Source organism: Durio zibethinus, chromosome 21 (assembly GCF_047325235.1).
Source record: "Durio zibethinus cultivar Kanyao isolate XHJ-2024 chromosome 21, ASM4732523v1, whole genome shotgun sequence".
NCBI lineage: Eukaryota > Viridiplantae > Streptophyta > Magnoliopsida > Malvales > Malvaceae > Durio > Durio zibethinus.
The window spans coordinates 22,557,287-22,617,602 of NC_143182.1; the positions used below are offsets into that span (position 1 = coordinate 22,557,287).

Consider the following 60,316-nt stretch of genomic DNA (forward strand, 5'->3'; position numbering starts at 1 on the left):
GATACTCCATAAAATTAGTAACCTCACATTATAGGTATTTTATTGTATATATATTTTACCTTATATAAGTCATTAACAAATCTTGTTTTTGGTTAAACTTTAATTTTAAGATTTCTTTTACTGTCAACTTGGTACAGTCATGAATAGTTGAACACATCTCATAGAGGAGCTTGATTGAGTATTCTAACAAAATTATAGCTTTTCCCATTGTAATTGTTATAGTATGGTCATGTTTTGCTTGATTTTTGTTCAACTAATAATTCATATTTAATTTCTTATTTGCCATGGTCTGTTTTATTCATGCTAGTATTGTAAGCTGTGTTTTCGTTTGATCTTTTTTTAAAAATTTTTTTCAATCAAAAAGAGAAAAGAGAATTTATGAAACCATTGCTTCTATTATTGGAATGACAAAGCTTGTTGTTCCAGTTAAATGCAAAGAAGAAAAACTTCACAATTTGACATTTGCTGCAAGTTTGAAGTGTGTTGTTTTTAACAAGCTTCCATCCAATGTTTGTTTTGGAATCAAATTCTTTGATAACATCATTTTTCTAGAATATTGTTGAATGTTGTAGTGTAATACTAAATGATACTTAATTTGGATGAACTTTTTGATACTGGTTGTTTTCCCCTTTTTTTTTTGTCACATTTTGCTTACTCAAATGCTATATGGCTTACATTTATTCGAAAAATTAGATAATACTCTAACAAAAACATTATAGGAAAAATCTGGGTTTATAGGTAAATAGATTTTTTTTTATCAATTCAAAACTTGCTCTACAGCTATTAATTTCACTTTAATTATTGCATTTTGGCTATGATTAGTTCAGCTAGAAAAAGAAAAAACTCTAATGAATTAGTTATTTACACTTTATTACTATCTATTACCATATGTAATATTAAGATATAGTTGAGTTAAAGCTTTTCAAATTAATAACCTCCAGCATTTTGTTTTTATTGTGAAATATGTTTGGTTGTTAAATAAAGCTTAAAAGTCATATTGCTTTTCTTTAAGAATTATAATTTGGAAAAGCTACCTAGATGTTAAGATTAAAGGAATCATGGTTTCTTGTGATAAAGAATACTAAAAAATATAGGGATACATGAATTTTTCAGTAGATTAAGCCAATCATATATAATATCTTTGGTATTAGTTATACTTAATGGTCTCGATAGTTGAAGTAAATCAGATCCTTAATGTTTTAGAGTTCGATTTAAGATGACTCATAGTTATTTGAAGGTCCTATTTTGTGTATCGCAAGCAACTTCTATTAGAGAAAAACGTGTTTTCCTTAAACCATTATAACCATCTCAACTGCCCCTGTAACTTTCTTACTTTGCTACTGATGCAACTACTTTTACTTATGCCATATGGTTTTTATCTCCAATTTTCCCTTGACCCAAAGCTTTTGACAATAAAGTATGGGTTATTATCAATGCTTTGTAATAGCCATTGGCCTTTTTGTTGCTCTTAAGATTATGTAAACAATAGATAAATGGGAATTTGCTGTTTTGCTTATAGTGTTGGTTAGTTGATTGATTGGGCCTTCGTGAGGGTGCAAAAATACTGAAACATGTAAATCTAATACAGAGGCTATTTACAAGAAATTTAGATAGTGTAGACATTTAAACCATAAATATTTAATTACTTTCAACAGTTCAACACCATCACATGATGTTTTCCTATCTTGATTGTGTTTTTCTTGTTCCGAAGGGATATTATGCAATAACATGAACTTGATTTGAAACACATAATATGATTATTGATATTTTAATTTCAAGGAATGCTACTTTATATATTTTAACATTCATCTCCTACTGTGTAGGTTTGTTGATTTATAAATTTTCTTTGTACTTAGATATTTGAATTGCCAAAATTTAAAATGATCAAATAATTTTTCAACCACTATATTTATATATGTTGGAGGTTTTGAAGTTAACGACTTTTAATCCTTTATTGATTCTATGTATGGGTAATTGTTTAGTTGTACATTTTTATTTAATCTACCTATATGGTTGCATGGTCAAATGAACCCCCTATTTTCTCTGAAAAACCTTATTGAGTTCTCAATTTTTTGCAAGAGAAAATGTGATTATATTGCATTTTGTTTTGTAGTTGTAATAACTAGTTTTTTTGCCTTTATGTTGATTTAAGAAACAACAAATGCATGAAAATTATAATTTCATTGAAAAAAGAAATTTTGTACCAATTTTCTTCAAGAATTAACTCTTGATTGGTGAAAATTACAACAAGACCTACAAAACTTGTTAGAGCTTGTGAAGTGACTGCACCCTCTAGAGATTGCGAAGTGACAACACCATTTGAACAACAATTCTTTATCCAACTACTAGTGGCAACATTCATAGCTTCAAAGCTTTAACTCTTTGTGCACTCTTTGATGTTTTTTTTTTTTAATATATTTTCATTTAATTAGGATTCATAAACAACTTTAAAAAATATTATTATTCTTTTATAAATGAAATATAATGTTGTTTATTTATTTTTTCTATTTATGTATATTTTAATATTTATATAATTGTTTTAAAAATAAATTTAATAAAAAATAGAATAAAATGAAAAAAAAATTATAAAGCAAATATAATTAAAAATAATTAAAAAATAAGTATTATCAATGGAATTTTAATGATTACCATTGGTAATTAATGACGAAAATTTTAACTTATCAACAAAATACTACTACCAACTTGCTTACTACTGATGAAAATTTTTGTTGATAAATTTTGTAGATAATACTTTTACCAATGAAATTTAAAATTATTACCGATGAAAATTTTCATCGATAAAACCTTTTTTTTCTAGTGGTGTTAGTACTATTGATAAATCAGACGTTTGAATATGAGTAAAATCATATTTAAAAAAAAACCAAAAAGGTTTTTGGTTTTAGGTTTTTATTTAGAATTTTTCAATCCAAATTAGAAATTAATTTTCATGTAAAGATCGTTATGTAAATTTTCCTTGAGTTAATTATATTTTTGGTATTTGAATTTTGTGAAAATATATAAAATGGTACCTCAAGAAATAAAATGTATTATTTGCACCTTAAACTTTCAAATAATATATCATTTTAACTTATCTCATCTATATGATATCTAACCAGTATAATTTTATTATATGCCCGTCATTTGTTAAGTAAAAGTGTTAAATATTTTGTCACTAACACTTTTGTGATAATATTCGTATTTTCTAGTATAACTAATTTTTTTATTTGTGTCAAACACAATGTGTAACACAAATCAAATAATGAAATCAATTTCTTACCACAAATTCTCAAGACATGAGATTATACTGAAACATGTGGAATGAATGCACCACATGGATTAATGTACTTGATATTTGTATTTTGAGAAATAGTACATGCACCATGTGGATTAGTAGATGGTAGGAACAAATGCAAGACTTTGATGAATTAATGTCTGCTATAACACAGTCTCTCATTAGTATTATTGATAAATCAGATGTTTGAATATAAGTAAAATCATATTTAAAAAAAGAAAAAAAAAACCAAAAAGCTTCTTGGTTTCAAGTTTTTTTATTTAGCGTTTTTCAATCCAAATCAAAAATTAAGTTTTACATAAAGATCGTTTTGTAAATTATCTTTGAGTTAATTACATTTTTATACTTGAATTTTGAGAAAATGTATAATACAATATCTCAAGAAATAAAATGTATAATTTGTATCATGAACTTTTCAATAATATAATTTTAACTTATTTTGTCTGTATGATATCTAACCAATATAATTTTATTATATATCCATCATTTGTTAAATAAAAATATTAAATATTTTGTCACTAATATGTTTATAATAATATTCGTATTTTTTAATATAACTAATTTTTTTTTAATTGTATCATACACCAAATGTGTAACACAAATCAAATGGTCAAATGAATTTCTTATCACAAATTTTTAGACATGAGATTGGACTGAAACATGTGAAATGAACACAATAAAGAAAAAGCTTTTTAAAAACACCAATGTGTAACACAATTTTTATTTCCAATTTGAATTCTTCTTTATATATATATATATATAGAGAGAGAGAGAGAGAGGCAAGGAAGCTTGCAAATCTATCTGTTTGGGATAAGCTTGAGAACTGTTGATGCTTCGTCTTTTATTTTAATTATTTTTGTTATTTAATCGCAAATATATTTTATAAGTTATATATATATATATAATATAAAGTATTATAAGATTTAAAGAGTATCCTATAAATCTAATGAAATCCAATACCATTATTACGCATGCAATTTAAAATTCATTTGGGCTGGCTATAAAATCTTCTATATTCTTTTTAATATTTATTTATTGCCACATCATATACATATATATATATATATTATTTTGAAAACAAGTTGTTCCTCGTTGAATATTCTATTTAATCCCTCAAACTTTTAAAATATAGATATTCGAGAAGATTTTGAAAAGATTAATATTATGAATGATTCTTAAATAATAGTAAAATATTTAATGTGATATTTTAAAAATTTTTAATATGATATTTAAACTATTAATATATAAATTAATATAAAACTTTGAGAGTTTTTTATCCATCATATGTTATCTTTTAAAGTTAACCACACTAAAAATAATATTAATAATTAAATATTAAATTAAATATTTTTAAAATTCAGTTGTCATATTAAAATTTTTTATTATAATTTAGAGATTATTCATGACATTAATCCATTTTATAATGCAAAAAGAATTAAGATTTGAGAAGTGAAAGGCAAAAACAATTAAAACTCATACACCTTCAATTTTTTTTTTTTTTTTTGGTGATGTCTTTAAATCATGTTTTTTTGACATTTAAAATTTTTTACTTTTTTATAATATAAATTATTTTTCATAATTTTTTTTTATTTTTTACATTAAAAATATAAATATCAATTTTATAAAAAAATTAATTTTTAATATTAAATACACTAAAATCAATTATTTTAAACTCCAATGAAAATTAAAGAATCAAAGAATGGCAAGCAATTTGGGACAAATATTATGTATTGCGAACTCATAAGAACACTAAAAAAAAAGCTTTTGTGGATGGTTACATAGACGTCCTAAATGCCTAAAATTTAGCTACTTAATTACCAAAAAAATCTGTTTAGTAAATAATAATTCAATTGTGAAAGCTTAAAAAGACTCTTTTTTATTAAGGAGTTACCTAATATAGATTAATTTGGGTGGGAGTTGTTAGAAGTTTTCCTACTTTAGTTTCAAGTTTTTGCTTTGGCCCAAACTATGGTGGCCGACCAAGTTTATGCAAATTATCACCAATAAAATGCTTATGGAAAATGTCCAGTTTCTGTTTCTGCTTTGTCTTTGACCAAGAATTTAAGCTTGGAAAGATATAGAAAGTGAAAGATAAGAGAGTTGCTTTTGCCATGGAAGGATGACTTTGAAATAAAATATCTACCAAAACCTTGTTGGAAGTTTACAGTGCCAAGGTGGCTTTTCCAATTGCAATATTAATTTCTTTAATTAAAAAAAAAGTTAGAAGATTGTTAAAATAGCATTGTTTCACATAGGTTAAAGTTTAAATTTTTTTAGTTTTATATTTAAATTAGGTTTTTTATTTATTATCTATTAGTTTTATATTAAATGCTTAACATAATATTAAAATTCAATTTTATTCTATATTTTTCATATTTTATATTTTATTAAGTAAGTTATGTGATAATCTCGTTTACACATAATAAAAATATATTAAAATAATATTATTTGATATCTATAAAATTATAAATTTTCTATTATCTTATATTTAAATTAAAATAGATATATAGGTCCAAAGCCAATTCGCTTTAATTAAGATAGGGAAAAACTTTTTTTCTTTTATTCATATATTTTAATTTGATTGGTTGATATTCTTTTCCACAGCACTAATAATAGACCTTGGACAATGGCTTTTTCCACATGACTTTTTGAGTGGTCTAGCCATCGGACCATTACAAATTAGACAAACAGAACAAAACAAAACAAGTAAACAATGTTTGTTGGTTATTCTATTATAATCTGAATTAATTCCACAAGACTTGATTTCATCTCTGAATTCACTGGGAAGTTTTCTTGAGAAGAAAAGAAGTGTATGTATGTAAACTTTAAAATACCTTTAAAAATTTATTAATGCTCATTTGGTGTTTGATGCCAACAAAGATGAAATTTTCACCAACCTTTGGTATTGATGAGCATAAAATATCCTAACTTCACCAACCTTTGTTGTTGCTCATTTGCTATATATAAATGGTAAAATCATGAGGCTGGTTTTTGTGTGTTTTACTATTTAGATTGCCTATTAAATTATTATGAGTAATACAGATGGTGGCAGTTAATTTAAAAAAAAATAAAGAAGAAGAAAAGAGAGATGTAATGGTATACAATGGTAAAAGGAGATGTTCATGATCGGCTTGGTCAGATTCAAATTAAATTTATATCTGATATTAATAATTATATATTTATTTAAATTTTATTTAATTTGAAATTTTAAGTTTTAAAATTTTTTTATCTTATTAAAATTAATTTTACTGTTCATCTATATATACTTTAAATCTTGACCTTAGTTTTAGTAATAGAATGTAGCATTATCTCGTATGAAATGTTAGAAATAATATAGAGAAGACAATTCAAGAAATAAAAAGAATTATTAATAAAACAAAAGCAGCTTTTATGTTGTTGGTCCCTAAACAAAAGCAGTTTCCGACAAAGATGTGATCGGTACCTGATATAGGTCACTATATTATTATCTTCACAGTAGAAAGGAAAATGTTTCTACAAAATTCAGAAATCTCTGGTAAAAGTGTAACCAGTAATAGAATGACAAAACCTTAGATTTTTTTTTTTTTTTTTCTGGGGGTTAAAAGGGCAGCCGAACCTTTGGATTTACCAAACCCAGAAATTGATTTCTTTATTTGTATACTACTGTAACGCCAACACCGACCACATCCTTCCATCTATTTATAGTAGCAATTCTTTACAGTCAACTTCATATCAAAATTAAGGAAAAATTACAGTTTTCTTTTTATTTTCCAATTAATGAGTCTGAATGATTGATTGATTGAATTGTAATTTGAATTCTATTTGATTTGATTTTATGTTTTTTTAAAATTGGTGCTGAAATATTGTTTTTGACAAATCGTTTTAGAATTACTAGAACTAGAAATAATAATAAAAAAAAAGGTTGGTTTTGTGTGCTTTACTATTTAGATTGCCTAATAAATTATTATGTGTAATATAGATGGTGGCATGGAGTTAGTTAAAAAAAAAAAAAAAAGGAAAGAGATGCAATGGTATATGGTGGTGAAGACGTGGAGTCAAGCAGCCCCACCCCCACACGGAAAACAATTAATCCAACCAAAGGAAGGAAAATAATATAGAGAGAGGGAGAGTGCAGGAGAAAGTATGAACGTTCGAGGGTAGTTCGGGTCAACAAAAATCCTTTTCCAAAACTCCAGTTAACTACTATATGTTTGCTTTGCAATGACCAAGCAATTTCCCTATCAACTTCCCCCGCAAGTCGCACCTTTTTTTTTCTTTTATTAGTATTATTATTTCTATCAATAAAATAAATTTCCATTCAACCCGATCAACGTGTATCTCACCCCCTTCCCCTTCTCTTCTCTATATATATCTCTATCAATCCTAGTTCCTGACCGACTCACCTCACCCCATCTCTCTCTCTCTAATTTACTCTCAGCAATCAAAAACCAAATGGACCAACTCCCAAAATGCCAAGCAAATTATGTGCCACTTACCCCCTTGACTTTCCTCAAAAGGGCTGGCTCTGTTTATGCTAACCGTACTTCGGTCATCTACGAGAACACTCGTTTCACCTGGGGTCAGACCTATGAACGTTGCTGTCGCCTCGCTTCATCTCTCCTCTCTCTTAACCTTCAGAACGGCAATGTTGTAAGTTTCCTTAGTTCATCGTACATACTTAATATCTATTATCACAGTGTTTCTTTTCATTAAAAGAACCTCCATTCGCAGGTATCCGTGCTGGCTCCCAATGTTCCAGCCATGTACGAGATGCATTTTGCTGTTCCCATGGCTGGAGCCGTGCTCAACACCATCAATACCAGGCTTGATGCTAAGAACGTTGCAACCATTCTTCGCCACTCCGAGGCCAAGGTGTTCTTTGTGGACTATCAGTATGTGCCGCTGGCACGCGAGGCTCTCCGGATATTGATGGGTGACTCACGATCACAAGAAGATCCGTCATCCGCCGCCGAGTCCTTAATCCCCCTGGTGATTGTCATAGATGACATAGACTCGCCCACAGGTGTCCGACTGGGCGAGTTGGAATATGAGCAGTTAGTCCAAATGGGAAATCCAAGATTCGTCCCCACTGATATCCAGGATGAGTGGGATCCTATTTCGCTCAACTACACATCCGGAACCACATCAGAACCCAAAGGAGTTGTTTATAGCCACAGAGGCGCATATCTCAGTACCTTAAGCCTGCTTTTGGGGTGGGAAATGGGGAGTGAACCTGTGTATCTCTGGTCCCTCCCCATGTTCCACTGCAACGGGTGGACCTTCACCTGGGGAATCGCAGCACGCGGTGGGACCAACATCTGTCTACGCAACACCACCGCTTACGACATGTATCGCAACATTGCCGCTCACAAAGTCACACACATGTGTTGCGCACCCATAGTGTTCAACATCCTTCTAGAGGCCAAACCACATGAGAGCCGTGAGATCGCCTCTCCCGTCCAAATACTCACAGGCGGTGCACCCCCTCCGGCCTCACTGCTCGAGAAAATGGGACAACTCGGATTCCATGTAACACACGCCTATGGTCTGACGGAGGCTACGGGCCCTGCCCTGGTGTGCGAGTGGCAAGCCAAGTGGAACAATCTTCCACAGGAACATCAGGCAAGACTCAAGGCACGGCAGGGTATCAGCATACTGACACTGGCGGATGCAGATGTGAAGAATATGGAAAGCATGACAAGTGTGCCGCATGACGGGAAGACAATGGGGGAGATTGTGTTGCGCGGAAGTAGCCTCATGAAAGGGTATTTAAAGGACAAAGAGGCTACATCCAAGGCCTTCAAGAACGGGTGGTTCACCACTGGAGATGTGGGTGTGATACATCCAGATGGGTATCTGGAAATCAAGGACCGATCAAAGGATGTAATCATATCTGGGGGTGAGAACATCAGCAGCGTTGAGTTGGAGTCGGTTCTTTACAGGCATCCAAGAGTGGTGGAGGCAGCAGTAGTTGCAATGCCACACCCTCTGTGGGGGGAGAGTCCCTGTGCTTTTATCGCTGCTAGAGAGAACGAAAATGGGCAAACAGATGATGTGAAAGAAGCTGATATCATTTCTTATTGCCGTAAAAGTCTTCCTCATTTCATGGTTCCAAAGAAGGTGGAATTTCTACCTCAGCTGCCCAAAACTTCAACGGGGAAAATACAAAAGTTCCAACTAAGAGCTTTGGCCCAAAGTTTCCATGTGACCCACAAGACGTCTACCCAAGTCAACAAGGAAATTCCGGAATACCATGAGCCTCACGACCAGATTCTTGCTTTGTCCCGCCTTTGAATTTCAAATTTATTTACTCATTAATCCAATCCAAGCAATGCTTGGAATAGACTACGCTGAACATGTACAAAGACCTACCGTTGATTTTTGTGTTCTACGTGTTTGTTAATGTCATTATCACAGAAATATATAGAGCGCTTGCTCCCCCAGTCAATATTAATAAGAAAATAAAATATTACACCCTTTTATCAACCAAATGTAAAATAAAAAATAAAAAAAAGTGGGCTCAGCCACACTTTTCAGGATCTCAGTTTTAAAAACATTTTTATCCGAACATTTTGAGTTCAAATGTCTATATTAAATAAAGTATGCTTTCATTTGTACAAAACTTAGATAAAAACTTTAGGAGAAATAAGTGAATTTTTTTTTTTTGTTAAAAACGACATAAAATTATTAACAAAAATTAAAATTAATAAATTGATAAATTTAATAAAAAATTAATCATATGTAAATAAAATTATTATAAATATTATTTATAATTAAAATTTGATCATAAAAATTTGATGACAAAATTTTAAATAAATGTATTAAGTGCAACACATGCAATGGCGAATCTATATGGGGCTTAGTGGTAGACCAAAAGAAAAAAAAAAAAAAATCTAAAATCATGTGTCTCCTAGATAAAGCCCAAAAGCTCCAACCACTGTAGCTAGCTTTGGCTGTCTTTTTGACTCGTATTATAATTTCTGTCTACGTATCATTTGTCTGAATCAAAAAGTGATTTGTGTAAATTTTGGTAATATTTTCAACCCCTTCGGAAGTATACTAAATTTTAAATTGAAGGAAACATGACAAGATGTACTTGAACCCTTTTTACTTTTCTTTTATATTTCTTTTCTACTTGCAAAATTCTCCAATTAACTTCAACCAAAAAAATACATCAAATTTCATTGGAAGTTAAATTCTTTTAAGATTGTGTTGTTGTTGATAACAAATTTTCTTAATTGTTGATTATATAACTTGGTTTCTATGTACTTTCTCCAACTGAGTTAGTAATTGAGTCGAAGTTTTATATAATATCAAACTAAAATGCACGCCATCATTTATTTATAAGTGTATAAAACTAGAATGCATGAAATTGACTCAAATCATTTTTTCACTTTTTTTTTTCTTTTCTTTTTTTGACGCTAAGAGCACCTGTAAATATGTTTTCTTCTATATTTGTTAAACATTGTTTTGGCACTTAGGAATTGGTTAGACAAGAGGATGAAGTCAGTGTTGTAAAAATTAACCAAGATTGAATTGGGAACCGATGGTGCCTCAACAAAGCTAATTGAACCGAATGATACTCCAATCTTCGATCGTGAGGGATTGTGGCTATGATTTAGCTAGCAATTAATGTTCATCTTTAATCTTTAAGTTAGTTCAATTAAAGGATAATAAATTTTCAAAGGGGGAGTTGAATTCCTACTTTTCATTAAATGACTTTGAAACTGTGAAGGGAATTTTAATATATATATATATATATAGTTTAGCCAATTATATATACTTTCACATGTGAAGTTTGGTTGACTTAGCTATATATTACGTGTAAGTTGGGTAATGGCTTCAAAAAATTCATTTTGAATGGAAATTTATGCATGTGGAAAATTGAAATGACACGGTTTAATGAGCAATCACGGGTCAAACAGTCAAATTGATCCAAACTTTCGATTCTTCATCGATATGCTACTAATGCTAGTGCTATATATAGTTTTTCCAAGATATAATAATAATAATAATAATAATAATAATAATAATAATAATGCTTAAAAAAGCCTTAGAATGCTATTTGAATTATAATAACTAAAAATAATTCGACCGATTCTTTTCTCATGGAAACATAATGTTTGTGAACCAAGAACAAGGTATGTGGAGCTACTGAAGACATTTGGCACTATATTTACTATGACTAGTTTGGTATGATATCGAGTTTTTGGCTACGTTTTGTCTATGATCGGTAATTTAAACCGTCTCTAACGGTTTTTGATTTGATTCGATTTTATATGATCAATTTTTTAAAAAAAATTTGAGTTTCGAATCGGATCGAATAAGATTAAAAAATAATTGAGATCGGATTTGAGTTTTAGATCAATCTGATCCGATCCGATATTATATAAAAAATTATTTTTTAATTAATTAAATATATATATTTATATAATGATATTTTTAAATATTTATATTTTAAAAAATAATATTTAATATTAAAAAAATAATATTTTATTAATTTCAGAATGACGATTTATATAATATCAGATCAAGCTTAGATTCAGATATAAAAAAAATAAAAAAAATTTAAATAAAATCAAATTCAAATTTAATAACATATAAAATCAAATTTATTCGTTCTAATCTCGATCTGATGCCGACTTTAATTTTGTCCAAAGAGCAAACCAGCGTGGAACCTTTGACTGTCTTTCAAAGTTTTGTGATAGAAATAGATGTTTCCACGACTCCATTTACAAAGCAAACCAGCGGCTGTTAGATTGATGTTACGTAATTTACAAAACAACAATCTTCTTTATATGGGAATGGTCGATATTATAGACTTAATTGGTTCTTGATTTTGTTCATTCTTCTTTCTTTCCTATTGGGACTGCTAATAAGTTTGTTCATAACTCTGCAATTTTCTATTGTCAAATAGGAGATCAAAGATTTTGGTGCAAATCACTCTTAATCTCTTCGAAATCCTAGTGCAATTAAGTGTTTAATAAAGCTTTTTTCATTAAAAAAAAAGTTTAAGTAGTTAATGAAAAAAAAAATACATATAAGGCCTCATCTATCAAAAATAAATATCATCCATATTGTATCAATTGGTATTAGTATTTATAAATCGAATCAAGCTTAAATATGATATTAACATTATATATACTTGTATAAGTCTAACCAAACTTGATAATTTGTGTCTCAAATTTTATTTAAGTATATTCAAATTTGTAAACAATACAATCCAAATTTGAATTATTTTTTTCTAAAAATATATAAAAAAAAATGCTATTTTTACTTAATTTTTAGTAAATTTACTTTGTTAATTAAACCTTAAAAAATAATTTAATATAATTTGTAATGTTTACAACGTAATATTAAATATTTAAATTTTAAAATTTTTTTTTGCGTATCTTTTTGTTACATCATATGTTGCTTATGTTATAAATATAAATTATTAAAAAATTTAAAAGGAATTTTTGGAATTTGCAAAACATTTAAAAATTTTAATGTACTTTTCATAATTTTAAATACATGAATTTCTTATAGTCTCTTGGGTGCATGTTTTACAATTTAAATTTTAGTTATGGATTGAGTATGTGTTTATGGATTTTTTTTTTAAAAGTATTCATGTTATACTTTTTTTTTAGTATTTTGTAATTTCAGTTTTTTAGATAACTATAGATTTATTTCTGTTTAACGTGGATTTGTTATAAAAGTTTTCAAAACTCCACTTCGATTTTGGATTATGATTATTGATTGTTTAATGTGGATTTGTTGTTTTTTTTTTAGTCTTTTTTAGGTTTTATAAAAAAAAAAAAAAAAAGTGGGTAGAATTTTTTTGTGATGTTTTAGTTTTTAGATAAGGTAGATTCTCGACAAGATTTGGGTTGTGATCGGTGATGGGTTTAGATTTGCAAAAGCGGTGGTGTGGATTGGGTGATCGGTGATGGGGGCAGGTTAGGTTGTGGCAACAGGTTGTAGAAGGTAGATGATTTTGGTTGAAAAAGGACACATGTCAAGGACTGTGGGGTTGATATGACAATTATTTGATGATTTGGATGAATAAGGAAAATGCTGATTTGGCAATAAATTAAACAACTTAATTTTGAAAAGATTAATTTTATATCTAAGTATAAATATTGTGATTCAATATTGAAAATTTTGTTGAATTTTATGATTATATTTGTAATTTATTATCATTGAATATAAAATTACAAATTTTATGAATATTTGTTGTATACATCAATAAAATATGCCATTAAATATTTTAATTTTGTTATTTTTTTCTTAAAAATTAACAAAATTAAAAAAAACAGTAGCAAATTTTAATAAAATTAAAATACAGTTACAAATTTTAATATTAAATTATATAATATAGTGACAATTTTACCTTAATTTTTCTTTTAGTACAGTCTCATTTCTTACTTCATATTTTTCCAATCAGATATCAATTAATTTATCTATAAGCTACTTAATGATTTTTGTATGTCCTACATTGCAATCTATATATATATATATATATATATATATTTAAAAAAAAAAATCTAATAATGGGTTTTCACCATTTGCTATAATGCCACCATTTCATCTTGATGGACAATGAAATTAAGACTGCCGATGAAATCTACTTGTCTGATAAATCGTGCATAAAGTTTAAATTTTAGGTGACATTTATGAAGGTTTTTTAAAAATTATTTAATAAAAATTTTAAAATATATATGAATAGATGGATTAATAGAATTTAATATAAAAATTAATAATATGTAAAAAAATTATTAAAAAAATTATTTATAATTTAAATTTGATAAATACTTATTTAATGATAAAAATTTTATTAAAATGTTTATGAAAAATACTTATTTAAAAAATATATCTAAATTTATTAAATATTTTTTTATATTTTATATATTTAATCTATATAACATTTATTAATTTAAATTTTCAATTAAAAATTTTCAATCTATATAATTTTTTTTCTTAGATCTCAAATTTAAATTTCATTTTATATGAGTTTAATCCATTTTTATATTAAATTTATCCAATTAAACATTAATTTTATAATTGGTTTATTTATTTGTTTAATTAATTTTTTATATGTAATACTTGCATATAATTATAATTTTTTTCCACTGACAATTTTATAAAAAAATAAATTTATTTAAACAAATAAAAAATATGATAATATTTTAACACTACGTATAAAATATGAAAAATATATCAACCTAAAAAAAAAAAAAACTAAGAACAAACTATCTAATCAGATAAAAAGAAAAATTCCCAAAATGGTAACAATTATTAGCAGAGCAATTATATCAACAAAAGCAAAGACAGTGAAACAAGTGCGAAAGAATATAGTTTGTGGCATCCTAAAGCAATATATGTTTTGGCATAGATGGATAGTTTGGAAAATAAGAAGACGGTGTGTTTGAGACAATTGAAAAGATAATAGTGCCATCGGTATTCTAAAATTTGTTGGATATTTGATTTAACGTCTTTATAAAAAAATTATCTTATGTCTCTTGTTTTGGTCACTTATCTAATCTTATAATAATAGTAATAATAATAATAATAAGAGTTCCCACAAGCAACATGCTGATCCAAAAACATATCATTCTACTAGAAGCCATTCTCGCTGGCCCACTTTTTGTTGTCTTTTTCCCTGCAAAATTAAACACTATTTATTGATTTTATTTGGTTAAAAGTTTTGTTTCTTTATTTATTTATTTATTTATTTTTGACAATAATAAAAATAGGGCGTCAGGGTGGTGTTTCACAACATACGGTATACCACCCATAAATCACATATGTTAGTGAGAGTTTGACTAGAGTGGTAATGGCGTTCACGCTTTGGAGGAGGCTGTTACAAGAAAACTAATTTTTTGTCCAGCAAAGTGTCTATCTTAAAGATACTCATTAAACTAATCTAAAGAGAAAATCAAGCTAAGAAAAGATTCTCCTTAAACTATTCTAAGCGAAATTAAATAACCCATGCCCGTCTTTCAACTGTACAGCTTTATTGAAATAAGAGAATGTTACATTTTAAGTTTTATCTTTATTTTATTCCAAATCTCAATTTGTGTTGTATTAGTTAAGTTTTAAAAGCATCATAATTAAATTGTCAGCAATTGATGCATTTTAACCACTCAGTTGAGACTTTAATAAATTAATTAATAAATCAAATAACTCAAAACTCATTTACTCGGATAATATTAAAAAGCTATAAATCTGAATTTGCTCTAACTAAAAGTTTCATTTCTGAGTCTGATCACCTATGACATTTCTCGGAACCTAGCAAGTGCTTTCTTATGAATGACAGTTTTGTAACTATCGCCGGCTTGTGCCTCAAGGCTAGGGTCCAACTTCTTCACTTGACTTCCTAGTCCTGCTCTACTATCCGTGGAGTCACGGGTTAAGTTTTATCTCAACAAGTGATAGATCGTACGATACTTAAATGGATGCTTTCACCCAAGTCAGTCAACGATAATTCGATATCTGAACAAACAACCATAAGTCACGATTAATCTCAAACATACACAAGAAAACATATTCATATCGAGAGAATGAAAAACACATCAAGATAACATTCAAGATTTTCAAATAAAAGATGTATTTCATTATTATCGATAATAGTACATCGAAACTTCACACTATCGTCAGGGCCAGGGGGACAGCCCTTGACGGGTGGCCTACGTCTATACCCTAACCAATGAGAGAGCCCAACAATATGCTGATTGCTCACCCCTCTTAAAAAGCCTAAAAGATTTTAGAGCTATGCTACCACTAACCGTTACAATATTTGAAATTAAGACATTTTTCTTAGCACAAGAGATCTACCTTCCCCCCTTGGCACCTCTACCCGATCATGGCCCTATACATGAGTGACTCATGACAACCTAAGCCTTGGTCATGATCCTATACAAGGTTGGCTCATGACATCCTCCCCCACCTAATCTATCGACGTCCTTGTCGACTTGCTGGCTTGAAATTCTTCAATCTTCTTCTTGAATGCCCGGAAGTCATGGTCTCTTTCCTAGCTAGTTTTCTCTGGTCCTAATCCCTACCACTTCACTAAGTATTCATGAACTAGTCTTCGAGATATCTTGGTTTTCCTGTCAGCTAAGATCTATTCAACACGACGTTTTGACGGTGGCTTCATAGTGATGGTGGCTCTAGTTGGCTCTCTTCGACTAGCATCTGTAAGATCTACATGAAAAGGTTTTAAGTTGCTCACATGAAATATTGGGTGCACTTTCATCCACTTTGGTGGGTTGATTTTGTAAGAAGTATTTTCCACCTTGGATAAGATTTTCACTGGACCCTCATATTTGCGCACCAATCTCCGATCTTGTTTCCTTAAGAACCTGGTTTGTTCAGGGACTAGTTGAACAAGAACCAAATCACCAACTTAGAATTGTTGCACCCTACGACCTTTGTCTGCCCATTTCTTCATTCGCTTCTACGTCTTCTCCAAGTAGGCTTGTGCAATCTCTGTGTTTTGCTTCCACTCTTTGTTAAGGTTGAAGGCTCTCGGGTTCTTCCCTCCATATTGCTCCAAAAATGTATGGAGTAACCTTGGCAGTTGTCCAGTGACCACCTCAAATGGACTCTTGTTGGTGGAAGAGCTTTTGTTAAAATTAAAACAAAGCCGAACGACATTCAATAACGAAGGCCAGTCCTTCTGATTGGCTTGAACAAAATGCCTCAAGTATTCTTCTAGTAATCCATTGAACCGTTCAATTTGGCCGTCGATTTGAGGGTGGTAGCTTGAAGAGATATTCTGTTGAGACCCCAATATCTTGAAAAGTTCTCCAAAAAGAGCCCATAAATCTTGTATCCCTGTTGCTTACAATGTTTTGAGAGAGGTCTTAATGTTTGATCACATGTTTGAACAGAAGTCGGGTTGCGTCCTCCGCAATACAATACTTGTGGGTGGGAATGAATGTGACATACTTGGAGAAATGATCGATCACCACCAAAATAGCTCCAAGTTCGTCAACTTTGGGAAAGCCTAAAATGAAGTCAAGAAAGATGCTTTTCCACGGTCTAGTAGGCACCAGTAGTGATTCAAGCAAGCTTGCAAGTTTCTTCTTTTTAACTTTATCTTGTTGGCAGATGTGGCAAGTCTTTGTATAGTCTATCACGTCTTGCAGCATGTGAAGCCAATAGTATCCCTGTTTTAATAGAGCAAAAGTGCGTTGCCAACCTGGATGTCCAGCCCATGGTGTATCATCACACTCCCTCATTAGCATCTATCTTAGACCCCCTACCTTCGGCACAAACAATCGATGACCCTTTGTCCACAAAACCCCATTCTCCCGTCAGAAATACTTGAACTTTCCTTTTTCAACTAGCTTCAGGATGGCACTGGCCTGCGGGTCCTTTCCCAAATTATCTTCAATTAACTTGCAAACGTCCGTTGTAACTCTACTAGCCGTCATTGGGACAATTCTTCTAAGGGCCGCTAACTCTACTCGTCTGCTCAATGCATCAGGCACTCGATTGGTTTTTTCAGCGGTGTGCTCAAAACAAAAGTCAAACTCAACTAAAAATTCTTGCCATTGAGCTTGCTTTGCTGTGAGCCTTGGTTGGGTGAGAAAATGACTAACTATCGTATTGTCTGTCTTCACTACAAAGTGTGAGCCCAACACATAATGTCGCCAAGCTCTCAAACAGTGAATTACTGCTAAAAGTTCATTCTCTTGGGCCGTATATTTTCTCTCAATTTCACTTAGCTTTCTACTTTCAAATGCTATTAAGTGCCGTGCTTGTAGAAGTACTCCCCCAATAGCAAAGTCAGAAGCATCCGTTTAGACTTCGAATGGTTGTTCGATGTCGATGAGGGCCAAGATGGAATCTTTTATAATGGCTTCCTTCAGTCATTCAAATGCCTCTTGACATTCGCTTGTCCAACACCATTTATGCTCTCTTTTCAATCATTCTGTGAGGGCCGTAGTTTTACGAGAATATCCTTTTACAAATCTTCTGTAATAGTTGGTCAATCCCAAAAATAAATGAAGCTCACTAACATTCTTAGGTGTTATCCACTCCTTGATGGCTCTAACCTTTTCCATATCCATTCGAATATGACCTTGTTTGACAATGTGACCTAAAAAATGGATTTAAGTCTGAGCAAAGGCACATTTCTCTCTTTTCACATACAATTGATGGTCTTGTAATCTTTGAAACACTAGGCATAAGTGTTCTTAATGTTCTTCCAAAGTGGAACTGTATACCACTATGTCATCCAAATAAATCACCACGAATTTGTCAAGGTAATCGTGGAACACCTGATTCATCAAGGAATAAAATGTGGCAAGAGCATTGGTTAGTCCAAAAGGCATAAGAAATTCATATGCGCCATACCGGGTTACACAAGTGGTTTTCGGTTCATCTTCATCCGTAATTCTGACTTGATGATAGCCATACCTCAGGTCCAATTTGAAAAAGTATTTGGCCCGACTCAATTGATTAAACAAATCAACAATAAGGGGAATCGGGTACTTGTTTCTCACGATGACTTTATTTAGGGCTCTGTAGTCGACACATAGTCGTAGGCTTCTATCATGCTTCCTCTGAGATAGCATAAGTGCTCCAAAGGGTGCTTTTGATGGCCTAATGAACCCGACCTGTAAGAGTTCATCCAATTGTTTCCTTAGTTCGACTAATTTTGGTGGAGCCATGCGGTATGGGGCCTTAACAGGGGGTTTGACCCCTGGGAGAAGTTCAATTTCATGGTCAACTGGTCTTCGAGGAGGTAAGACCTTAAGCAATTGTTCTGGCATCACATTCTTAAACTTTCCCAACACCTTTTTCACCCCCTCGAGTATTGGATCTAACTCAATCCCATCCTTGTAGATCGACATCGCCGCATAAGAAGGTTCCCCTCTCTTTATCCCTTTCTTGAATTATAGTGTTGAGATTATCTTTTCATTTTTCGACAAGATTGTGACTGACACCATACAAGGTTGCTCCCCTAAGAACAATAGACAACTAGCAGCGGGAATTGGTATCGCCTAAGCCAACATCATGAAGTCCAATCTGAGGACAACATCAAAATCATTCATGGGGGAAACTGTGATGTCTACATTTTTTTTCCATGGCCCCAACTTGGTCATCACATTTTTAGACCTTCCACTGATTGCGAAGGATGGTGAGTTAACCGTTTTCATTTGCCCGTAGTCCTTGTTCACCTTAAGACCACACCTTTTTACTTATTCGGATGTGATGAAGGTATCGGTTGCACCCGTATAGACCATAGCCCTTATGGTTTTCTCATTGAGTATTAGGTCTACATACATCAAACCTCTACTCGATTCTTTCTTTATCGTGTTAAGCTGGGTATGAAGGGCATTTAGGAATCGCATTGAACCCATCATGGTCGATTCCTCTTCAATGTTTTCAACTATCCCAGGCGTTTTTGCCAAATCTTAGGACGAGGCTCTCAAGACATTAAGGGCCCCTCTATGCGAGCACTCAGCCACTCGATGTGGCCCCTTACATAAGAAACAAGCTAACGGTTGCCTAGGCCTAAAACTTGTTGCGTTGTTTGCTCTGGGTTGGGTGTTGTCTCGACCAAAGAGCCTCTTATTTGATCCCCCACTGAAGGGTCAGTCCACTCTGGCCATCTTTCCACCACTCCCAAAGATGGAGTTACTACCACTTAATGGAAGATTTTTTCGTTTTGAGGAGCCATCATTATATTCATGAAAGTGTTCAACTGCAACCATGGTCGTAGCCACATCTTGCACCTTTTGCCTATATAGTTCTATTCTGGCTCACGGTTTGAGACCCTCAAGAAAATAGAACATTTCATCCTTTTCGGACATGTCTTTAATGTCCAACATTAGGGTAGAAAAGCTCCTTACAAACTTCCGTACTGTTTTCGTTTGCACCAATTCTTAAAGCTTCATTCGGGCCATATACTCTACGTTCTCAGGGAAGAACTGGTTTTTCAATTCCTGCTTCAGGTCCACCCAAGTTTTGATAGGACATTCGTCATTTACAAATTTTGAACACCACCAAAGCTTGGCATCCCCCGTAAGGTACATTGATGCCATTGCCACCTTGTTTTTCTATAATTCAGTACTCACGGCTTGAAAGTATTGCTCCATGTCAAACAGGAAATTCTCAAGCTCTTTGGCATCTCTTACCCCCTTATAGCATCGGAGCTCTGGCACCTTGGCCCTTTTTTCCTTTTCCACCAAGCTAAAACTCGATCTAGACACCGCCACCTGTAAAATGCCCACTTGGGTCCTGAGCTCCTCAAACTCTTTCTGGAGGACATTCAAGGCATCTCTAGCCTCTTCACTCAAGCTATATAGAGTATCGGACAACTCCCGCTAAGTTGCCTCGATCTCCTTCAAACGATCGTTCGTAACCACATGAGCTTTCAAAGCGACCACCGCGGTCTCAAGCTCCTCAATTCTCTGTTGATGGTTGACACCACCATTCGTGGCCATTTCTTCAATTCTCTAGCACTTCACACTGTGTTCTGATACCACGCATCACAGGCTAAGCTTTCTCTCAACAAGTGATAGACCGTACGGCACTTGAATGAACGCGTCCACCCAAGCCAACCAACAATAACTTGATATCTGAACAAGCAACCATAAGCCACGATTAATCTCGAGCATACACAAGAAGACACATTTATATCGAGAGAACGAAAAACACATCAAGACAACACTCGAGACTTTCGAATAAGACGTATTTTATTATTATCGAGAATAGTACATCGAGACTTCACACCATCGTCGGGGCCAAAAGGGGTAGCCCTTGACGGGTGGCCTACGTCCGTACCCTAACCAGTGAGACAACCCAACAATATGCTGACTGCTCACCTCCCCTAAAGAGCCTAAGAGATTTTAGAGCTATGCTACTACTAACCGTTATAATATTTGAAATGAGAACATTTTTCCTAACACGATATCTACCCTCCCCCCTTGGCACCTCTACCCGGTCATGAACCTATACATGGATAGCTCGTGACAACCTAAGCCTCGATCATGGCCCTATATAAGATTGGCTCATGACACGTGACTTGTGCTTGAACTAGTTTCCACTTCCATCCTTCCCCAATCCCTTTTTTATCATATCAAAAACAACAAAACACATAATCCCCCCACATTTAAAATTGTTAGACCTTTCAGATTCAATGATGCAAAATGGCACAACCATCCAATTTCATCCCTCAAATTTCCCTACTAAAACAAAAGATAGTTTCTCAAGAAAGAAGATAACAAGTACATTACAATTATGAAAGACAACTCATGCTAAAAATATCTAAGAATTTTTAATTAGTACTAATACTAAAACTTTTGTAAAGTGCTTCATCCAAAAGTTATGTTAGCAAAAGAAAATAAAACCATGAACTACATTCTCTTTGTACATGCTTATCATCTTTTACCTAAAAATAGAATGCAAAAGGTTTGAAACGATGGTTGCTAGGATTAGGAGCAAGTGTTGGATAAGGGTACGTGTCTAACACAAGCTCGTTCAATTGTTTTCCAGTATGTCTTGGAAGGAAGTCCCTCCACATATTTGGACGGTCAGAAAGCCATAAAGATACAATCTAATATGTCTTGGAGATGGGTGCTTGGAAAAATTAAGACTCAAGGCAATAAAGGTATGAGCAACACCACATAACTGGGGCGTGAAAAGTTGGATACAGTTTTTTAGACAGAAAAAGTGGGGGTGGGGGGCAGATACCAGCTACAAGGGGGAGAAATGAAGCAATTAAATAGCACTTGAAAAACAAAATTCAACAGCTAAAAAGTATAGGAGAGAATGATACCAATCCTTCATGCCAACCCATACTGCGGAGCATTCGATTTCCCACATTGTTCTCATCGATAGCTTTCTCTGCTGTGATCACCTCAAAGCTCTGAACATCATCTGACACAACCCCACGTGTACCACCAACACCAGGTGGGAAAGGAATTGGATCTGTGGGGAATTTTTTGAATGCCACATCTCGATCTTGAAAGTACACAAATGCAGAATTTCTCACAAATTAATAGAAAATTTTAAAGATAAAATAATGGACCCACAAGTTACATAATCAAGGCCTCTAAACAAACAATATTTAAAAGAAATGTGAGGGCTATTTTGGAGATGATTCTGACAGTATCAAACACAATGATTGGAAAAATATGAACAAATAACATTCACTACTGTTAAACAAGATTGCTTGAATTCCGTAACTCATGGTCAGGCAGATCATCTCCAGTGGAAGATGATGAACCATACAAGCTCCTCCTCTCTGCCGCACGGTCCCTATAAGCAGTTTGAGACTGCTCCTTGTTGGTAGTAGAAGGCACTGGTGTTTCAGAAAACCTTCTTTTACCACTCCCAATTGCAGTGGAAGGTGTATAAGAACCCAATGCAGATACATCCGTCCTAAATGGAGTCATAACTGTGGGTATATCTGAACTTATAGATGAAAATGGACCTTCAGCACTTCCGACAGCTGAAGAGGAGGAAACTCAAGCAGATGATCCAAAGTATGAAGTATCAGACTTTACCAGGCCCCTTGAAGAGCCTCTTATTACTCCCATCAAAGCTCCCCCTGAGCTGTTGCTTACAGGCCTTGGCTTGCCCAGAGACTCCAAACCCCCCCAGTCAATGCAGCTTGGCCAGTTGTATTGACTCCTGAACTTGATGTATTACTCTCCTTCAGAACCATCACATCAAATTTAACCTTGCTCTTTGCATGTTCTCCAGCTGACAAAGGTCTATCCTCAGATGAAGCAGACTGGTGACTGTCATCAAGAGCCAAACGGGTTGCCTGCCCTTCATGACTCCTCTGTTTCCACATTGTCGACACATTGTTCATTTTCTTCTTATTATCCAGTATACTGCTTTTCGAAGCAAGTTTTATCTCTTTTGATTTCTCCTTCTCTTTCTTCTCTGCGGTTAGTGCTGCTGTTGCAGCAGCTTGAACTACATCAGGTAATGAGGCTGCCTTCTCAACTGATGTGACAGTAGCAGCTGGTGCAGATATTACTACTTTCCTATTAGTGGAACCATCAGCTCCCTTGGAAGGCTTGGATTGTTTAACAGGTATTTTGTTGTCATTTTGATCACTGCAAGGAATGTACTGCTGAGATTGGTTATCGTACGAATACCAAATCCCGCTGTTGCCATCATAATAAAGACCTACATGTTGAAGCAACCAAAAGGAAATTAGGTCGAAAATTGCAACTTAGAGCATTATTATTTATGGAACTCCAAAAGTGCAGAAAAATAAAAATTTTCCATTACATTTGGCACTGACAGAAACATTTCACTTTTTTCCTCCATACAAGAATAAAATAGTATTCTGTTACCAGTAGTGAATATATCTGTGACACATCAATAGTTGGTTAGATAAATGTTCTTTAGAAGCTGAATTAGGATAAATGTTCTTCAGTTACTATTAGCTCATAGTCCAATAATTTATTAGTAACTTCTGTCATAGGTCACAGCACTTGAACTGCCACAAGGTATCTTCTTTTATTGTTTCATTCAATCCTTAACCCTACCTATACTAATGACTTTTTTTGTAATCTCAAAAGCCACATATTTTGCAACTCCTTTACTCCTTAAATCTCACCCAAAATGAATTCCAAACTCTTACATAACTACTCACAGAAATACGTAGCACCCTCCATCACATCTTCCAGCCACTCTGTTGTCATACCAAATTAAACCAAATCATAATTCACCCAAAAATCCTAACCCTACTTTCTACCAAACATATAAATCTTAAAATATTTCCCAACTTAACCAAAAAGCCACAAAGGCAAATTCATCTGTCTATTACAACATGCCACAAGCTCACTTTTGATTATAATTCGTTATGCATAAGCATATGCATGCACATGTGCGTGTCTGTGTGTGAGTGTGGAAGAGATCACAAAAATAGATCATTTCCCAAAAACAAAGAAACGATTCCCAAGTTTTATTCAGAATTTGCCATCTATCCATTCTTGGTAAGGATTGAAGCTATGACCCAACCTAAACTCACCCCACCACACCAATGACAACTTGAGCTAGGGCACATGCACCATGAAAAATCTTAGAGCAAGCAAGCATTTGCAAGCAATAGATGCCCCCCCCCCCCCCCCCCCCCGGTGGATGTGCATGCACACGCACTCGTGCCCAATAAATGCAACTCATAATGAAATAACACTTTCATTCTGCTATTAGGAAATTTTATAGTTCTTTACAAATAAATTATAACAAAATTACTAGATAATTTTTTTAAAAAGGAAAATCTATAAATTCAGTGTCCTAATATTTTGAAATCTAACAAACACCAAACAATACAATCTAGGAAAGCTTAAAAAACATGCAAAAGTAAACCTGTATTTCCATCGTAGTAAAACCCAGAAGCAGCATCAAAGTAGTAACCAGAGGCTTCATCCCACAAAAATCCAGAATGTAAAACTGAACCATCTTGTTGAACTGCAGCTGAACCTACAGCTTGCTCGTGCCAGCTAGTAGACTGTTTGTCATCTGGATTATATTCCTTTGGCGTGCGTCCAACAGCATCATAATAAAAGGGAAAATGACAATACTGAGTCCAAGAAGCATTTGGAACTAAAATGGCAACTAGGATGCAGGAAATAAGAAACAGCTTTGTCTACCGCGTAGTTACAAAAAAAAAAAAAACTTTACAAAAGCTTGAAAAAAAAGAGCTGCATGGAATCATCACTAGTCACATTACCATATACCATACATAAATTAAAAAGAAATATGCAGATTATTGAACAAACTAATTAGGAAAATCTAAGGAAGTTTGCTTCTGGCTCTAAGGGCTTATAGTAGGTTCTGTTCTAGTTGTTCATTCACCTTATTAGCTACATGAAAATAGTACATATTTTTCAAAATAAGAAAAGGGAAATTTTACATGTTTTGTTGGATAAAATGGACATTCTTTAGACTATTATCAAAATTATAAATCTTAAGCTTTTTTTATACCCACACACACACACACACACATACATATCCATTGCACCTTACTTCACTCAGGCGAGTGCTTTTTTTGCCTTAAGCTTTTTTTATACACATGCAGACACACATACATATCCATTGCACCTTACTTCACTCAGGCAAGTGCCTTTTTTGCACCTTAAGGCAATACAAGCGTTCTAGTGCCTTGAGGCCATCTTGCACCATATACCCATTGCACCTTCACTCAAGCGAGTGCTTTTTTGGCACCTTAAGGCAATACAAGTGTTCCAGTGCCTTGAGGCCATCTTGTGCCCTCGACAACAGTGGATCCAAAAGAATAGGAATTTTAAGATAGATTTAGATTGAATTCCAATAAACTAAAACCACATGAAAATCATGAACTTAACTGCCAACAAGATAAGTCCTGATAGACAACAATGAAAACCCATTTAAGAAACAATAAGTTACAAAATTACACATGCCTACTATTTGAACTAAGGGTGTGTGTGATAAACATTGAAAATTAAAATTTTCATTGATTTTCTTTCAATATGTTTGATAAATCATTTTAAGAAATCACTTGATGGAAGATTTTCAATCAAAAAGTGTTGAAAATGATAAGTACCTTTTAGCTACCTAATGTAGTAAGTCAAATTTATTTAATTACATTAATCTTATACCCTTTCCTTTTAACTACTTATTCTTTCCTTGCAAGCTTTTAATAATTGAAACTAATTATAAAGTCAAATATTTATTTTATAAAAAATAATAAAAAAATTTTAAACCTTTAATTTTTAGTAACATACCAAACAACTTTTATATCACAAATCCAGTACTTAAATTTCTTAGAACTAAAAATTTAGTACTTAAATTTTGGCTAAAATACTACAAAAGCCTCTAAACTATTTAACTTCTCTTAAATAAGCTCTTATACTTTTATTGTACCCAAATAAATCATTATCTTTTGATTTATATTCAAATAATCTTTATTGTAAACGAAATATTGAATTATGTTAAAGGCTTATTTAAATACAAATTAAAGGTTAATGGCCTATTTAAATGAAAATTAAAGATTATGGGCTTATTTGGGTGTAAATTAAAAGTTAAAACCTTAATTGGGTGCAATAACAGGATAAAGATTTATCTACATAAAGTGAAAAAATTCAAAGATTTTTTTGTAATTTTAGCCTTAAATTTTCAATTTTGAATTTGTTCAATTTATCAAACAGTGCTTAAATCTCCTCTATTTTTTCAGTTAATTACCTTCATTTGTTAATATGACTTTCAATCAAAAAAATATAGAGGGTAGACCGTGGTAATTTGGGTTTAGGCAAAGAAGAATCAAGTAAATAGAAAATCATCACTTACTTGCCAGGCTCTTTCTTAAGAAAATTAATGATGTTTCATGCACCTAATCTATTTTGCTCAAATCCAGTTAATTAACCAATTTTCTCAAAAGGACTCTTTTATACAATACACTTTGGAAGGGTAAAAAGACAATGCAAAGCATCATACTGAAACTATAATAACAACAACAACACACTAAGCCTTATATCCCATATTCTGGGATCGGCTGTATAAAAAACCAAATAATATAATCAAATTAGGTTGTAGTTTGAATACTCTTGCGCAACTCATTTCTATCAACAACTAGTCATATACTGAAACTATAACGCAATATGAAAATGCAGTTTCTGAACATATCATCTAAAAAAGAGGTTTCTTGAAGCACCAGGTGAACATATGCAACTGCCTTAACTTAAATCATAGTTTCAAACAGCAAAACTATGTTTAACATTTATGGCACCTAATATCATTTTCTCAGCAATAAAAACATCTTAGCTGACATCATCATTAAAACAAAAGATATATTCAAATACCTGTTGAGAAAACGCTGCTGCCTCAATAGCAGCAGCTGCAAGGCTGCTTGACTGTGAAGGTCCCAATGTCCCTGAGCCTGGACCAAGAATGCTCTTTGCATATGCTATTGTTAAGATTTGTCCATTCTTCTCAAGGGTTGTTCCATTTGTAGCTTCAAGGGCTTTCGTGGCATCACTCACCTACATGACATCAAACATACACAGTTACAGCTCATATGTTAAAATAAGCTTGCCAACCAAGCATACTACAATTTTTTTTCATTCTTACCCCTTCTGCCAATTAATTCTAATGGTACCAAAAGAATATAGACAAAATAATAAATGCAGAAAAATATAAGTTAAAGAATAACATAGCTTTCACATAGCCTGTAAGCGAGCACTAAAAGCACCATAGAGTACCAACAGCCCCATAGTGTGGGGTCAGTAGCATGAGTCAGATTATGCTGTTGTGCTGTATTCCACCACATAATACCAACAGCTCCACAAAGTGGGGTTACTAATATGAGTCAGATTATGCTGTTGTGCTTTATTCAAGACCTTATCTTATGTTTGAAGTAGCGTTAATGAAACAAGGGAGAAAAGGATCAGTTGAAGTGACTTACAGCTCCAGATATTTTCTCTTAATTGCCAATAGAGAAGCTACTCTGTTCACTTGAACAAGAAAATAGAGATCTTGTGGCATTCTTTATATGTGAGACGGAAGGAAAAGTAAAATAATATTTCAAAAAATACCAATGTTCTTTTACTAAATAGAATAGTTCTCTTTTATTGTTACCCAAATTTTAATTATTTAGTTGTAACAAATAAAAGAGGTCTACCAAATTACCAATAATGTACCAATGTCTATACCCATGTGCACAAAGAGATGATAAATTTTAAATTTTAGCAACAAATTTGATATCACTTGCACAAGAAAACAGAGAGAGTTTGTGTCATTTTTATATTTGAGATGGATGAAGCAAAAGAATATTTGAAAAAATACCATTATTATTCTACTTTATAGGATAGCCTCTTCTATTATTTAAGATATTTATAGTGAACTAAAACTGAATGTACAAAAACCCAAATTTTAATTATTAGGCTCCGTTTGGTAAACCAAAATCAACTTCCAGAAAATAAAAAATTTTACTGAAAGATATTTTCCAGAAAAGAATTCATTTTCATTGTTTGGATTATTTCAAAGAAAATAATTTCTAATGTTTGTTTCAAATGAAAAACACCAACTTTTCTTCCTTCTCTCAACCACAACCCACATGAAGATGCACCACCAATGACAATAAGAATGTGAAGTAGATCAAGTAATGATCTGCTCTCAACTTATCCTTGCTAGCAATCTGTCTTGTCAAATGGGTACGCTTTGAATTTCTTGATTTTATTGTTTCTACAAAAACCCAGTTGAAAAACTTGGTTCTTGCAAAAAACAGAAATAAACCTGCAAGATATCTCTCTACAGGATTCATGATCTTCTTCACAGTTGAAGACCAATTTCAGTATTTTTTATAGAGGTTCAAGCTATTGGGTATGGGAAGACCAAGTTTCTTTTTTTTTTTTTTTTTTTACAAAATTTCTGATGCAAAATCTGTTGGGTTTGTTTCGGTGGTTGTCAGGGATAGATGAGATGGAGCTATAGAAAATCTGTTGAGTTGTGAGACTGTTAGATTTGTGAAGGCTTTAGGTTGATTTCTTAAAGATCTCAATAGGGAAGATAGAGTACCATTTTAATAATAAATATAAATAAATAATATTTTTGCTATAATTTAATAATAGATATTTTCAATATAAAATTTAACTATTTTAATATTATAAATATTTTTAATATTTTAATAATTATTATTACTAATCAAATATTATTATATTAATAAAAATAATATTTTATGAATAACAATAAAATTTTAAAATATTAATATAAATAATAATAAATAATTTTGTTTTAAGTGTTTAATATTGATATAATATTTTAATATTAAATATTATTATTAAAATATAATCATTTGTAATATTAATAATTTTAATAATAAATAATTTCAATATATTTTAATAATAAATAATTTTTAATAATTTAATAATTACATCAATATTATTTGAAAAAAGAAACAACAGAAAACATTTTTTCATTTACTCATTCAAATAACAGAAAATCTTACTTTTCAGAAAATATAAATATTTTCTGGCAAATATTTTAAGAACATTGATTTTTGTGAAACAAACAGAGCGTTAGTTGTAAAAAAGAGGAGCTCTTCCAATAAATGTACCAATGTTTATACCCATGTGCACAACATAGATGATAAATATTAAATTTTAACAAATTTGATATTTATTTGCTCTAGATAGATGCACTGTACCAAAGAAAATTTGGGAATAGCACCCTCAAACTTCCTTTTTTGACACCTGCTCTAAGTGTCTAATAGCAAGACCAAATAATTATCAAAAACAAAGGCATATAATCATATTAATTTTAAGAGTCAGCTTTATTTTGAACTCATTCATATTTAAAGGTTTTATACTTCTATTTTAAATATCAAGAGAATGGCTCTATTGCCATAAAGAAGCAAGACGTACAGAATGGAAATGTACAAACGCAAATCCCCTTGAAACATGGGTGAACTTGTCTCTAATAAGGCAAAGATCCTGCAGATTAAGTCCATAAGAATTTGCAAATGCTAGAAAAGAGAGTTTTTCGTCAAAAGAATATCATGATAAAAATATATACCTTAATTGGAGCATGTTTAGAAAACTCATAGCGAAGCATTTCCTCTTCAGCATTTTTGTCCAACCCACGAACAATCAATACATGTGTAGGACCTAATTACATATCAACTAGATAAGTTGGGGCAATTACACAAACATGATACAAGCCTACTCAAGATAACAGCTGAGACCAACCTGACTCAGATCCTTTCTTTCCTAACAATGTTGAATTTGATAAAGATATGTCAGCTGCCGGAGCATCATCAGTACGTGGCTCATTACACTGCATAGAAATTCAAGAGAAAGGACACATCAGTGACTCAGTTTGCAAAATCTTTAGAGATACTGCAGATTTACATTAAACCTAACGAACCACCCAGGAAAAGAAATAGATCAACAATAATAGGATTCAACAGTCAAACTTCGGTAAATAACTACTATCAGGTTTTCAACCACCAATATAAAGTGAATTGCAACTTTTGAGGTCTGCTATCCACATAAATACCTAGCCTAGCTACTAGCATCACTTTCTGGTATGCCTTCATCCAATGGCACATGAAGCTAGCCAACCCTAATTACCTATTCATGGACCTAGTTATATGAGATAGCAGGAATGTGATCTAAATATGTATAATTGACACCACTTCAAATAGTTGATTATTATAACAACAATATCAGAAAGAGTGAAAGGAAAAAGTGACCTGAAAGCATGAAGTTCGCCGTGCAAAATTGACACATCCACAAATTGTGCACATCCAATCAGAAGGTATTGTGATGCTCTTATGATATGAATAACCTGATTTCACAGCATTATCATGACCAAAAGGTCCACCGGTGCCCCCAGTTGGCTTACTACTGTAATGGAACAGATTTCATTGTGGAAGTAGTTTGAATGCAAACACATTGTAGGAAAACCAAATGTCTTACGTATAATAGAGGACTTCTTTTTTTTCTTTATCATCAGAAATTCACAATAAAAACAGAAATAAAGCGCAAGAATGTTTCACTAAATTTAAGATTGGTACTGAGTTCAACCAAATTAATTCCTCAAGGTACAGAAGCATTAGATAATATTAAAATCTATCAATAAGCGTGGAGTAACACAAGTGATTGAGGTTTAAAAAAAAAAATCAACTATAATACGTTTAAGGTTTATCAAGGGGAAAAATATTAGTAATATCAGAATTCCATTGCATGGGACCTTATAACATATGAATCAATCAAAATTCTTCACTTTGAAGCATATCTTTTTCTCTCAAATTGAAATTAATCAAAACTCTATTTCATTAAAACCTTATAAACCTGTTTTCTACTATCAAACCAACAAAAGGAATAGAAAAGGGCAATAAAGAAATTCCTAAATCCTAGCATCACAAAGCAACATAAGAAGATTAATAAAGAGTGTGCCATGTGAACAACTCCAACAATAATTGTAGCAAGAAAATTACCTATACTCAAAGAAAAGCTTCCTATCATCAACAACAAGACCATCATCACCAATCCTCTCCATCATTGTGCATGCAGACCCCTATTCCAGAAGAAATTTCCCTCATGACATTCAACAAAACAGAACAGAAAGCATTGAATAGTTAGATGGGATATGTACCACAGAAGGAAAATCGATAAAAGCAAATCCACGAGAAATGCCAGAATTTCTCTCTTTGATCACAATGAACATGGCAAAGTGGCCCCCATTCAGCCTGATGGCCACATAAAAATGGAGAAATGTTACTTAAGTTATATCTAGTGACATAATAATAATAATAATAATAATATTCAACACAACAGCAAAGAACAAAATATTACAAGAATTTGGTATAGATCTTCTTCTGTTGTTTTCTGAGAGAGACCCTTTACAACAACTGTTGCAGATGGTGCCTGCATGAAATCAAAATCTTTACCCAAATTCACAGCTTAAAACAAATGCAGTAGCAGAAGTACAACATGGAAAATGAAGCGCACCACAGAATAATGCTCGCGCTGGTATTTCTCTTCACAATCCCTTCGCTTCTCAGTTTTCTCAATTCGATCATCATCATAGCTGTCCTCTCAATGGCTTTGCCCATGGTTTTGACCTCTAGGTGACCTTGATCTAGGACGATCATCATGTCCACAGGATCGTGATCGAGACCTTTCATGCCTTTTACGGGGACTCTGATCTCTCTCTCTACTCAAGCGATCTCGATCATGTGAATCATGCCTCCTTCAATTGTCGTCTCTCCGACTGCCTCTTTCATAATCAGAATCATAACTATGCCAACCATATTCATAATCCCTCTCTCGGCTGTTGTTCCTGGTCTGATGGTAAATGCGGGGCCTATAGTCATAATTATCATATGAGTAGTCATCTCGTTCTCTTCCCCCATACCTAGAGGGCCTGTCAAATTCATAATCACGAAAGTTGTCAACACCACGATAGCCATCCCGACACTTATCAAAATCTTGAAACAAATTGATCTCATGATCACGAAATGGATCCATGTCACTACATGAATCAACATAAGGCTTCTGGTGACGCCTAGAATCCCGATCATGGGGTTATTCTTCCTTATAACTTCTCCTCCTTGATTGAGACCAGATACCAGCAGGTGCAGGAGGGGGGTGATTATCCCTCTCCAGAAAATCTCGGTGGTAGACGTTATCCCTTGAGTATTTTTCATCTAGAAATCTCCTCTCATCATATGAACCACTGACCCTGGCACAGGAAGGAGAGTGGAAGAGAAATGATAAAATGTGATAATAATGAAGCCAAATGTTGGTGTAAATAAGTAGTTCAATAGCAAATGAAATGGCAAAATGGCAATGACAGCATTAACGCAAAAGGACAACAGAAATTTGGTATTTTCACCAAACAATTCGTGAACCATCTTGTACCTGTGTTGTGAAGCAAAAAAAAAAAAAAAAAGAATTTCCAAGTAATATTTTACCCATGGAGATGATGTTAGTCAGTGGAGAGCACTCACCGGAAATTGGGTTCACGAGCAGCAGAAAACCCCTCAAGAGCCTGTGGATTGAAGAGAGAAGCTATGTCAATGAGAGGAAGAAATATGAATTAGGCAAACGGAGAGTCCATATCCTGAGTGCCGTAGGGCTTTGTTTTGTTTCATATTTGTATAAGAGATGAGAGAATGGTCCCAATCCCATATAGGTGATTTGATTATAAAGGAGGAAACCGCAATTACACTGTTATTATCCCATCCTTCCTGAAGAGGATAACGAGTAGGAGCAGGTTCCATTTACTTTCCGATGGCTTGGGTTCAGGGGGAGAAGTTGTCTAATTTCCTGTAATATAATGCACAACAAAAGAAACAGAGAGGGTTATGCGATTTTATGAACCAAGGAAGCAGAATACGACATTGGCCTCCAAATCCCCTTTCCATCTTCCAGAGAGCAAACAAATCAAACAACACAACCTAATCTTAAAAAAACCCTAATGTAATCGATGTGCCCAAGTCAAAGTCCACAATCTGCATTCGATTTGTTTACCAGCCTTGTTTTGGGTTGAAACTCGAATCAAATCAAACACCAATCTGCATCCGCACGTCCGCTTTATCGGCGTCCCTAAGCATCCACGTATTTTACTATTAAGTATTTTTATGTTATAATCTTGCTCAACAGATTTGAGGCTAAACAAAAACCGTCATAATAATAATAATAATAATAATAATAATATCGAGGCATACCTGGGTGCGTTGCCAGTACTTAAAAAGAAAATTTTTCTTTTTCAAATTACCTAAAAGCTCTCTTTCGCGCCAGAAAAAATGCTGCCGATTTCTGTTCTAGTTTTTATTGTAACAAATCTATATCAACTAATTTTGGTGTTGGATATGAACTTTTTAATTTTGGACTTTCGAATATATTTAATTTAATTTTAATTTTAATTTTAAATATGAAAATATTAATATAAAAATAAAATTTAACATTTTAATAAAATTTTAAATAATAAACTCAATTAAATTTATTTATGGATCGAAAATATCATTTAAATTTAAAAGATCATTTAAAATTTAAAAGAATTTGAATGAAAAATTAAAATTCGTAAAAAAAAATTAAACATAATTTTTAGATACATTTAAATTTTGAATCAAATTTTAGATAAAAAAAATTAAAACCTGAACCCACCAACTCAAATAAAATATATAATTAAAATATTATAATTATATAAATATATATGTGAATTTTATTTTTATATCTTATTTAAAAAAATTAATTTTTTATCATATAAATAAAATTTAATGAGTGAGTAAGATTTAATTTTTTAATTTGAATCTAACTTTAAAAAATTTTAAAATTTAAAATATTAAATCAAATTAAATTTAAATAAATATATAAATTATTAATATCAAATATGAATCTGATCCAAATATAACATGATCTACCTATAAACACAATTGTGACTTGGTTTAAATTTTGGAGGCATGGGTAAGGACTCACGTTTTTTAAGCTAATATGCTCAAATAAAGGACGCATACCTGATGATACAGTATTAAATCAAGATTCCATATCTGCTGAGATTAACATTGTCAAAGTACCCAAAAAAATAAATAAATAAAGAGTTGCTAGTTGGTAAAATTTACCGGGGTTACAAACTTAATTTGAGTTGTGACGCAGAGCTCATGGCTTTTCCATCTTTAATGTACTTCAGCCATTTCACAACATCTTTTATGTATTGCTCTCTGGATTTCTCAGAATGAAAGCATGTTTTATGTGGAGAGTTTGTCACAGCTTGTAAACTCTGCTCATCTAACCTTCTTCTAGTGGCAGAAGTTTTCAAGCTGACAAGCTTCTGTTCAGGATCATCCAACTGCGGGGTCTTAGTTGTATTTCCTTCGTGTAAGGACAATATGTTTCACTACAGTAAAATATCATATTAGTAGTAGTTTTGTAGCGATTTTTCACTTAAAATATCGTTAGTTTCTGTGTTTTTATAAAATTTTAGGCGTTTATTATCCAAACGTGAATAAATATTCAAATAGCGATGTTGTTACTTATAAATGTCACCCAAGACTTGATATTAAAGGCATTTCTCGACTAAAACGCTTTGAATATTTTTTATTAAAAATTTTAATAAATAGTTAAGACGTATTTTTGACAGATAATGCATTTAATAATCACGTCATAAAAAATTATATGAGATTAATGAAAGCGTTTTCTACAAGAAACGCCTTTAATATTTTGACCAAAAAATTTCGCAGGCTTATTGAATTTATTTTGTTCAAAAATACCATTAATATTAAGCTTATCAAATTGTTTGGATCATACGGATGTTTACCATAAGATTGTAGGTTCAATCCGTCCTTTAGCTTGTTTTTGGGTTTTTGCATAGATTATTTATAATTGATTATTCTAGGCATTTTTTTAGCAAAAATGCCTTCACCAATTGCTTTAAAAAAATTTTCATAGAATATTGAAGGTGTTTTTCGTGGAGAGACACCTTTAATAATCCATAGAAAAAATATGGAGTTGATTATTGAAAGCGTTTTTTGTCGAATTCCCCTTCCATAATCCAATCAATAATTTTTTTTTTGTGATTTTTAAAGGCAGTTTTGTAAAAAACGCCTTCAATAATCTATAGACAAAACTTAAATGGGATGCTTGAAGGCTTTTTTGGCTCAAAACGCCTTTAATATTTCCAACGATAAATTTTAATGGTCGGATTATTGAAGGTGGTTATATCTAAAAATGCATTCATAAATATTTTGTTAGGGATTATTGAAGGCATTACCCGTAGGATAACGCCCTTCATAATCTATTCAATTAATTTTTAGTTGGTATTATTGAATGCATTTTTTGCCCAAAATGCCTTTAATATTCCACACAATAATTTTTTGGGGGGATTATTGAAAGCGATTTTGGTAAAAAACGCCTTCAATATTTTCTGTTAGAGGTGATTAAAGGCATTTTCTTGCTAAAAATACCTACATTAATCTCATAAAAAAACATATTTTATACTATATATGTGAAGTCAATTATAGGTTTATACCCAAAAAAATATTTGCTGTCAGTTGTATATTTATGCCCATAAAACATTTGGTTTATATATATGATATTATGAATTACATTTTGGAATTTACATAATGAATATTGTTATATTTCAATAAATTGGCCACACATCCGAAATTAAAACTGATAATGTTGCCATATTAATTTACTTTTCTGAAATAATCGTACTCAATAATTTATTAAATACACATAGTATATTCATATTAAGTATAACAATAATATTAAACCAATACCCCCAATGTACAAACTTAAAGTTTTCATTCAACGTGGCATGTTAAAAATATTATAACACTTTGTTTCATATATATTAACATTCAACCAACAATGTCTAACCTGAAGGTTTACCAACATTGATAAATGACAATACATAATCACACCATTCTTTACAAACTTTATCCAGCTCCTCTTCCGTAAAGCTTTCTTTACCCTCCTACTAAAAAAAAATCAAAAGTAAATGTTAAGAAATGAGAACATAATGTACCATTTTATTTTTTTGAATATATAACGAGTTTATGAAATTTATACTAACATTGAATGGTGTGGTCATAAAATCATGTAACACTATCTCTCGCATAAAACGAAAGACATAATATCCACATTCAATATTACCGAGTTGACAAGGTACCTGAAAATTAAATTGAGTGGGTTTAAAAAATATTTATCTTCACAAACTCAGCATTAAAAGAATATATTTCACATTTACCGATAATGATACCCATTTCAGTTTCTTTATCTTCTTATTGAATTCAGATATTACCTTAAATTGAAAAGAAAAAAATTAGCGGGAACATAAATAAAATTACTTATGAAGACATAGAACATATATAATATAATAAAGTGTAATACCTTTTTATAAAATTTGAATATTGGGGTTAGGCATCGCCATTGGATTAACTGAATTAAGAAGGTATGACGCTAAGGATTTGGTGTCAATCACAATAAGCACCAAATGGTGACTGTAAAATAATAACAATGATATACTCAGAATACACATCAGATCATATTTGGGTAAGGTTGGAGTAATTAAGGTTGGAATATAGCTTACCACATATTATACGAGAGCAAATAATAATCGATCGATCTTTTCATGTATATGATCACATGATTAGTACGATACACGACTGTGTCACTCTACTCACTAAAAAAGTTAGGGTCAATGAATCTAAATCTATTCGTCAACTGTTTCCCCTTCAGCTCTCTATATAAGAAGCTACATGATAACAGTCAACACTACTGGTTAGTATTACACCTTAATACTAACTTACTACATATTAAATGTGCATATTTGTATTTATAAGCTAACCTCATATAAGCAACGATTTTAACAGTTGATAATTCATCCATTTCACAAAATTCTTTAACTCATCCACACTAATGAAAGAAAATGATTGTTTATCAAATAACTTTTCCTCAGACTCAATGGATATGAAGTTTTCGCTGGATAAATACTCTAGTGAATATTTTGTTAACTCATCCATGAAAGCCTGGACAAGGGTCATACTGTGAGTCTGAACATCCTACTACAATATTTAATGAAATATAAGTATTAAAACCAAATCAATTAATATAATAAACAAATTAATATTCAAATTATAAACAATATCATACTTTTTAGGTGGTAGCGGATGATGGGATCGTTTCCTTACTTGCAACGAAAGCTTTTCGTACAAGGACGATGCTATCAGGCTGGGCTACTAGCATAACCTGCTGCATTACTGCCAACATGAACTCCAAAGTAGCGAGTCTTTGCTATTGGTCATTGAGGCATTGCTCTTAGTCATTAATTTGTTGCTGTTATTGCTCAATTATTACTTCATATTGTGCATTTTCATTCATGGGATTTTTGGTTGTTTACCAAAATACGTTGATAGAAAGACAAATTTATCAACCCCACAAACCCGACCAGGCCTTTCTTTAGCACCTAATGCTAAAAACAAAATATCTTCACCATACTAGATTACCAATTCACTAAATTTTATTTTGACAGCATAATCATCCTGAAAGACAATAATAAGTTGGCTGTTAGAACAAATCTATACAAGTTAGAATACACTAATGCATCCAACCACAATGCCAATAATACATTATATCAAAAAAGTAATTATACATATAATCTTTTTTGTCATTTCTTCAGTTGTTTTATCTGTAAAAGATCCATCATTTCGTAGATGTCCTTGTTTCCAGACATCTCATCTGAAAACTTCTGTGTTTGAGCTCACTAATTCCTATTAAATTACCATAATAAAATAATCAGAATGTATGAAATGAATGTTCATAAATATTCATAAATATTCATTAATGAGTATAAAATAAATGTGCGAATACATTCAAGCTCATACTTCACATTTGCATATCATTTTCTTGCTATCTGCCGGTGATATTATTGTTTGCCCCGAATGTCCTGATGTTATTTTTTTATTTTCTACAAAATCAAAAAATTACGTCAATCACGTATAAAGATCAAAGGCTATATTGCATAAAGACTTATAAATTTGAACTATTTTGGTATTGGGTTTGCATACTGAAAAATCTTTTAAAAGTTGATATTAAATAAAATTTATCCAATCTTTAACACTTATGACATCTGCATATGCTGCAGGTGGAACAACCAATACATCACCTTCACTAGCCAACGGTAAAATATATTGGGTTGTCAGTCTGCTTTTAAAGTCTCTGAATGCTTTCCCAGCATATTGTTTATACTTAATTGGGACATCGAACTATTCCTAAATAAGTTAACACAATTAGTATCAACACATTGAATTTTAATTAAATGATTATTTAATAAATTTTATGAAATAGTTGAATAAACATACCATAACGGATTGCCATATCTCATTTTTTAGATTATTAGAAACTCATCATCAATCGGTGTACATAATTGAAATCCTCTGACAGACGATGGCTCCAATATGAGTAGCCATCTTAGTAGCTCCTTCCAACATAGGCTACCCACTTTGATTGAATCAACATAAATTTTTGTATCAATCACTTTGATTTGTTTATTTAGGCCATTTCCCTTTCTTTTTTGGCCTACACTTTTGTTTTCTATATGTTCATTAGAAGGAGAACGATGAAACTGAAGAGTTGAAAGATCGTATTTACCCATTAGTGGGTCTAATATTTTATCAAAGTTAAAAGATATCAATTTCACTTATGAAAAAATGATTCTATCAAGGAAAAGAGTGAGGAGCATCTTTGAAGGTGTCTGGCCTCGTATTATGCAAGTTAGTGATAGTCATACAGAAGTTGGTGATTTTGATGTTCAAAGTGATGAAGAGGATGATTAAGCAGATAACTCCAATGAGTATGAGTTATAGAAAAAAAAGTATATTTTTTAGTTACCTTATTGGGAATATAATTTATTAGGCAATAACCTTGATTTAATGCACATAAAGAAGAATGTTTGTGAAAATTTTATTGGGACAACTCTCAATAGGAATAGAAGATCTAATAATGACTTAAAGAGTCAACTTGACCTAGTTGATATAGGGATTCACCCAGACCTTCATCCGGGTTACTTTCTAATGCTAAATATCAATTGCCTACTACTTGTTTTGGGATTTTTAAAGCTGAAAATGATGTGTTTTGCAAGGTTTTGAAAAATGTCAAAGTTTCGAATGGTTATACATCAAATATGTCAAGATGTGTGAATATGAAAGAGCGAAAATTTTCTTTATTAAAGTCATATGATTATCACATTTTAATGCAAGATTTACTTCCAATTGCTTTACGTTCATTAATGTCAAAGCAAGTGACTTTTATGGTAATTGAATTAAGTAACATATTTAAATCTCTATGTCAGAAATGTATGAATGTGTAAGAGCTTGACAAAGTTCAAGATTAGGTCGTAATTACTTTATGTCATTTAAAGAAAATCTTCTCTCTAAACTTTTTCACTAATATGATGCATTTGGTTATCCACTTTTCATATGAAGTAAAAGTCGGTGGGTCAGTTTATTATTGATGGATGTATCCTATTAAAATATATTATTTGTTAATAGATTGATTATGTTTTTATTGATTATCAAGCCAATCTACTTAAAATAACATATGACTAATATTTTATGCTATAGGTTTTTGAGGAGATTAAAGTCTTATTGTCTCAACAAACGTTATTCAAAAGGTTTTATTGCTGAAGGATATTTAGCAAAAAAGTATATGACATTTTGTTCTCATTATTTGGAAAATGTTGAAACGAGATTTAATAGACCATCGAGAAATGTTGGTATGCGACATACAGACTCAACCTACAATTATCTTTTTCAGAGTTTTGGACAACCCACAGGCAAAGCTGAATTGATGGAGTTAGATGATAAATCTTGGGCACAAGTACATCGATATGTTCTTTTTCATCATGACTCAATTAAATCATTTCGCACATAAGTTGTTTAGCAGGGAAATTATTCATTACATTAAGCATAATTTATTATGTTTTTTTTATTGTTAATACTTTATCATGATGCTTTATAGTGAGTATAGAAATAATTTGAGAGATCCTACACATTATTGATGATCAAACCCTCGAGAGCTTGATAAGTTGTTCGCTGAAAACTTTCATGAATGGTTAGGAGCAACTGTAAGTAATGTCATACTGTCCATTATTTTTTATCTACATTGAATGCTTACGGTAAAAATAACATTAATAACATATATATTTATTTCACTTTTATAGGTTTGGAGTGGAAGGCTTGTTAGTGAAAAGGTGAAGTGTCTTTCATACGGTCTGAACTGAATTGTGAAATGATACAAAAGTTTCATCATTAATGGATTTAGATTTTATACTAAATCCCATGAGAGATTTAGAAGTACACAAAATTCAGAAGTTATTGTGACTTCATCAATTACTAGCTATACTAGTGCTAGGGACACAAACCTTTTAGAGGAAAATATTGACTATTATGGCATGATTAATGACATCATTGAGTTGGATTATTATGGCAAGTGAAAAGTTATCTTATTTCGCTGTGATTGGGCTAATGTGAATAGTACGATGGGTATTAAAAAAGATCAATATGAATTTACACTTGTAAATTTTTCTCGATGAATTCACACTGGACAACAACTTATCGATGAACCTTATGTATTTTCATCTCAAGTTAAAAAGTATTTTACTCTAAATATCCAAAAGAATTAGGTTGGTTTGTTGTTCTTTGAAACACACCTAGAGGCTTATTTGACATGGGGTTAGATACCAAATATGATGTTGAACATGAAACTAAATGTTATCCTTTTGCTGAATAAAACTTGGATGGGAATATCTCCAGTACTTACGCTTAGTGGGTCTATGAAGATGTTACTGAAGACATTTACGAACCATGATTTCATGCATCTATAATTTTATAATTCAAGTGTTTAAGACATAATGTAGTAAATAATAGTATGTAAATAATGTCATATTTGCTATTGTATAATTATTGTCTTCTAAATCATACATTATATTTTGATTTAATTAAATTGATATGTTCTTTATATATCGTAGGTTTTGATTTCTTAAATTGTCAATATCTTTATATATGTTTTGAATTAACATTTTTTCTATATTCGCTTTTATAATGTAGGTAAGCTATAATGCGGAGAAGTAGATGGAAAGAAAAACATATCAGAGATATTAGTTCAGAACTGTCTGCGGCACCTGTAATATTACCTATGGACTGAATCCCTTAGAGGTAAATGAACGTACTGTCGAATCTAGTTCTGTCACTTCTAACCCTTCAATTGATATTGGATCTGATAATACGGGAGGTCTAGATTTAGATAGTACCCCATCAATTGATTATGCTTTAAATTTGAATGCAGGTATGATATACTCCAATTTTAAAATTCAAGTATAATGATAAAAGTATTACAATTTTACAAATATATTTTATATTTGTTGCAGTTGATAACAATGGTCAATGGAGGATCAAAGGCCGAACAACTTTGAAGGAATTGTTTGCACTACCTCCTAATGAGCGTATTGCAGTGTCTGCAAACTCTTATAGGCAACTAATTAGTGAAGAGGCTCAACTATTGGCTGGATTTCTAGGTATGCTAGCCCGTAATGGAAAGAAATTGCCTATTCATTATGAAACATGGCATAATGTTCCAAAAGAAGTTAAGGTCGATGCATTAAACTTTATTGAGGTATTAGTATAATTAATTACATATATTCAAATTGTTTATTTTACATTTTGTTTACTTATTCAAACTTTTTTTATTGTATTCTTATAGTCAAGATTTGTACTTAAAATACCAACTTCATTTATGCTTAAGTCATTGAAAAAGAAATGAAAAGATTATAAGCATAGTTTAAAAAATAAGTATTTCGATTGAAATACTACTGTAAAGGCGATGATGTAAAATCTACCCCGTAATGTGATTATGTGGCAATATGAACAACTGGTTAGATTTTGGTTCTCAAGAAAATGAGAGGCACTAGTTTATAACTTTGTATAATAGAATGAAATGATGAAAGTGTTTGATGGTTTCAGTTAGTAATATTTATATTTCTATCATGATAGGAAAAAGAAAAGATTGAGATTGGTAGTAGAAAGCAACAGAAATATAGCCACACAAGTGGATCAAAAAGTTTTGCAAGAAAGCAAAAAGAAATCGCAAGTTTATGATAATTAACTTTTCCAATGAATGAACTTTTTCTGCCGTTAAAAGGTAAATATGCAAATTAACATTTATTGTTCTATTTTAATAGATTTGATTGCTTCAATACATGATATTAAACTTATTAAAAATTTTGAACTTAGTTGACACAAATGATATGTATGAAAAGTTATTGTTTACGTATATTTACGCTTTTAATATCTGGTTTGTCGTAATGATTTTTCGTCCAAGGGGACCCGATCGCTAGACTTGGTGAAAATTTTTCAAAGTCACCACCAATCTTTTATAGGGCGTGATTGGCCACACAAAATATCATCTTTTACTAAAAATCTTAAAATTAATTAAGAATTACTAAAAGAAGTTTAGGTCTGCGAAATCAGGATTAGGTCCGGGAGTATAGTTACGAGTGAGGAAGGTATTAGTACCCTCACGTTGCCCGTTTCAAGAACGGTACTAATTAAACATGTATAATCCTTTAATTTTGATAATACGATCCTTTTTTATTTAAATTTAATTTCTTGAAATTTATTTAAAAATATATTTTTTGTAAATTTAGTTTTTTTTATATTCTATAAATTCTCCAATGCTTTGGCTGAATTTATAGATAATCACTATTTGAAAAATATTTCAAGAAAATTGAACATTCACAAAATTCTAGAAATCTTGTCATAAGATGTTTTATTTATTTGTTTTAAAAAAATTAAGAACATCTCGACTCTTTGACGAGTTCTCAAATTTTATTAAATAAATTTTATGATTATATCGACTCTTCGATGAAATCCTTCAAATTTTGAGCAAGTTTTAAGATCATCTCAACCTTTTGACAAGATCCTAAATAAAATCATCTTTTTTATAAATAAAGAAATTTATTAATTAATTTTTATTATGATTATTTACAAAAATATTTTTATTATTTATTAATTATTTTTATTATAAAAAATATATATTATCCCGACTCACCGGAGAAATCTAAATATTTATATCTTGCTCATATTAAAAAAAATCGAACTCTTTCAATTTTCTATTTCTTTTTAAAAAAATTCAAAATATCAATTATTATTATTTTTTATTTTCATTTTTATTATTGTTTTACGTTGTCTAAATCAATCTTTATTTTAGTAAAAATAATTTTGAATTATCCCAACTCTATGGTGACATCCAAAAAAAATTATTTTTACTTGTAATAATTAAAGAAAACTAAACTCTTTTAGCTATCTTTAAAAAGTACATTTAAAAGATTCATTTAAAAAATTTTATTTTTATTTTATTTATCATTTTTTATAATTTATTATTTTTTAGCAAAAATTATTTTTTAAATTATCTCAACACTTTGGTGAAATTTAAATAATATGTTTGCTTGTAATAGAATTTATTTCCTTTAAATAGTTATTATTATTACCTTTTTTTTGCATGTTAGATTTTTTAGATATTTATTTTATTTCAGTTTTATTTTTTATTTTATTCATTTATTTTAAAAAATTATTACCAGTAATAATATAAAATAACAATAATAGCAATAATAATAACATCATAAAAAAATAACATAAAAAATCAAAATCAAAACAGAAAATAAAAAGAAAAAGAAAATGGAAAACCTGCGAAATGGGTTGGGTCGACGCGCGTATCCTACGTTGGTCAGGTTCAGTCCAGTCTAAAATGATGTCATTTTGGATGGCCTATAAAAGGCCCATTTTAGTTTATTTTTTTATTTTTTTCTTTCCCCCCTCTCTCTCTACCCAGAGCCCTCTCTTTAAAATCTCAGCACCCTTCGTCGGTCGTCGGGGATACCTAGTTCTCGATCGGTAGTCGTCATGCATCGGTAGTCAAAAAATTCAACGTTCATCGAACTTTTCCAAATTTCGGTGTCAAAAAATTCAACCGTCATCAAAAAATTCAAACTTTTCTAGTTTCTGATGACCCAAAAAATTTTCCAAAAATTCTCCCATTGATCTTTTTTACTTTCTAAATACTTTTTCAAGCCTAGATTTTTCAAAAAAAATCTACAACTTCCTAGATCAAGAATTTCATTCTTGAAAAAAATCTTTTTTTTTGTGTTTGTTGTTTTTTTTTAATTGTGTGTTTCTCTTTTTTTCCTTGTTCTCTGTGTGCATGTCCTCTCTCAGAACTTGGCTCTATTTATAAAGCTTCTGGGATTTCAAATCTCAGATTTCCTTAGATTTGCTTGTGAAAAATTTAGATATTGTCCAATGACTTTTGGTCACCGGATGTTAGGTTGCTAAATTAGGTAGTGTTAGAAGGAAAAATTGTCACTATGGCAGCTTGATTTCAGGTGCCATAGTTGAAAAAAAAAGATTTTTTTACATTTTTTATTTTTTTAATTAATTAATTAATTAATTAATAATAATAGTCAAAATTTATGTCTACAGCTGCCCATCTTTGCTTATTTCTAAAAATTAAGAATAAAACAAGGACAAAAAGACACCAATTTGGTTCGGATAAAATACATACAAAAGACAAAATATTGAACATAAAGTTTTTTTTTTTAAAGAAAATTTGAAAGACTCTTTTAAACAGAGGTTATGAAAATTTTAAATTTAAAAAGCTCATCTCACCAGAGGCAATGAACTTTAAATTCAAAAGGCTCATTTAACCAAAGGCAACAAACTTTAAATGTTGAAAACTCCTCTCACCAGAGGCAACGAACTTTAAATTCAAAAGGTTCCTTTAACCAAAGGCAACAAACTTTAAATGTTGAAAGCTTCTCTCACTAGAGGCAACGAACTTTAAATTCAAAAGCTCATTTAACCAAAGATAACAAACTTTAAATATTGAAAAGCTCCTCTGACCAGAGGCAACGAACTTTAAATGGCTTCTTTAACCAAAAGCAACAAACTTTAAATTAAATATCTAAGAGGACTTATAGATTATGCCATTTGATCTTACAAATCATGCCTAATTTTGATAGAGTCCCCTAACCAGAGACTTTTGAGATTAAAAAAATCCTCTGATCAGAGGCAACGAACTTTAAATTTAAAAGGCTCTTCTGACCAGAGGCAACAAACTTTAAATGTTAAAAATGCTCCTTTGACCAAAGACAACGAACTTTAAATTCAAAAATCTGAGAGGCAATGGTATTTGAAAGATTTCTCTTAATAGATGGTTCATATCTTTCCTGCTTTTGACTTTTTTTTTGTTGGTCTTAGATTGTCCTAGACTCATACATCTGTCGTGTCACATGAATGCGTGAATGAAATTTTCATGTTTTTGCAATGCCATGCAATAAATAATGATAATGATGTAAATGCACTTATTATGCAAATAAAAAGACCATATTCTTTCTTTTTTTTTTCTTTGTTGTCATTTTCCTTTAATCCTCAAAATTTTTCAAGGTTTGTTTCCTTTCTTCTTCTCTTGAATCCCATGCATTCCCGTAATTGATTAAGTTCCAATGAAAAAGATTTCTCTTCATATCCCATATTTCATGTCAACCATTTTATGAACTATAAGCCACTTTTCTCATTAACCTTTATTCCTTGCTATTTCGTTCATCATTTTAAATCTCCTTTAAATAATATGTGTGTCTTTTATGGTCATTGTTATTCTTTTATCATCTTTTGAATTTCACGACAATTACAACGCATTGCACATTTCTCTTTTTTTTAATGGGAGGGATAAAAGGAACAATAAATAAAATGGTATTTTATTTTGGTAAATTTGAGAAGTGTTTCATGCATTATAAAAAAGGATATAACAAGGACAATAAGTAATCACATAACAAATATTCAGATAATCATGAACTAATTCATCATAGATTTTTTTTTTAAACTCTTGATTGGTGCCTTCAACTTTTCAAAAATATAGCAGACCAAACTAGCCTAAAACCAATGAGATTTTTTGGCATATATTTAGAATTGAGCCACTCCATTCATTATCCCTTCTTTTTTTTTATCTAAGCTGCCCTTTCAAGTTTTTAACTCAGATATCTTTTCAATTCATTTTATTTTTTTATTTTTTTAAGCATATCACTTTTTTACTGCATCAACATTGACTGGATTTGGCAAATCATCTTCATCCATTCTTGTCAAGATCAGTGCCCCACTAGAAAAAGCTTTTTTCACCACATATGGGCATTCTCAATTAGGAATCCATTTTTCTCAAAGATCCTGCTGATTAGGAAGAATCTTTTTCAATACTAATTCTTTCTCTCAAAATTATCGTGGGTGAACTTTCTTATCATAAGCTTGCATCATACTTCTTTGATATAGTTAGCCATGGTAAAGTGTAGATAATCTTTTTTTTTAATGAGATTCAATTGTTCATATCGAGCGTGAACTCACTCAGCTTCTTCTAACTCAACTTTCATGAGAATGCACAATGAAAAAATTTTAACTTTAATGGGTAACACTGCCTCTATCCCATGTACCAATAAAAATGGTGTAGCTCCTGTAGATGTGCGAATTGAAGTTCAATAAGCATGTAATGTAAATAGTAGCTTTTTCATGCCAATCTTTATACACATTTGTCATCTTTTCAATAATTTTTTTATGTTTTTATTGGATGCTTCAACTATCTTATTCATCTTTTGATGATAAGGTGTTGATTTATAATGCTTGATTTTAAACTGAACGCAGACTTCAGTCATCATTTTATTATTCAAATTAAGAGCATTATCTAAAATAATCCTTTCTGGAAAGCCATATCGATATATAATCTCTTTGTTGATGAACTTACAAATCACCATTTTTGTCACATTGGCATATGAAGTTGTTTTTACCCACTTTGTAAAGTAATCAATCACCACTAAAATGAATCGATGTCTATTTGAGGCTTTTGGTGTTATGGGCCCTATCACATCCATTCCTTACATAGAGAAAGGCCAAGGTGTTGACAAATATGCAAGGAGGTTAGAGGAACTTGAATCTTATCTGTATAAATTTGATATTTATGGCATTTTCTAGCATAGTCAACATAATTTTTTTCCATTGTCAATCAATAGTATCATGCTGTCATTATTTACTTAGTCATCATGTGACCGTTTGCATGAGTTCCATAATCACCTTCATGAATTTCTTCTAGCAACTTTTTAGCTTCAGCAACATTCACGCATCTCAACCCATTATAAATCTTCTCAAAGTTCTTTTATCATTTTTTGATATGTGCTTTAGGTACTGTTGATACGTAACATATTGTAATATGTCAAAATACTATGGTTTTCCATCAACTCCATCCTCAACATTTGAATAATGAGTTAGTTTTTCTCGCAAGATCAATTTGATGGGTTGGATTTCAGCATTTTTATTTAATTTGAACATTACTACCAATGTAGCCAATCCATCAGCCATCTGATTCTCTTCTCGAGGTAAATGATGAAATCAAATATTTTCAAATTTTTTAATCAATTTTGATATGTACTTTTGGTATAAAATTAACTTTGAGTCTCTAGTTTCCTATTATCCTCGTAATTGGTATATGACTAAGGCAGAGTCTTCATAAACTTTTAAAGCATGGCTTTTCTTTCAAGAGCAGCTTGAAGACCCAGAACACATGCTTCATATTCTGTTATATTATTAGTGCAATCAAAATTTAGTTTCGCAGTAATTAGATAGTAATCTCCTTCTGGGGATATCAAAACTATTCCAATACCGTGCCCCAAAGCATTTGATGTACCATCAAAATACATCTTCCATATATCTTCATTATGAACTTCTTTACCTATGTGCAGTACAAACATTAAGTCTTCATCTGAAAAATCAAATGTCACAAGCACATAATCTTCATGAGCGTGTTCTACAAGAAATTTAACAATAGCACTTCCTTTGATTACCTTTTAAGACACATATACAAAGTCATATTCAGAAAGTAACACTTGTCATCTTGCTATTCTTCCTAACAATGAAAGTTTTTCAAAGATGTACTTGATTAGGTCTAATTTCGTAATGAGCCAAGTAGTATGATACAATATGTATTGTCTGAACCGATCAGTTATCCAAGCTAATGCATAACACATCTTTTCCAATGGTGAATACTTTGACTCGTAATCAGTAAACTTTTTGTTTAAGTAATAAATGGCTTATTTTTTTCTTCTTGTTTCATCATGTTACCCTAAAACACATCCCATTAACTTTTCATGCACTGTTAAATATAAGATAATAGGTCTTATAGGGACAGGTGGCATTAATACTAGTGGATTTGATAAGTATTCTTTAATTTTTTCAAACGTCATTTGACAATCTTCATCCTATTCTTCTGACCTATATTTTCAAATAATCTTAAATATGAGATCACATTTGACTGTAAGTTAAGAAATGAAACGAGCAATATAATTCAATCTTCCTAAAAATTTCTTTACTTTTTTTTACGTGCGTGGAGGTGGTAGCTCTTGGATGGCCTGTATCTTATTTGGATCCACCTCTATTCCTCTCTTACTGACAATAAATCTTAGTAATTTTTATGAGGTTGAGCCAAAAGTGCATTTAGCGGGATTAAGCTTAAGCTAAAACTTTTTTAATCTCTTAAATAGCTTTTTGAGATTAGTCACATGACTTTCTTCTTCACAGGATTTGGCAGTCATGTCATCCACATACACTTTTATTTTCTTTGTGCATCATATCATGGAATAGAGTTATCATGGCTTTTTGATAAGTTATCCTAGCATTTTTCAAACCGAAGGGCATGACTTTATAGCAAAATGTTCTCTATAATGTCATAAAAGCAATTTTTTTCATATCTTCTTGTGCCATTTTAATTTGATTGTATCCTAAAAATCCATCCATGAATAAAAATAGAGAGTGCCTAGCGGTATTATCCACTAAAGTGTCAATGTGAGGCAATAGAAAATTATCTTTTGGACTTGCTTTATTCAGATCTCAATAATCAACACACATTCTCACTTTGCCATCTTTCTTGGGTACTGAGACTATATTCGCCACCAATTCAGGATATTTGACCACTTCTAAGAATTTCGCATCAAATTATTTTTTCATTTCTTCATTTATTTTTAATAACTTTTTAGGTTTCATCCTTTTCAGCTTCTGTTTAATTGATTTGTACTCAGGCTTTAATGGTAGCTTATGCACTACAATTTTAGTATCCAGTCCCAGTATATCTTGATACGATCAAGCAAATACATCTACATATTCATGTAGTAACTTTATCAACTCTTATTTTATTGGTGATGACATTGAAGTATCAATCTTAACTTTTTTTTTAGTTTCTTCATCCCCTAAATTAACAACTTCAATGGCTTCTTGATGAGGCATGATTTGCTTATCTTCTTGTTTCACTAATCTCAATAATTCTGAGGATATGGCATGGTCTTCCACATTCTCTTCATCATCGAGTTTACTAATATAAATAGAATTTTCAAAATCAAATCATGGAATATTGTCATGATGATCTTCATATTCATTATTTAAATACCTGAAAATAAGTGAAATGGACAAAATGTAAAAAGATGTATAGTAATGCAAGAAAGTGAAATGAAAGAGGCAAAAAAATGGACAAATGTGCTACACTTGTCATTTATTCAATTGAAAATGAAGAAACAAACACACATAAGACATTTAATGCTTTTAACAAAAGCATTTAGATTAGGTTTAACACATTATTTTGGAAAAAATTTAAAAACAACAAGTAAGTCTTCAACATGCCAATTTTTCAGTTCTGCACTAGGAGGAGTAAGATAAACCTATGAATAGCCTGGATCTTCATTCTTCTTTTTTTTACCCATCATTTGTATCGAAAATTCAGTGAAAATATCTTTCAATGATGGTGTGAACTCTTTTTCTAAGTTGCCTGCTATATTTGGATAGATATAATTAGCTGAGATGAAAGTTTCATAAAGGGGAAAAAAAGATAGGCTTTCAGTTTCTACTTCTTGTCCCAAAAAATGAGCCAATTTTTTTTCTTTTTTTTTTATGAACTTTATTCTTTCTTTTTTAGTTGGCTTGTACCCTAATCAAAACCTATCATCTTTCTTAGGCATCATCCATGGTTGTTGTATCCCTTATAAGTTAGCCCACACTTGATATCCTTTCCCTATCACTTCTTTAAGTGCCATCTTGGAAGCTTTGGATAGACATGAAATAGGCACTTTTGATCCTTTACTCACATAGGTTGCATTAACGAATTCAAAAAATCTAAAAGAACATTCTAAGGCTTCCTCAACTGCTTCAACATATAATGCGGTAAAGGGTTTAATCACTAACAAATCTTCTTCACCAGCAACAATGATCACTTTTTCATCAATTATGAATTTCATTTTTGATGTAGAGTGGAAAAAATAGCTCCTACCATGTGAATCCATAGTCGTCCTAAAAGCTAGCTATAAGATGAAGTGATATCCATGACTTGAAATACTATATCAAAAGTACATGGTCCAATTTGGATTGACGGCTCGATATTGCCTATCATTTCATGATGAATCCCATCAAAAGCTCTCATTATCATATAGCTCATTTTCATGTAAGACATGTCAACTGATAATTTAGATAGTGTAGTCATAGGTATGACATTAAAAAAAGATCTATTATTAATAAGCACATTTGTCAGTGTATGATCATTGTATCTTATGAAGATATGTAAGGCTTTAGCATCACCTCTACCACTAGGTGAAATTTCATTATCACTAAATGATATATAATTTTTCATTATGATATTTTCCACTATGCGATCAAGTTTCTCCACAGATATATTGTGAGCTACATAACCCATGTTAAGTACTTTGAGCAAAGTATTTTTATGAGGCTCAAAATTTAACAATAACGAGAGCATAAAAATTTGAGCTGATAAATAATTTAATTGCTCGATCGCACTATATTCACTGTGCTTAATAAGCTTTAAAAACTCACAAGCTTTTTTTTTTGTAATCAAATTTTTACATTCTTGATCTAAGACTAGGGCTGGGTGAGTCTCTTGATCGTTGGGTGATTTATCTTCTTTTTCTAAGCTCATCTCCCATTTTTTTACTTTTTTTTCGTGCTTTCTCAAGTGTTTCTGAAGTATAGCACCGTCCACTTTGAGTTATGCCTACTACACCAATTATGTTTGCTGTGCTTACATCACATGAGCCATAATGAAGAGATCCACTATCCAAACCTTGTGATATGATATTACAATCATATTTCTAAGGGATTGCCTTATTTGATTTGTACGAGAATGGGCTAGGGACCTCAATTGTCACCTTTGGCATAGTTGTACAAACTAGTTCACCAATTTTAGCACTTAATTTTTCATCATAAAAGATCGTGATAGGTTCAAAATTTATATGAACTGGCTTATTAACCTTAACATTCGGTTTGTCTTCATAGAAGATGGTAACAGGCTCAAAATTCATTCGATAAGACCTACTTTTGGACGAGTCTCTCGTCACTACATTCACTGAACTTTTTTCACATTCTTTATAAAATTCAACTAAGAAAGAATCCATCATTCTCTGTAACTCCTGTTGAAATGCTTTACAATCTTAAAGTGAATGACCAACCATCCCCATATGAAATTCACAAGTGTGATCTGAATTATATGTGAAATTTTCATTATCTAAATTTTCAGGTATTGGATGAATCATATTTGCTTTCATAAGGACAATAAATATTTCATTCATAGGAATTTTGATCTTGTTTACTTCTCTTTTAATACTCTGAGTTGTCTCACTATTTAAAGCATTTATTGATCCTCCACCATAATTAGGTAACGGATTGGCCTCCACACTTAGTCCAACCTTGGTTGTGAAATTTAAAATTTCATTATCAATCAAGCTTTGGACCTTACGTTTAAAAGCTATACAATTTTCCAGAGAATGGCCCTGAATTCCATAATGATAGTCATAGAAAGCTTCAGGATCATACCACTTTGGATATGGAAGTTTCAAAGGCTCTATGAGTTGTCAAGCCATCAAGTGTTTCTAAAATAACTGAGGGAATAATTTCATGTATGTCATAGGAATTGGATCAAATCATTATTGCTTTTGATTATTTTGAGGTTTTTTTTTATTAAAATATACGATATTTACCTGAGAGAAAGGTCATGGTAAAGGTGCTCGATGACAAACATTAGTTTGAAAAGTAGGTGTCTGGGTTTGCATTGGTTGATAATGGTATGGGTTTTGAGAAATGTTAGAAATGGTTGGGTAAAAAGGTTGGTATACAAGATATGAGTGGTATGGGACAAAAGGACTTGATTTTGGTTTTTTAATGGTAACAGCTTGCACTTCTGCATCTTTCTTCTTGGATGGTCCTCCTTTCTTTGATCCAGAAATATCACCTTTATCAATTTTTCCATTTTTAATGATATTTTTTATTATCTTTCCCGTAATCACCATATCAGTAAAATTTTTTATGGCATGACCAATGAGCCTATCATAGTATGGTGCTCTAAAAGTATTGATGAATAAAATAGTTGTTTCTTTCTCGGTGAAAGGAGATTGAACCTGAACAGCAACATCTCACCATCTCTGGGCATATTCTTTAAAATTTTTATTAGCTTTTTTTTTTCATGTTTTGCAAGGACAATCTATTTGAAGTCATATTTATGACATGCTTATATTAAGTAATGAATTCTTTGGCCAGATCTTTTTATAACTGAATATGACTCCTGTTTAATTGAATATACCATCTAGCAGTTGATCCAGTAATATTATCCTGAAAATAATGGATAAGTAACTTGTCATTGTTTGTATGCCCAGTCATTTTTTGACAAAACATAGTGATATGTGCCTAAGGGCATTTGGTTCTATCATATTTTTTAAATTTTGATATTTTAAATTTTGGTGGGATTACCAAATCTGGAACCAAACTAAGTTTACTAGCATCAATTATGCCAAAAATATTTACACTTTCAACAGCTTGTAACCTTTCTTCTAAGAGATCTAACTTCAACTGTGCCTTTGTATTCTCAGATTACTCTAACGTGCTTTTCTTTAGGTTCTCTTATTCTTTTGGGTCATCTAAATCTGGGACCATAATGGGCTCAACATGACTTACCCTAATATTTAAACCAACATGTCATTGACTACGTGGTTAAACCGTGAATGAAGGTAAATTAAACTGAGCGTATGGTTATCTTTCAGGCTGTGTCATTTATGGATACGTTTGATGAAAAGCTTGAGCATATGGTGGAGTAAACCCCAGTGGATACAACGAATCTTCCCTATCATTGGTATTTTCTTAGGCTTAAGGCTTTTTTTCAGTAGTTACTTCCTTAGCTACCTTTTTTCTTTTGGTCATTTTCCTCATCATGTCCATCATTGCAGCCATTTCTTTTCGAGTCTTTTCTTGAGTCCTAGTCATTTATTCTATCAACTCTTGTTGAGACCTAATCATTTGCTCCTGTATATCAAATTGAGCTTTTTCTATCCTTTTTCATTCTAGATGCTTACTCGTTTTCCATGATTCTAACTTATGAACGAGTGTTGTAACAATGACGAGTGGTCTGATCTATGTTTTCTTGATGGCCTAACTATTTTTGCACCTAATTGAGTTAAAGGAAACTCTTTGAGATTTGTTATTTTGAGGTCTCTTTTTTTAGTCATGATGCATTTTTTATTTTAAAATGAAACACACATATGATGCATGAATGTATAAATGCAAAGGATATGCTTATTATATATCCATCATTTACAAGAGATTTTAAGTCTAAACTTGAACCACCATATCATAACTTCACATTATCTTTACTAAATACTTTTTCATTACAATATTAAAATTTTCAAAAAAAATGCCCTACATACTTGTACTGCTCATAAGCATTCTCTAGAAAATTAGTCTAGCGTTGGCTATGTTATTCTAGGTAAACCTCTTCTTTCACTTATTTACCTTTTTAGGCTATATCTCTTACTTTGAAGCTAACTTCTCTTAATTGTTTTACTAAATGGATGGCTTAAAGTTCTTTTAACTGACATTCTTTCTTTTAATACTATGTTTTATGTTCAAATTGATCTTGTTTCTCTTTCAAAAATTGAATAGCTTCACATCGATAATGCATTTACTATTTCAAATCATCTATGAGACCTTATAGTACCTTTTTTTTCTTTCACATATTGACTAAGCTCTTCTTCCTTACATAATAAATTGGATTGAAGTTGTTATGCATTGTTTTTAGATTTTTCAAACTCTGTAGTCATTGTGGCGACGGACCTATGCCAACTTTCGAAGATCTTTTCTTATTCTCTTTCAAGTCTTCTAGATTTTACTTCATTCTTATCAGTCTTATCTTTTCACTTATTAATCTTATACTGAAGCCTTTTCTTTTCAAGCTCTCATTTTTTTTCTTCTTTAAATTTACACTTCATAATCTTTATATCTTCAGGAATCTTTTCATAATGGGTGTCTTTTTGGTGGCATGGTCTATTTTTTTAGGACCAACTTTGCTTATGAGCCGTTGACTTCTCTATATAAGATATTCAGGTATGGCTTTATCTGTATATCCCCTATGATCTACTCTCTGAGTCTATTTTCACTCTCTGATATTCTATTTTATCTTTCTCAACAATCTTGATTCTTCAAAAGAGAATTTTAATTCGTGAAGCCCATGAGTCATTGGGACAAATTGTTCTGACCCTATTTATGATGAACCAGTGTCGAAGCATAACTTATACCTCTCTATGGTCCTAAGAATGGAACCCATGGCTTGTCACCACACTTGTATAACATGACTTCTCGTGGCATCCATGAAGCTCTCTATATAACTTGAACACTAGTGAGATCTTGCAAAATTAATACCCACTTTTCTTTGGTCTTTGATTTTAGCCACTCAACATTATAGCATTCTTCAATTAGCCTACTTTTATTACTATAAGTAGGATGAAATTTACCCATAAGATATTGAAGATGACTTTTTACCCAAATGTAAAGTAACTGTAAACACCCTATGAAGCGTCATCATCTTCTTTGGTAATGATTCAATGATCTAAAGGTCTCTGCCAGTATAAAAGGAATAAGATTGATTTTATTGTCCATCTGCTCAAGAAAGTCAATCACTGATACTTTAATATGCCTCAAGACTTTCGAAAAGATGATTAAGCCATAAATTGCCAAAGCTATCATTCTCATACCTCGTTTATCCTCTAAGTGTTTGATGATGTAATCACGTAAGATTTCCCATGGGATGCAATCATTTTTGCCTTTTGTTTGGATATACGAGTTCACATTCTGAATGAGGACTTTTATTATGCAAGCGAGTTTCTTTCGAGATCCAAGTTTTTGACCTCGCCAATAGATTTTGTTTGGATTGAAAAGATGCAATCATAATAATGTAGTATACTCTTCAATCGTCGGGGTCATATCTATTTGGTTGAATATGAAACATCTGTATATAGGATCCCAAAATTGAACTAAAGCTCTTTTCAACTGATTTTTCATAGGCATTTTAAGCAGTGAAGTAATATGACCATATTTTTCCTTGAAAGCCATCTTCTTAGAAGTTGTTACATAACGTAAGATCTCGACCAACTCAGAGATATCATTTTGCTGAAATCTCAATTTGACTTCTTCGGGTAAAATTTCTTGTTTAGATTCTTTCAAACAATCTCCCATTCTACTTTAGGCTTCTAATGATAAAGTTATCACCACATTGGTCTCTTCACACATGGTGGGCTTTGAAGCTGAGAACATCATGATGGTATTTTTAAAGCAAGACTAAAAATCTTTTTACTGATATTAGCATATTGATAAGCACATCCCATATGCAAGTGTTTATGATGATGCATAATCATGAAATAAAAGAAAAACAAAACAAAATAGGGTTAGTGATCATATTAAAATAAATATTCCCTTATGTGTCTTAATTTAAGGTATAATATACAAAAATGGTATGTCCCTATCTAAGGTTGGTTTCCTAAGTTTCACTATTTGCATGGTTTGGTAATTAACATAGGCTAAAAAGATTCATAAATCGATCCTCACTGTCGTCCACTCTGGACTAGTAAGGCCATCGATCCTCACCCATAATGGGCTACCAACGAAAAGCGTTCAACTTGAGTGGAAATATTTTGCTAGCCTAAACGGAGGTATTATAACATCACGAAAGCATAGATACTCTACTCCTTCCTAAAAAGGGATAGATTTTGGAGCCCAGTTATAGAGCTTGTGCATGAATGCAAATGTGCACATGTGTGAGGGAATGTAACAAATAAAATTAACAATATAATTAGCAATAATATAAAATAATAACATATCAAAACCAAATGAAACAAAAAATAATAATTTTAATATTCGGAGACAAAGAAATTAAAATTAAATATCGAAAAGATCATAAAATCAAAATTTGGATGATGCATGTTAAGTTTTTGGCTTGACTCTCAAGTATTCCCAGTGGAGTCACCAAGCTATCGTAACGATTTTTCGTCTAGGGGGACTCGATTGCTAGACTTGGTGAAAATTTTTCAGAGTCGTCATCAATCTTTTATAGGGTATGATTGGTCACATAAAATATCATCTTTTAGTAAAAATCTTAAAATTAATTAAGAATTACTAAAAGAAGTTTAAGTCTGCAAAATCAGGGTTAGGTCCGGAAGTATGGTTACGAGTGAGAAAGGTATTAGCACCCTTACGTTGTCCATTCGAAGAACGGTACCAATTAAACATGTGTAATCCTTTAATTTTGATAATACGATCTGTTTTTATTTAAATTTAATTTTTTGAAATTTATTTAAAAATATATTTTTTGTAAAATTAGTATTATTTTTTTATATTCTATAAATTCTTTAACGCTTCGGTAGAATTTATAGAGAATCACTATTTAAAAAATATTTCGAGAAAATTGACCATTCACAAAATTCTCGAAATCTCATCATAAGATATTTTATTTATTTTTGTAAAAAACATTAGGAACATCCCAACTCTTTGGTGAGTTTTCAAAATTTATTAAACAAATTTTACGATTATCCCAACTCTTCGGTGAAATCTTACAAAATTTGAGCAAGTTTTAGGATCATCTCAACCTTTTGACAAGATCCTAAATAAAATCATTTTTTTATAAATAAAGGATTTTATTAATTAATTTTTATTATGATTATTTAAAAAAAAATTTATTAATTATTTTTATTATAAAAAAATTAGATTATCCCGACTCACCAAAGAAATCTAAATATTTATATCTTGCTCGTATTAAAGAAAATCGAACTCTTTCAATTTTCTATTTCTCTTTTTAAAAAAATCTAAAATATCAAGTATTATTATTTTTTATTTTCATTTTTATTATTGTTTTACATTCTCTAAATCAATCTTTATTTTAGTAAAAATAATTTTGGATTATCCCAACTTTATGATGACATCCGAAAAAAATTATTTTTACTTGTAATAATTAAAGAAAACTAAACTCTTTTAACTATCTTTAAAAATTACATTTAAAAGATTCATTTAAACAATTTATTTTTATTTTATTTATCATTTTTTATAATTTATTATTTTTTAGCAAAAATTATTTTTTAAATTATCTCAACACTTTGGTAAAATTTAAATAATATTTTTGCTTGTAATAGAATTTATTTCCTTTAAATAGTTATTATTATTACTTTTTTTTGCATATTATATTTTTTAGGTATTTATATTATTTTAGTTTCATTTTTTATTCTATTTATTTATTTATTTATTTTAAAAAATTATTACCAGTAATAATATAAAATAACAATAATAACAATAATAATAACATCATAAAAAAATAACATAAAAAATCAAAATCAAAATCAAAACAGAAAATAAAAAGAAAAAGAAAAGGAAAAACCTGCGAAACAGGTCGGGTTGGAGCACGAATCCTGTACGGGTCGGGTTCAATCTAGACATCCAACACGATGTCGTTTTGGATGGCCTATAAAAGGCCAGTTTCAATTTTTTTTTAATTTTTTATTTTCCCTCTCTCTACCTAGGCCCCTTTCTCTAAAATCTCGGTACCCCTCTCCGATCATCGTGGATACCCATTTTTCGACCAATCACCGTCTTGCACCAGTGACTAGAAACTTCAACAACGTTGAAAAATTCAAAGAACCTAGATTCTGGTGGTCGAAAAATTCAACAGTCATCAAAAAATTCAATCGTCGCTGAAAAATTCAAACTTTTTCAATTTTCATCGACCCAAAAAATTTTTCAAAAATTCTAAAAATTCCCCTAATGATCCTTTTGCTTTCTAAATATTTTTTCAAGCCTAGATTTTTTTAAAAAAATCTACAACTTCCTAGATCGAGAATTTTATTCTCGGGAAATTTTTTTTCTTTTTATGTTTGCTATTTTTTTTAATTGTGTTTCCCCTTTTTTCCTTGTTCTCTGTGTGTGTGTCCTCTTTCAAAACTTGGCTTTATTTATAGAGCTTCTGGGATTTCAAATCCCAGATCTCCTCAGATTTACTTGTGAAAAATTTAGATCATGTCCGGTAACTTTTGGTCACTAGATGTCAAGCTGCTAAATTAAATAGCGTCAGAAGAAAAAAATGTCACTTTGGCAGCTTGATTTCAGCTGTCAAAATTGAAAAAAAGAAGATTTTTTTTTTACTTTTTTGTTTCTTTTTTTTAATTAATTAATAAATAATAATAATAATAATAATAATAATAATAATAGTCAAAATTGGTGTCTACATGGTTGTTGTTATTATTGTATTTTAATAATTTCGATAGCTTTAATACTTGATATTAAGCTTGTTCGATTGATTGAACTTGGTTTCTATGGTTGATATGAGAGAAAAAGTTGTCAGTTATATCTATTTTGGGAATATTTTTGCATATAAAAGACAAATATACAAATTAAAATTTTGGACGTCTTTTAACATATTGAATGGCTTCAATCCTTCATATTAAATCGAGAGAAAATAATTGAATTTGGTTTTCATGATCGATATGTGTGAAAACCTAAAATGCTTTTATTGTTTACGTATGTTTAAGACATTGTGCTGTTACAGGGCCAAAATATAAATAAATAAGATTAAAATTATTCAAAATTTTAATACTTGATTGATAGGATTGATATACATAAATAAGTTACGGTTGATATGTATCCTATCAAATAATATATGTTTTTGTATAAGAGAATGAGATGGACGGTATATTTGGACGTGTGAAACTTTTTTGTGTAACACACACAAAAAAGATGGATCTTACATGAATGTCGAAACACAAGAAATTATGGTAATTTGTATCATCTATTTTAACAGAAAGTAAATGTTTACTCTTTTTAACATATAATCAATTAATCATTAAACTTGATAGTTGTATATGACAAATTCACAAGAAAAAGTGAAAAAGAAAATGGTTGTTGATATTGATGTAACATCTGAAGGTTCTCTCAACATGCATAAAATGAAAAATCGGATATTCATAGAAGTTGCTGAAAAAGAAAAGCATGGACGGGTCCGAGGCCTTAGATTGAGTCCAACACCATCTGCCTACTGTGGACATAACTCGTCGCAATTTACACTTTCAGCAAGTCGATCTTCGCAAGACATTTCAATATTAAGAGGAGAGTTGTAAACTATACAACAACATTTTCAGCAAATGAAAGCAGAAAGAGAACAGGAGCATGCCAAAATTGAAGAAGAACGTGCTAGAATGGAGCTAGAACATACAAAATTCCAGCAGTTGTATGATCGATTCGATCATCTTATGAATTTTGTGCAACAATAATTTTCAGGAAATGATTTTGGTGCTCCACCAACTCATGTATTATATTTAGTAAATATTAAAATTTTTAAATAAAAAAAAGCATACAATGAAGTGTTAAAAATTGTATGGTATTATTCAGTAGGTTCTTGAGCACGCTAATGACTAAGGTGAAAATTTTTTTTCATCAATTGACAGCCAGCAAAATGTATGCAGTCATCCATTTTATACATTTTTATTTTTTATTTTTTAATGTATTAAAAATATTTGAATGTTATTATACTAATTTTTAAACTTTGTATTAATTAGATGTATATTTAAATGTGAATGAAGTTAATATTAATTTCAGTTTTTGAATTTAAACTCTTTACTAAAAATATAATTTATTATAAAAAATTAAAACATATATATTTTTAC

At 31.2% G+C, this 60,316-nt stretch overlaps 1 protein-coding gene and 1 pseudogene across 2 annotated transcripts; one reads left to right on the top strand and one right to left on the bottom strand.

Moving 5' to 3' along the window:
• The first annotated feature begins 7,629 nt into the window (after positions 1–7,629).
• LOC111306607 (trans-cinnamate:CoA ligase, peroxisomal-like) lies at positions 7,630–9,699 on the top strand. Its single transcript, XM_022904420.2, has 2 exons — positions 7,630–7,921; positions 8,003–9,699. Exons 1-2 carry the CDS (start codon positions 7,724–7,726, stop codon positions 9,563–9,565), a joined length of 1,761 nt encoding a protein of 586 aa, XP_022760155.2. The 5' UTR covers positions 7,630–7,723; the 3' UTR covers positions 9,566–9,699.
• Positions 9,700–15,433: 5,734 nt separating this feature from the next.
• Positions 15,434–33,416, bottom strand: LOC111305819 (SUPPRESSOR OF ABI3-5-like; annotated as a pseudogene). The gene is made up of 16 exons (XR_016331057.1): positions 32,940–33,416; positions 32,721–32,761; positions 31,720–32,452; positions 31,564–31,635; positions 31,364–31,457; positions 31,206–31,285; positions 30,459–30,612; positions 29,953–30,040; positions 29,780–29,871; positions 29,629–29,697; positions 27,070–27,249; positions 24,599–24,812; positions 22,443–23,410; positions 22,047–22,231; positions 21,306–21,334; positions 15,434–15,673 (listed from the first exon to the last, which is right to left on the bottom strand). The product of XR_016331057.1 is annotated as an SUPPRESSOR OF ABI3-5-like (transcript).
• Between the last annotated feature and the right edge of the window lie 26,900 nt (positions 33,417–60,316).

What these genes read in the sequence shown, in the direction of transcription:
- LOC111306607 (XM_022904420.2), top strand. Translation starts at nt 7,724, where the DNA reads ATGGACCAACTCCCAAAATGCCAAGCAAATTATGTGCCACTTACCCCC. An exon ending in ACCTTCAGAACGGCAATGTT is followed by an intron (nt 7,922 to 8,002) that starts GTAAGTTTCCTT and finishes CTCCATTCGCAG; the next exon opens with GTATCCGTGCTGGCTCCCAA.